The sequence below is a fragment of the Felis catus genome, chromosome B1 (assembly GCF_018350175.1).
Source record: "Felis catus isolate Fca126 chromosome B1, F.catus_Fca126_mat1.0, whole genome shotgun sequence".
Classification (NCBI taxonomy): Eukaryota; Metazoa; Chordata; class Mammalia; order Carnivora; family Felidae; genus Felis; species Felis catus.
The window spans coordinates 199,123,563-199,194,585 of NC_058371.1; the positions used below are offsets into that span (position 1 = coordinate 199,123,563).

The window sequence follows — 71,023 nt, forward strand, 5'->3', positions numbered from 1 at the left end:
ATCACGTATTGGTAAGGCTCTTGCACTTAGAATATATGAAGAACTCTCAAAATCGATAAGAAAACAACTTAAAAATTGGGCATAATATTTGGACAGACGCTTCATCAAAGAAAATAATCATACGGAAAATAAGCGTATTAAAAAACGATCCCTGTAATTAATCATTAAAGAAACACAGATTACAACCACGATGATACACGATCACATGCCCACTAAAAAGATGAACCACACCAAGTGCTGGTGGGAATGAAAGCAGCTGGAGTTACACACCCTGCAAAAGGGAACAACCACTCTGGTAAACAATTTGACAATTTCTCAAAAAGTTAAACATATACCTACTGTATTACCTGCTCATTCTACTCCTAGATATTTACCCAAGAGAGATGAGGGCATTTCCACATAACACTCACTCACGAATGTTCCTAGCAGCTTTATTTGTAACAGCCAGAAACCGGAAACAACCTAAGTGTCCACCAACAGGTGGAAGCCTAAACAGATTGTGGTATATCCATTCAGTGGAGTCCGGTCAGCAGTAAGAAGGAATGAACTATAGATGGATGCAATAATGTGGATGAATCTCAAAAGCATTTTACTGAATGAAATGGATTTTACTGAATGAAATGCCAGACTGAAAAGAGTACACACCTATGATTTCATCCATAGGGAATCCTGGAAACCTGCGCGGTTTATTACATGTCAGTTACACCGCAATAAAGGTATAAAGACAAGCCTAGAACAGTGCTAAGCACCGTGAATGTCAATTATCACTAATATTTTTCCTGAAGTCGTAACTGAAGCCCACAGTGGCACTCCATCTCTAGCCCCTCTGGAACCCACAGGAGCCATAAGCTAATGACCCTAGTGATAAGCATTTCTGGGCCGCAGTGGCCTTGTATGGGATACGGGCAGAGTGGGGGGCCTATTTTCGTTCAGATCCATTCCTCATCCACCCCTGCTCTGCTCTGCATCTCCAGGGGCTGACCTCCACAGGCTGCAACTCTCGGGACCCCCTGTCAGCTGGATTCTGGCTGGGTTAAGTGAATGGAAGACTCTGGGGGAGTCTCGAGGGCAGACGTGGGGAGGGAGGTGGAGACAGAGTATCTTTCCTTCCCTTTCTGCCTCCTTGCGTCTCCAGGAGCAGCCCTGCCTCCTGCACGACTCAGCTTCCACCTTGTGATGGCCTCCAACCCCCTGTGGCCCTGCCCCCCACCCCCGCTCCATTGGCACCCCCGCTTTGTCCTCCGTCCTGGGGCTACCAGTGGCTCCTGCTGTTGGTAACCTCTGTGCCACCTCCCACATTCACTCCCTCGTCAAGTCCGAAAGGGACTTCTTCTTTCCTGTTAAAACTTGACAGACAAATAATTTCTAAGGTTTCTTCCGGATTAAAAAAAACAAAAAATTCAAGAATTTAATAGTGGAATTTCAGGCACGGAGACAGGCAGCGACGGAGATGTGTGGAGGACGGGCGGGCCTTCTGGGAGTCTCTCCAGGCTCAGCACACAGACGGCTGCGTTCCTCCGTGGGACTGTGCGTGTGGGGACTGACTCCAGCCCTCGGTCTGAGGTCCAGGGGAGTATTTGGCAGGAAGCTCAGACGTGTTTTCATTCAGAGCCTCACACGGATCAAAGTGATGTGGCCGCACTGTCTTCTCAGTTAAAGTGATCCAAGGTGCTTTGGAAGGACGCACTTGGTCCGACCAGACTGCCGTCAGCATCAGCTGGGGATTTCAATGGGAACAGCTGTCACGTCTCTGTGCACGTGTGTGTCTGCAAACACATGTGTGCGTCCTCAACTCTGAGACCCTCTCGCGCCTGTTTAACTCCCCTGCCTCTGGGATGCCAAAACCTGAGCCTATACGGAATGTTCTGCTTCGTTACTCCCCAGGAGAATTGTTACTATATCCATGATGCCTCTTATCATTGATGGTGTCTCCGAATACAGGAAATACAGGCTCCCCCTCCCCCCAGAACACCACCCAATTAAGGTTTTCCCAGGAAGACGTCTCTTGTTTTTAACACCCAAGTTTTATAGACTATCTGTGTCTCGCAATACTTCATTTTTTGGGGTCTGGTGTTTATAGAAGAAAAAATTATATTCCCATTCAAATGACTCAACATAACATTTTTCCTAAATAGAGTGATGAGTGGTAAAAGTCTCTAGTTACATGCCAAATAAAATCCACAGCATGTCAGAATCACACATACGTGTCAACAAAAGGGGAGTGTATTTCAGATGATGCTGATGCTAAAAGAGACCTTCCAGATTCTTCTCAGGGGAGCCATTCTCTAGCATTGTGTGCTTGTCCACAGTGCTACTAGGCTCACGCCCTTGTTTTTGACCAGGGCTGAACAATACGTCCCCTCAAAGTTGAAAATGGCAGCAAGAAAAGTGATTACGGTAGAAGAAAGGATGCTACCACACAGGAAGCGTATCAGCCAGCTATGGCTGTGTAACGAATTTCCCCCCAAAGTCAGTGGCTTAGAATAGCAATCATGCACCTGCAGGGTGACTGGAGGCTGGCTGAGCTAGGCTGGGCTCAGCTGGATGTTCTAGGATACAGTCGGCATTTAGTGAGACAAGGAAGATGACAGAAATAACAGGTTTGAGGGTAAGGGAAGCCTCAGTGGTTGGGGTAAGGACATGGTAAGTGTGAGAGCGGGGTTAGCCATCCAAGTAAAGATGTCAAGTAGGAAGGAGAGCAACTGAGCCTAAGCCCCAGGGGAGAGGAAACGCCTGGAGATACCAGTTTGGGGCGCATCTGCTGGTATTTCAAGCATGAGATGGAGTGAAATCAGCAAGGGAGTGCAGACGAGAACAGAAGATAGCTGAGCATACCCTGGACTGCGAGAGTGGGGTGCGATGTTGAGTATGTGAATTCACCAGGGATCACTTGCACCTAAGAGACCGAAGGCGATCAGAAGCCGTGGAATCGGAGCCTCCTCCCCTGCTCTCAAAGCGGTGGTCCGAGGCCCGTCAAATAGCCCAGACACGCGTTCTGTGAAACTGCACAGCGGTTTCCAAAAAATCTGAATTAGCCGCCATCATTGAAAGATCATTTAACAATTGAAAGAAAAAGCCTGGAGAAAGTTGGAGTTTCACCGGAAAGGCTAGATTTTCAGCTCCTCTTGACAAATGAAAACCTCTGGGCATATGAAGCCTGCATTCCCGCCTAACAGCGCTGAGCCAGAGCTGGGAGCGGTTGCCCTGGAGACAGGCCTGGGCATCCACTCCACCCCAGCCCCCCCACTCCCTATTGCCTTCTGCGGACCCCACTTTGCTCACTTACATTTCCACCTAACTCCTGTGGGCCCTTGAGTCTATAAACCCCCTAGCTGGGTCTGTGGACGTTCTCTACATATTCGTATCTCATGGCCCCAGGGTTCTTATCCTCAGAGAAGACTTGGGACTTTACCAGCCTGTTCCATCCATGGCCTTAGAACCTGTTGGGAGGTCACAGTCCCCTGGGTACCATATTTTATTTATTTTATTTTATTTTATTTTATTTTATTTTATTTTATTTTATCTTATTTTCATTTCTAGAGAGACAGGGAGAGTGCAAGCAGGGGAGAGGTAAGAGGGTGAGAGATAGCATCTTATGCAGGCTCCACGCTCAGCGTGGACTTGGACGCGGGGCTCAATCCCACGACCCTGGGATCATGACCTGAGCCGAGATCAAGAGTCGGATGCTCAACTGACTAAGCCACCCAGGCGCCACCCCCCGTGGATACTATCTTTGATGGTTTGAGGCATGAGTTTGTCACTGAGGACCTAGAGTGAGTTCAGGCCGGTGTAAGACACTTTATGTGCAAAGTGGGGAGCTTTTCTTCTTGGCTGTAAATGGGCTAAGTCAGGGCCAAGTCTCGAGTTCCCGTTACGGACTGAACTCCCTGCTCCGCCTTTCGAAGTGAAGAAGGGACAAGGTGAGGAGGAAGGAGGACAGCACTGCTCTCTGGTCCCCAGGCTCCTTAGGCCTCCCCCTGGGCAACACGTCTGCTCTGGGCGCATTGAGGTCTTGAACGGCTCGGCAAGGAAACAGGAAAGCCAATGTTTTTCCCAAGCACTATCCTCGGGGCCTGGGGGAAATTTCAATGGCTCTGGGTCGCTGTCCCAGGCCTGGAACCTCAGCAGGAGCCCGCGCTGGCGTTCACCTTCTGCTGGACAGACAAGGAACCCGTGGGCGAACGGGCAGTGGAGGGGCCCCAGCCTTCAGGGGCCCCAGCTGGCTGAGAGGGCGCAACGCGGCAGTCCCGGGCAGGTCACTTTGCTCTTCTTCACCTCCAACTTCGTCATCTCTGAAATGGGGGAGAAGTTGCCCGCCTCAGCCCTCAACACAGCCCAGTGAGACAGCGCGAGGAGTGTTCCGGAGGGATTGAGCACCAGGGTACAGAGCCTGAGGGCTGCCTCTGCCTTTATGGGCTGTGCGGCCTCGGGCAAGTAATTCGACCTCTCTGTACCTCGGTCTCTTTGTCTGTAAAGTGGGGATGATAATAATTTCAACCTTAGACTCGCTGGGATGGGGATCGTCCTGCCTTATAGACTGGTCGTGGGGAGAAATGGAAGCGATGCTAACAGACCCGGCCCGTTCTAAGTGCTCTGCCCAGCGTGTGGGGCTAAAACTCACTGCTGAGTGCTTAGCACGGCTTTGATACTTCACATGTGCTCAATGCTTATTAGCCATTGCACTGGGTTGAACACTGTCCCCTCAAGTTCACGTTCACGGAGAACCTCCAAATGTGACCTTAGTTCGAAATAGCGTTTTGTACCACGACGTACTTACGGTAAGGTCGGAGCGGGTTAGGTGGGCCCTCCATCCGATGACTGGTGTCCTTATAAGAAGGTCAGGTGAAGACACAGAGAGACACAGGGAGAGGAGGGCCACAGAAAGGTGGAGGCGGAGCCTGGAGCTTTGCTGTCACAACCCCAGGAACACCTGGGGCCACCAGAAGCTGGAAGAGGCAAGGAAGGATTTTTCCTTGGAAACGCGGCGGGAAGCGTGGTCCTGCGGCCCCCTTGATGTTACACTTCCAGCCTCCAGTACTGTGAGGGAACGAATTTTGGTTGTTTTAAACCACCCAGTTTTGTTTCAGCAGCCCTAGGAAAAGGAATACAAGCACGATTATTTCTTTATGATAGAGGGATGGAAACCAGAGATGCAGTGGGGGAAAGGATGGAGTGCACATCCGTAAAGAACTTATAATTTGCCGGCTATGTGCAAGTTAAACAAACAAACAAAAAAGCTGAGGAGGGAGTGTCTCTGAAGCATCAGGCATTTTACTAGTGGTGATTTCATCCCTGCTACCCATAAGGATATTAAGGCTCAGAAAGGTCAAGCAATTGGCTCCTGGTCACACAGCAAAGAGAAGGGAGACTGGGTGCCAACGCCTGTGCTGGCAACCCCCTCCCCGTTCTGCCCTTGCTAAAAAGAGGGCTCTGTGAGGATCAGGCCAGACTTTGAATCCCTGGCGCTGGAGTGGCACCTGCCACGACGTAGGCTGTCCGGAAATGTCGGCTGATGAGTGAATGAGTGAATGAATGCAGGTCTTGAGTCCCTTCATGGCCCTGAAAGGCTAGGTCTAACTTCCCCTCCTGCTCTGTTCTGAGTTTGATTCTCGGACTTCAGCCTCACGATTACACCCCCAGGAGACAGCAAAGGGACTGTCTTCCTCAATGGAACCGTGCCCGCAAAGTTCAGCCTGCTCCGATGGGGAGGGAGCTGGCCGCGAGGAGGGAGCTGACTGCAGCTACGGGCCCAGGGTCCCTCACGGCCACGGTCCCCCCTCCGGGCAGTGAATGCACATCGGGGCTGGGGACTGGAGGCAAGAGCCAGCCGATCCTGACCCCGGCTTCACACTCTGAGTGCTGGTAAACATAACAGAACTAAACGACAGGGTGTCCACGGCAGCTCATTAGTCCACAGTGACAGTTACTCACAAGGCCACACAATGAAGTCAGTTAGGGACTTCTCTGGGAGACTTGCTCTGTCTGCCTCCGAGGCGAATTCATTTCTGATTTCTCAAGTCCGCTTGGATTCACAGCATCGAAAGGAATTCTCCTTCATAGAGATAAGTAGTGGCGAACGTTAACGCTTCTCAAACATCTTGTCTCCTGGTCTCTGCTCTCCAGTAATTCATTAGCTGCAGGAGGAAGGAGACGGTCCCCCTGCCCCACCTCCTTTACTTTCTCAAGTCTGAACAAAATCTGGCGACTGTGGCCGTCCAAGTCATAACACGTTCGCGGTGGCCTCCAGTGAGCTACAATCTGGTTCTCCATCTATTTGAGTCTGTGTTGGGTTTTTTTTTTTCATTACGTTTCTATAATAGTTAACAACTGTATTAAAGCATTGGAATATGAAACATGCATCTAAAACATTCCTTAAAAAAAACAGCTTAAAATCACCGGGTGAGATTTTATTAGGTCCTTCCCCACTTGGACGAGCTCCTGGGAAGGGGGTTCACTTATTTATACTCATGCGGCCTAACCCGGCCGTTCGGACGCTCAGTGCCTTAAAACAGGTCGGCATTTCCTTCTCTCCCACGAGGGGCTTGGTGATCAGGCGGGGCTCAGCTGGGTGTTTCTTCCGGTCTCTGTCGGTCGCTTTCATTTCCGGAGGCTGGAGGTTGGTCGAGGGAGGGTGGCCCTCAGCTGGCCATCTGGAGACACGGGCTGCTCGACGCGTGTCTTCCCGCAGCAGGTGAGCCCGCGTGCTCTCACGGCCAAGGCAGAGGCGCGAGAGCAGGGGGGAAACACGGGCACTTGGTCCAGCTTGGGCACGAGTCACATTCGCTCACGTCCCTGTGGCCAACGCACGTCACGTGGATGAACTCAGGGGCGGGGACAGGAAGTGCAGAGTCACGTGGCAAAGAGGATGGGGGTGGGGGAAGGGAAATCAGGGCCATTGGTCCATCCTGTCCCGCGCTTCTCGTCCCACGGTTCTGCCTTGACCCATCAAAGGAGGGCAATCCAGCCACTCCTTGCAGGGTCTCGGGGGTCACGGGGAAGGAGCTTTGGCTCTTCTCTCCACCCTTTACGGGCAGGGACCCCTTCGCTGCTCCTTCACAACACAAGCCTGGCGAGAGCTCGACACCCAGGAGACGCGAGGAGATGGCAGGGCTCCACCTGCTAGGTCTTCGGGGCTCTCGCTCCTGGACAGTGCTCATCCTGGGGCACCGTGAATTCATCACGCACTTCCGGCCTCCAGAAGGGAGCCCCACGGGGCCCTTCCGACCTGTAGAATGTGCATCCCTCCCCACCCCTTGCTCCCGCTTCCCAGCCTGTGCCTCAGTGGGCGAGACCAGGCGGCCCTTTGCTTCAGGTCTAAGCCCTTATTCTCCAGTCCGGGGTTCCCTTGGGGGCCTTGCACTTTGGCTCCTAAAGGCCACGCCTCTGGTGGAGTTTGGCCCAGTCTTGTGTGTATCTCCTCCTCTAACTTGTAATGAACCCACGACTGTCCGTGGGAAGGAAGCATCTGGGCAGATCCAAGGCAGGTGTCTCAGATGCCCCCAAACTGGTCAGTGAGGCGAACGCCCACTCCTCTGAGTGCTGCTTCATCCCTTCCTGTGAAAATGGTTATGTGGTCAGGAGCCCTGGCTGGGCTGGCCAGGGGAGGGCAGGGCTGGAACAGCCGTGGGAAATACTCTGATGGAGGCATTTTTAGTACCAGACATGATCTTCTTGTCTTAATAAGGCCGTCACAGAACGGAAGGGCCGGAGCACGCAGTGTGATTTTAAGACTAAGATGAAGAGCCAAGCAATGCCTCAGGGTGACCCTGTGGGCTCTGGCGATCGCGGAGGCCGGGCAACGTGGCCTTCGGCATTCGCCATCCCTGCGCGAGTCTGCCTCGATGTCGGATGTTTAACAAACCCATGAGTCTCATTAGGAAGTTTGCTAGGGCGATCTTTGGGGTTGGGGAGGGGGAGGGGTGCAGGAAGCAGAAAGGGCAGGAGGGTTTAAATTGGTTGGCTTATATTTAGTTTTAGGTTTCTGCCTCCCATCTAGATCTGTTATGCTGCCCTAAGACATACTTAATGCAATAAGAAAGAGGGGGAAAATGAGGGCATTTGGGTGCAAGAGGAAAAACAGACGGAGCCGGACTAAGCTGGGTCTTCCGAGGGTATGTCCTGGCCATAGGTGAACTTTCAGGATGACTGTGCTTCCTTGTGGCCAAGGCAAAGAGGTAAACTTGATCAGGTGCAATATTCGTAGGGTCTATAAGACATAAACATCTACTCAGGGAAAGCTCAGCTGCTCCTGGTACAGAGATGTGAGAAGAAATCTTTTAGGTTTTCAAAAAGGAAAACCTCCCTGGCTGAGCTGGGGGGGGGGGGGGGGGGAGGGGAGGGGGGCTGGGAAATCGGGCCTTTGCATGGGGAGGCCCGAGGTGGGAGGAGCGGGGCCTGGGGCACAGAGGAACAAAGAGAGGCACGGAGAAGGGGTGAGCCTGTGCGTCATCAACTACCAGATGCAGAGCCCGTCCGGTCCTGGGGGTCACCCTGGCTTGACCTTGGCATCCAGTCCATTTTTCAAAGTTGGGCAACTTTCTGAGCCAGAGCAAGAGGGGCAGCCAAGCCTGCCTGGGCACTGCCAGGGAGGAGGGAGCAGGTTTAGGAGAGATGCTCATCTCTGGAGGACGGGATGGGAGCTCCCTGGCCCCAGGCGGAAAGACATGGTGGGGCCTCTGAACTTTGGGGGTTCTCTCCCTTGGTGGGGGAGGGAGACTCTGCTCTCGGTTTGAGGCGAGCCGTTGACAGAATACCTGGTTTCCAGAAAAGGCGGACTGTGGGAATCCTTACCAACACCCCACTCCTTCTCCTTGGTGGGTACTTGGCACCCTACTCCCAGCCCCCGGCGGGCCTGTGGGCGCGCGGCCACGTGACTGGTGCTGGCCAATAGAGCAGGAGTGGAAGGAGGCCACGCCCTGAGCCACGCCCCCTTCCCCGGGGCCCAGGAGTAACCTCTCTGCTGCTGCGCTCTCGCCCAGAGAGGCCCAGAGACACCCCCCCTGGAAGCTGGCTGAGTCCCCAGGGCACTGCGTGAAAGGGCTGCTTGGAGAGCCACCAGGCCTGTGGCAGGCTCGGCTTGCTTCATAACTGCGGCAGATCCCCTGGGGACTGAGGCAGAGGGAGAGAAAATCTCGGCACACGCACCGTTGTGGGGCGCCGTGGGAACGTCGCAGAGGGCTCCGCAGCCGGGCCGCCTTGCTTTGAATCTCAGCCCTGCCAGCTGCTAGTCTATAACCGACGGCGTGTGCCCTCGGTTTCTCCACCTGTACAGGGGAATCATAATAGTGCCTGCCGGGTAGAAGTGCTACGAGGGCTTCATGTCATCCCAGCCGGAAAGCACCCGGTGCCCGTTCCTTCCGTCACGCCGGTAGTGTCGGGTGCAGGGCCTGATACTCCAGAAGGTCTGCACGACTGCTACTCCCTGCCCCCACCCTGACACCTCCCTTCCCCAGCCCTTCCCTAACCCTGCACTGAGGGATTGAGTCAAAGGTCACCCGTAAATGCGGCTAGCCCAGGTGAGTGTTCCACGTCACGGGCACAGAGGAGCGTGACCTCACTGTGCACGGGCCTCGGACGCTGTGCGATGGACCTGCCTGGGGTCAAGTCCGGCCAGCACAGACGTGCTGTGTGGCTTTGGGCGACTCACACCACCTCTCTGTGCCCCAGTCATCTGTGGGATCATGGCTGTGCTGAAACGTACGTTGCCGGCTTGGCCTTGTGGAAGACGGAAGCAAAATAGGGGCCACCGATACCCAAAGGTCACGGTGCCCGGACGGTGTATACTTGCCGGAGGTGACAGGTCAGAGGCATGCGGTGGGTCCCAGCCTGTCCCTGCTGTCCCCCGTCCCCCGTCCAGCTCGTCCTCCCGCCTACTGGCCCTGCTGGCCAACAGTGGCGCAAGCCCACCATCAGGGGCTTGGCTGCAGGCCTGCAAGGCGGTTCCACAGGCGCAGCAGATGCTCTGGGGGAGGCGGGCTCCCCAGCCCTCTTCCCTTTCCACGTCCAGCTCGGCACCCAAATGCACGTGGCCTCTGGGGTCTTACTGCCGCACAGCTGTGTGGCCACACTAGTGCTCACTGCGTCTCTGATCCCCTTCCAGACCCCCTCCGGGCTCTGTCCTCATTCGTGTATGGTCCTGTCCCCGCATTCCGTCTCCTCCCCCGTCCCAGTACCCCTGGCAGCTCTGTTTCCCGGCTGAACCCCAGTGAATGCGATGGCAGACCGCCCCCCCCCACCAGGGTGTCACGGAGACAGCTGGGGTGAGGCCCGCTGCCCTCCTCACTAGTCTGCGGGGTCGCGACTGATGGGAGCAACCACGCCCCATGCTGGCTGCGCCCCCACCCCCACCCCAACAACCCCCCTGCCGGAGGGCGAAGCTAAAAGGAGCCGTGTCCCCCTGGGTGCTTTAGCGTTTCGTTGCACGAGGGCTCTTCCCCAAGCTGAACGCGACAGCCAGCTCCTCGTGTCCACGGAAGGTTCTAGGCTCCACTTCACTTATCTCCTGACTGACACAATGGGGACAAGACTGGACTGAGTGTCTGGGTGGATCCGCAGCTATCCCTCGTGGCCCTGGCGGGACAGCGGGGAGGAGCCTTGACTTCTGGTAGCTGGGCTCCAGCTTTGCAAGGTCAGTGTTGGGGCAGCCCTTGTGTCTGCCTTATCCACGGGCATTACAGCGTGCTTTTTTCGTGTCAATTACAAATTCATTACAAAGATAAATATTTAAGGAACGCTTAGCATTCCGTTGACTAGATGACCCTAAGTTTGTTTAAGCAGTCCCCGTGGTTGGACATTTATGTTACCTCTAAAACTCTAATATAAATAATGTCATGATGGACACTTTTATTCTGATCTTTGTCCAAATATCCGGTTATTACGTAAGACAGCTTTCGAGGAGAATTCCACAATCGACATCACCCAAGACTCTTTGTACAGATGGCCGGATTGCTTTCTAGAAGAGCCACCCTTATTTCAGGGAGGCAGAAATGAGGCCCAGAGAGGGGCTCTGACCTGTCTGTGGTCACGAAGCGGTGGGAGCGGAGTGGGCAAGCGCTTGGTGATGCTGGTTAGTACCCGTCTGCTGTTGGCCGCTGGCATGGGGTGAGAGCCTAGGATTTTGCCGGACCCGGGTTCTGACAGCACCCGGGTGGCATCGGTGGGGCCCGGGGAGGACGGAGGATCTGGCAGGATCTCACACTCTGGGGACCACAGACTCTCGGGCAGGATCGCAGCCAGTCATCAGCATCTGCTTTGGCTTCAGAACCAGGTAGGGGTATGTGAGTGTGTGTGTGGGTGTGTGTAGATCAGTTCGTTTATTCCAAAGGGGAGCAAGCGAGCGCATGTGGACAAGGGATCATCCTACTGTTGTCTGTATCAGATAGGGACTGGGTCTTGGAGGTGGGGCCCGGACCCCTCCCACTCTCCCACCAGATCGCGAGGCCCTGCTGCCTGGCCTGGAATGATCGTAAAGCGCCTTTGCGTCTGCTCCCTGGAGCCGCGCTCCTGGCCAGGCTCTCCCCAGCGCAAGGCTCAAGAGGCCGGAGCCGAGGGGACGGACGCTATACCAGCCCGGGCCCGTCCTGGTTCAGGCCGACTTCCCCCTTTCCATTAAAACAGCCTGGGCCCAAAGACAAACGACCCAGCCTCAATTTATGACCCTGTTAGCGCCACCGCGGTGAAGAGACATCTCTTCCGGGCAGTGTCTGCAAAAGGTCCCCAAAGCTGTCCCCTGCTATTGCAGAGGTATCCCGCCAGGGCCACCCCCAAGGGGTGGTTCAGCCTGTGGGTTAGGGAGAGGCAAGAAAACACCCAAAGTCACTTGTGCAGAAAAAACCAGGACGCGGTCGATTCCCAAAGGCAGTATTTTATGTGCACTGTTTCCTTCAAGTCTGAGGCTCAGGCAGGCAGGAGTAATATATTAGCTCCGTTGCTTTAACTGGACAGCAGCATGAGCTTGTAATAAGGATGTGGTAATACACCACGAGAATCTGTAGGCTCATAAAACTTGACCTTATAAATCTCTGTGTGTATCAATCCCATACAGCAGCCACTCCCTGCCGTGGAAGTCCCAGACTTATAAAGTGGCCCGTTGATAACAGAGCAATTTATTCCCCCTCACCTCCCTTCTTTTAAACTCCTCAAGACAGACTAATCAGGGCACATTAATCATTTCTTTTTTAAACAGGAATGCCACATCAAAACACGTGAGACCCGAGCCATTCTCGAGGATCAGGCAGCGGGGCCCTGGGAGGTGAAGCAAGCTCATTAACAATTAGGATAAAATGTTCCCTAAGCAACTTCCTCTCTGCTCCCCCACCTTTGCTCAGCCGCTTTGGGGGTGGCGGGGGGGGGGTGGGCGTGGTGCCACTGTGCGGCCCTCTTGCTCTAAATCAGGGGTCGCCAAACGCTCTCTGTAAAGGGCCAGACGGTAAATAGTTTAGGCTTTGTGGGCCGTGCGGTTTCTGTTACAACAGGCATAGACAGGATGGAAACTGATGGGGATGGCTGTGTTCCAATAAAACTTTATTTAGAAACACAGAGGGGCCGCATTTGCTCTGTGGGCCGGAGTCTGTTAGCCCCTGCTCTAAATGGCGCGGCCTCCTCCTTGAGGGTCTTGGGCACCGACTTGCTCTGTAGGAATGATGCCACACCTGGGATCCCCATCTTGGGCGTGCCTGGCAGTGTCCCACCCATCGGCTCCTTCGATCCCAAGACAGGGTATCATTTCTCTCTCTCATTCCACAGGCGAGAAAACCGAGAACGAGAGGTTCAGTGGCTTCCCCCCAAAGCCGCATACCTAGTATGGGCAGGGGTGGGATTCGAACCAGCTGCTCCGGGCTCAAGTGCACAGGAGGGCAGAACAGCAGCGGTCCCCCGGGGCCAGGCACGGCGATGGCAGCCTGCGTGGCGTTAGGGTATGCCCGGCATCTGGGTCCCGGCTCCTGGCTGTGTGGCCCCGGGCAAGTCACTAAACCTCTCAGATCCTCATCTGCAAAAGGATGGCAAAGAGCCTGACTGCAGGCTTGTCACCAGGATTAAATAAAACCTGTGGGAAGCTTCCCGGGAGACCCTGACGTGCTGAGTAAATGTTAGTTTATCTAATTGTCTTAAAGCGCTCAGGCGAGCGGCTTGACAGACCTCTTTTCTGGATTAGAGGCGCTGTGCTGGCGTTGCTTCGGTGCAGCCCCCGACTTTGGCAGGGGTCCTCGGCAGGTGGAGCCGAACGTGAGTCCGATTATAGTTCCCAAGCCTTGGCTGAAAGTGGTCGTGAGCTCTGCCGGCCCGGCTGGCCCCAAAGGGAAGGACTTTGAACCCATTTGAACAGACAGGAGGGTGCAGGGGGGCAGCTCCCTGCCGGCCGTTTCGAGGAGGCTCCCGGCAGCATGGGGTTCTATTTAGGGAAGCCGTTTCCCTGTCTGGGCAGATGGCCTGCAGGAACGGGGGCTTGGCCGATCTGGTTTCAACTAATTCTATTAAACGAAAAGTTCTGTAGAGCAGATTCCTTTGCGAGCCTCTGTCCACATGGCGATTTAATCGAGTAAATTAAAACATCCTTGCTTTCTGTCCACATTGCTGCTTTCTGCGGTGGCCTTGTAGGGGAAAGGCGGGGGAGGAGGGGAAGTCTGGATTTGTAGGGGCTCTGGCCGGAGGTGGGGGTGCTGGAGGCCCCTGGAGACCGAGGCAGGGCCCGGAGAGGGTGACAAGGGGGTGGCAGGAAGAGGACCCTGGCGAACGGAGGGTTAGGATGGCCGAGCTTGCGGGGAGCCCGCCAACCATGCAGTCCACCCCCTCATGATGCGCGTGGGGAAACTGAGGCCCAGAGAGGAGAAGTGACTTGATCAAAGTCACCCAGGCTGATTGGAGCCAGGACGGGCCGAGGGCTCAGAGGCACGTGAGCAAATCAGACGCAAGGAACATTCCTGTTCCCGGAGCTGTTGCTCTCTTGGGACTGTCAGGAGGCCAGTGTGGCATTGTCATACCCTGGGAAAATGGGATCTGCGTTTTCCTTTTCCTTCAGCAAAGGGCTTGGCTGCCTCGTCTGTCGCCCTGCCTGGGGTTATTTACGGCGATCTGCCAGTGACACTGCGTGGTGGCATTTTCAGACCTCTCCGTCAGGCGCTAGAACCTTCCTGTACCCAGACCTCACCGTTTACAAAGCGGGAAGGTACAGAGCTGAGCTGGTGGACCCCAAGCTCTGTCCTCTCGGGTCTCCCCCTCCCCGGGCCCCTCCCCGGAGCTCTGCAAAGCACAGCAGGGAACTGACCGCATTTGCAAGAATGTGGACTTGGGATTTGCCCGCTCCCTGCTGTCACGTGGGGGCAAACCAAATAAAGACACGGCACCTTAAATTCCCTGATTCCACGGTGTTCCTGATAAAATAGTGACGCCTTTCATGACTCGGGCTTAGCAAGGCTTCAGTGGGATCGCACTGCCCTGATGGCGGATCGCCCGCTCCCTCGGGCAGCAGGGGCACGGTGCCCTTGGGGAAGCTTGCCAGTCTGGGGTCTCCTTTCCGCCCTTTCATTCCCCTGTTTGCCATGAGAATGGGGAAGAGAGTCCTCCCTCTGCTGTGTCGCAGGAGAGCCACTCGGAGCCTCGGACCCACCAAATTAAACGGGTACAGTGCACTCGCTTCCAACCCCAGACCCCAAAGGGAGCTTTGATCTGCCTGACTGTCAGCAGCGGTTCAGCTGGAGGAGGGCAGGGCAGCTCGTCATACGCCAGATTTCAAACTCACAGCCAAGAAGCCTCTGTTCTTTACAGCCGTGAGGGTGTCCGGGGGCGCCCGGGTGGCTCAGTCGGTTAAGCGTCCGACTTCAGCTCTGGTCATGATCTCACGATTTGTGGGTTCGAGCCCCGAGTCGGGCTCCGTGCTGACAGCTCGGAGCCTGGAGCCTGCTTCGGGTTCTGTGTCGCCCTCTCTCTCTGCCCCTCCGCCTCTCATGCTTTGTCTCTCTCTGTCTCTGAAATATGAATAAGCCTTAAAAAAATAAAAAAAAAATAAGGGTGTCTTTGGGGGTACCTGGGTGTCTCAATCGGTTGGGCGTCCGACTCTTGGTTTCTGCTCAGGTCATGATCTCACGGTTCATGGGATCGAGCCCCGCGTCGGGCTCTGTGCTGACAGCTTGGAGCCTGTTTGGGATTCCCGGCCCCACCCCCCCCCACCCCCGTTCCTCCCTTGCTCACGCTTGAGCTCCCTCTCTCTCTTGATGAATAAATAAACTTTTTTAAAAAAAGGATGTTTTAATACCGTGCTTAATATGAACCAAGGACATTCTGCCAAGTGTCACGCGTGAGCAGGAAGGATCCCAGCACGGGCCCACAGGGTGTCCACTGGTGGTGGGCAAACCTCTCTGGGCACGTCTGGCACATGGTTGAGGAACACGCTGAGGCTGGTGTCTGGCCGGCTGAGGAGCCTGCCGTGGGAGAATGCGCTCGATGAGCCATTGTTTGCTTATTCGTGGGTGGCAGCTGGCAGAAAATAATCCAGTGACAAAGCCCAGGTCCCTAGAAGAGAGTGACCAGGACGTTGCAGCTTCGCTCAAATCCACCCCCTCGACAGACCCACGTGCAGGTTCCGAGAGAGGACGGCCTTTCCAGGAGGGTCGGGGCAGCGCTGCAGTGTGGCCCACAGCGGGAGGGAGGCTGTCACCCCCCTGCTCCGGATCTCACCGCAGAGCACCCTCTGTGTGGCGACCTTGGGAACCAAGGGCTTCAGTGGTGACATTGAGAGGATGGGCCAGAACCGCTAATGGACACAGAGACGCAGACGTGGGGGAGGTGAGCTTTAGCACAGCCTGCAGGCAGAGCACTTGACCCCGAGACGTCCCCTCGAGACTCTCACAAGCGCTGGGGGGCCCTTTCAAGGCCCCTCGGGGCCGGAATCTCAGTGCGCCAGTGGAGCTGATGATGGGGGTAGGGAGCTGGTGCCACGTGAGGGCTAATGACGATGACAGTCCCCTGCCCTTCAGAGTATTAAGGCTTGGGAAATCCCATGTCCAGAGCCCTGGGATTTGGGAAAAATCAGGTGTGCGTGGGGGAGGGGCGACCCTCTAGGATTCCAGACGAGGACCCTGAACTCATTCAATTGGGGGAGCATGTCACTGGGGGGTACGTCTATCCTCCGGGATATTAGCGCAATATTCTCCACACCTGTGCCGAGAAGCGGCCTCAGGCAGGAGCTACGTGCGTGGGCTTTGGAGCCACAAAGACAGGGGATGGCACCTTGGCCTGCCCTTTTACGGGCACCTTGACCTCTCCGAGGGTCAGCGGCCTCATCTACAACACGAGGGTGCTCACATCCAAGTTGGCCCAGAGAGGAGCGAATGCTGTGTGTTAACTGGTACCTCGGAAGACCAGAGGGTGGAGGGCACGGCTGCTTCTCACCCTTGTAAGAGCGGAGCTAGATTCAGCACGTTCGAGGTGACACTTGGCTCTCCCGGGCTTTCCTCCAATAACACGGATGCTCCGGTCAGCAAATCTGGGCGCGTCGTCCCTCAGAAGACGTATTTGTCCTGTGCCGCTGGGAGGGCTCCGTTCAAATCTCTCTGCTGGGCCAAAGTTGGCTGTGTTTACGCCTTTGGCTCAAGACACTGAGAAAACAGAGAAGAGATTATGTTCCTGTGGGTTTCATTAGATCCGCCATACCCCCGATTATCCCCTAGCTGGTCCGCAGTTAACCAGTGAGATCCCCGCCCTGTGCAGGCTACTGGGACAGTGGGACTGGGGAGGCGATACCTCTGGGAGCAGCACTCAAGCCAACCGAGCGAGCGGCAGAGAGGGAGCCCCCCTCCACCAGAAGAAAGTGCAAGAAAGCCGCCCTCGGTTTGGGGCTCACTTCCTCCATCTGGACCGCTTGGTCCCCTTCGAGAGAACTGACAATAGCCCCTGATTCTCTCAGTCCCCCCGCCCCTTGTTGGGTTTTTATGGGTGCTTACTCTGTGCCGAGCAAGAGTAAAGGGGGGTCAAGGTTTTGCTCGGCCAGCGCCTCTCAGGTGCACATGTTCTCCGACTACCTTGTTCCCTGCGCAGGCCCCAAACGGGCTTCTAAGTCATCCACTCCCCAGACAACCTAAAAAGAGGTGCACTGGCCGGTCTGTGGCAACACGGACAGCCGGCCGGTCCTGCCTTACTCTATCTACCCCCTCTGAGCTTCCTTCCGCGGCGCGAGCAGCCAGAGGTTGGTTTTAGAAGAAAACGACCCACCGGCCCAGCCCTGCCCCTTTAAAAGAGTTCTGCTTCATGCTGGAAAACCTTTTCCTTCCGTCAAATTCCAAGCACTAAATTTACTCAACATACTTGCAGAGACTCATGTTTTATCCGTTTTTAATTAACTCATTTTGAAGCTTTCATACTTGCCCCCAAAATATTTTATTGGCATTTCATTACCATTGTTTTCCTTGGGAAGGCCGCCGATGCTGTGGAGAAGGGTCACCAGGCAACATGGCTTGGCATGTGGACACGCTTTTGTTCCCCCTTTTCTGCCAGACCTCTCTGGGGCTCTTGCATTTACTGTTAAAATATTACGGAGGCCCACACCCGAGCGGCCGTAATCCCTGGTGCTAGACTGTCTCTAATTGATTTAATTATTCATAATTGCTCAGCTGGGTTCATGCATACTTCGGCGTGATTATGGTGAGCAGGCCGGTCTGTGGCTAGCCGTGTGTCCCTTCCCGGTCCACAGGCGGGTCTCGGAGTCAACTGTGGGCCTCGCACGGCTTGCGGACCTTCGGACGGCGCCCTTCGCATGTCGGCCTCAGAGCGATGCCACCCTAGGATGTTTGCTTTAGATGTTTGGGGATTTAGAATGCTTGGTCCCAGTGGAATTTCCAAACAAAAGACAGGGACGTCGGCCAGGGTGGGGCAGGGCAGGAGAGGTTGGGTGAAAAGGAAATTAAAACAGAAAAGTAAGACACACCGGCCGAGGAAACAGATGCATATCGGCGTGACCCTCAACCCGGCCCTCCCGGGCCGTGCGTGTCCCCAGATGTGTGCAGAGTCTCCGGTGAGGCCCCGCGCCACGTCCAAGATGCTTGGTCTCGAGAAAAATAAACCTGCCGGTATCAGCAGGAATGCGCAAGAGGCAAAGTGGACGCAGGAACAAATTCCATCACGAGGCGATGTCATCAGCCTAGGGTTTCTCTAATTGTCCCCATACCGGGCTTCTTAATTAATTCAAGACGAGTAAATGATACGAGGCTTGTACGTTTCATGGGGCGGCTTCCTGGTGACTAAGATTTGAAGCAATAAAAGGAACCGGAGCATTCTTGCTTTCCTGACGGTCCCCAGTCATCCCCAGCCTTGACCCAACTCAAAAGAGCCGTAGCCTCCTCCGGCTTATTGTGGAAAATAGCACGCACTGGCTTGGGGATGTTTGTGGCCTCCTGGCCGTTTAGGAAGGGCTTTTTCCATCCTTTTCCTTATCTGAGGCTTGGGTCGGGTCAGAAAAAAGGCGTGAGGTTTGGCAGGGCAGGGAGGATTATCCCCCTTGTACAGAGAAAGAAAGTAAGGGTCCGGGGGTGGGGGTGGAAAAGTGATCGGGTTGGGTCATACCGCTGAGAAGGGAGGGGGGACCCACACGCAGGCCTAGAGACGGTGTCCCTCTGCCTGTCACTGCCTCCAAGTAGAAGTTGGAAAATAACTCGCCAGACTATCTCATCCTGGGTTCTGGGTTCCTAGAGAATGACCGTGACCTATGAAGCCAGGTGCAGCCCAGAGACCAAGAACAGATCCCCCAAAGCATGGGAGGAGAGTGGCGGGGGCACGTCTAGGTACAAAGTACTCTTACACTCACTGTCTCTGGTCACTTGAAACAGCCCTACAAGGCAGCGTTTTCATAAGTCAGAGCCCAGTAAATATTTGTGTGAGTAAATGAGACCCTGGGTTACTCAGCTGGGGAAACTGAGGCTAGGAAAAGCTAGGTATAGATAGGCAAGAGGGACCTCACGGCCGAGTCCGCGATGCCCTCATCACCCCTGCACCCCGCCGGGCTCAGGCAGGCAGCAGTTTAATCTAAAATAAATCCTAAAGTAGCTCCCAGGACGAGGAACAGGTCCCGGCTCTGCTTTGACCCCCGGTGCCTCGCAGCACCTTTTCGAACAAAAACACAGAACCAGTTTTTTTACCCCCCAACCGGCCGCACGGACCCGCGAACCTTGAGAGGGGCTGACAGGCAGCCACAGCCTCTGTGAGCCGAAATGGATTATCCGGGGGTGTAATTACACGTATTTGTGTGCACTGATTCTGAACGAGAGGATCCTGAGATGATGCTGGAGGCTGGGGCGGCGGCGGGGAGGGGGTAAGGAAAGAAAAAAGAAGGGAAAGAAAGAAAGAAAGAAAGAAAGAAAGAAAGAAAGAAAGAAAGAAAGAAAGAAGAAAGAAAAGAAAGAAAAAGAAAGAGAAAAGAAAGAAAGAAGAAAAGAAAGAGAAAGAAAAAGGAAGAAAGAAGAAAAGAAAGAAAGAAAAGAAAAAAAGAAAGAAAAAAAAAAGAAGAGAGAAAAAGGCTTAAAAACTCCTGACAATCAGCAATTCTTCATGGAACAAAACTATTACAATAGCCAGCCTTTGATCTTGTCCAGCTCCTGTTGCCAATTGTATTTTGTCACCATTGGGCTGTCACGGGCAAGGGAGCACTTTTGAATTAAGCAGTCTACAACAATTTAGTGCGCAGTGGCTTTGAAGTGCCAACATCAGTCAGGCCAGGGACTAACTTTTTTCATTAAAAATTTTTCAACTTCTCTAAGGGGGCTTTTGCCTTTTTTTTTTTTTTTTTTTTTTTTAAGCCTGCCGGGGCACCGAGATAAGTCGTGCCTCCAACCCGTGGCCCCGAGACATCAAAAGGCACTGGGTCCAGTAAGGCCCGAGGCAGCCGTCATTAAGCCCTAATGGAGTTGCTTCATTAAGGACCCTTCAAAGGCCCCCGTTTACAGACTCGGAGATTGACTAATTTACACATTGTGGGAAAATTGCTACCAGCCCTGCCCACACCCCGCAGGGGGAGAGACGCCCTCTTTCTCTGGAAGGCGGGAACTGCAAAGGGACCCTCTAATTGCGGGCTGCCCGCCTCCAGGGAGGAACAGTTGGGCCCTGAATTTTGGAGTGCCCTGAAGTGCCTGCCTGCTGACCCCAGGGTCGCGTTTGTCTGTCCCGGGCGGCGTGGCACAGATCAGAGGCGACCGTGCGGACTTGGGAGGGCCGGCACTCCTCAACCAGCTTGGGTTGGGGTCCGGGCTCTGCCCCGGCCAGCCGGCTGACTCAGAAAGAAATGACTTCACGTTTCGGGGACTCCGTGTCTCTCCTCTGGAGATGGGTGTGGCCAACTGACTTCAGGGACGAGAGGTAAAGATGCAGCGAGGGGCCTGATGTGTGCTGACTATTCTTACCTTAAGCATCAGGACAGAAGAGAGCTTCAGATCAATCACCCCTGCGACAGCGGCCGCCTTTCCATTCCTGTGCGATTGTCCCTCTACTTGAAGGTGTCTGCACACGGATGGGGGCCTGAGGTCCACGAACGGACGGTGGCAGCTGCTGCTATGAGCCGGCCTGTGTGCTCTAGGGCGGTACCTCGTGATATCAACCTGTGTGCTATTTCCTTGGTCATAAGGGCAATTCGGGAAGGGCACTTTGAAGGGTGCTCTCTCTGGGACAGTTTTGAGTGGATACCCTCACCGTCTGAAAATAGCTCTCGGCCAGTCAAGGAAGTGTGTGTGTGTTTGTGGGGGGGGGGGGGTCACCAGAAGCATCACAAGGAAAACCCTGAGCCAGGCGTGAAGGTCGTCCCCATGCCCTCCCCGCCCCCCCATCAGCCTGCCTCTGCCTCTGGCATGCTGGGCAACATCGGCCATACTGCCTGCCCTCTCTGGTCAGCAGAGACTTCCTGGGGGCTGAGAGAGGAAGGACCAGAAGGGCCCAAAGCCTCTCTCCAGCCTGATGCCTTGAGGTCCTCCCACCTCTGGGCCACGCGCAGTGTGGTCCTGGGGCCGTGGTACCACGTGGCTGGGACTTCGTGAGAACTGCAGGCCGCCTCCCGAATGTGAATCTGCACGTGAGCCTGAGCCCTAGAGATTTGGGCACACGGTTTGGGTGGACGGGGCACTGTTCTAACCCTCCTTGGGGCCAGGAAGACCCCAGTGGTCATCGTTTCACCCAAGGGGTCCAGCATAGCGGCTTTGGCCTGGGAAGTCACGGTTTTGGGGGCCAACAGCCCGGCCCCTCCTCGCCCACCCCTCAAATGGGACCCAGCACCTTCCTGTCGGTATCCTGTTCTCTTACTCTTCAGGGTTGCCTGGGAAGCTAGGTGAGGGGAAGGCACGGCAAGGAACTCCCCCAACATTCCTTGAGCACCTACTGTGTGCCTGACATCGTGCAGGGACGTCACACACGGGGACCGCCTGAAGTTATTGGTGGCGGTGTGGTTTTTCTGTTGAGTCGGCCGAGCAAGAGGGAGGTGGGGTGACTTGTCCAAGGTCACACCAGCTTCCTCCCAGGAAACCCAGCAGCACCACGCCCACACAGGAAGCCCGGGGTGCCCGTCCCCTCCCCCCCCTCCCCCGCCCCACCCCCAGTCCTGGAGCCGCCCCTGCAGAGCCAGGTAGGGAGGGAGCAGAGGGGCCAGTGAACTTGCAAATCCCATGGTACGGTCACATTCCCGTCTACTTTCTCTTTGCCAATCTTCCTAATTCTAGCAAAAAGAAAAAAAAAAAATTCTGCAGTCACTTCCTCTATTCAACCTTTCACTTACCAAAAATGCAACTCCCACCCCCTCGGTTCCCAGCCTCGCGGGGAAGCCGCCCTGGCCACGGGCAAGCATGGCAGCAAACTACTTAGCAAACCGCAAATTTCAGAGGCCTTGCCACATCTGCGTTTTATCAGCTTTTTCCGGATAGTATTACCCCGAGCAATTGTCTGCAGACCTGGCCGACAGCTGAGACGTTCAAGCGCTGAATTACGGAGAAAGGGCCGGAGATAAAGCCGAGCACATGTATCCCATCAAAGTAATGAAAGCCTCCTGCCATCAGGCCGCCCTGCTGCCTCCTTCCGAGCCGCCCAGCCGCCCAGCAGGAAGGCTGATTAACCCTTGCGGGGTAGGGGAAGAAAAGCCGGGGTCATCCAATACCCGGGCTAATCAGGGCCCCCAACAGCGGGGTGGGGGTGGGCAGGAAGGAACAGACGCTGCAGAGGGCCACTCTGACCTCCGGATCAGCCCTGCTGAATTTCCTGTGGCAGGACAGGGCTCGGGGGTGCAGGGAGGCGACCGCAAGACCATAAAACAAATGAAGAACGCGGTGCCCACAAGGTTCCGGGGACACTGGGGGGTGGCGGGCGATCTCAGAGGAGCGAGGGCTGGTGGCCTCCTCTCCACGAGCCTTGCCTGGCTGGCGGCAGATCACATGTGTGCAAGCGCCGGGAACTACTGTTTGCTGAGCACCTACTGTGGGCTGGACGCGGGGATCTTGCTGCCCCGGGACTCGACTCACCTGATCCCCTAGGATGCCAGACGCCGTGTCGTTGTTCCTTGCTCCTTAGCGCGGATGACAAGGCGGAGGCTCGGGGGGTTCACTTGCTCCAGTTCAGCCGGCCAGAAAGTGGCAAAAACGGGGGTTAAAACGGGAAACGCAAGCCCTACTCTGGGACCTCAGATGTCACCTTGGTTCCTTCACTTCCTGCTCCGCCCTCAGGTGCAGTCCACCTGGAGTCCCTATCCTGGCCAACCACACGTCCCCAGTGAGGCGGAGGCACCAGGCTGTCCCCATCCCCGGTGTCCGTGACCAGTGCCACTGGGGACATCGGTGTCCTGCCCACCCCCCCCCCCCCCGCCAGGGATCCATGTGACAAGTGCTCTCAGCATCCATGATTCTGGACCCCGGGGTGGGTCTCAGGGACCCGGGGTGTCGCCAGGGCGGCGCGGCTCGTTGGCGGTGCCCGAGAGCTCCCGCCTCTCCAAGACACTCCGGCCAACATCAGAGTGTCCGCTGGGGGACCTGTGGCCTTTCTCGTGAGTCTGCAGTCTCGCTTCGAAAGTCGCCACGTGAACATCTCTTGTCATTCTTGTCGGCCACGTAGACCTCTCTTCTGCTGCCCTTTTGTCTAGCTTTCTCTCAGCTCTTCTGTCTTTTTCTTCTTACTGTGCCGTGACAGTCCCCGGTCTGCTCGGCCCAGTAAGCACTCGTCTGTCCTACCTGACTGTTGCCCGGGTGCTGTGCGTGCTGCCTTTGCCCGTGGTCGCTGCCTTTCACGAACAGGGACCCGTCTTTTTCGTGCAGTCGAATCCGTCACTGTTTTCTCTCCCTTCTGTCTTGTGCTTTGAGTGTCTTTTGGAGTAGAATCATTCTGTTCTTCGGTGCAGAGGTATCTTCGTGGGCTTTCTTTGATTGGCTTTTTATTGTAACATTCACATCTGAGGCTTTAATCCATCTGGAGCCCACCTTTTGAAAGGCTTCAGGGAGAGACTGTCAGTTTTTATTGAAGTAAGACAGTTCTGCCTCAGCAAGTTATTGGCCGCGTGGGACCTTTGGTTGCCCAGCAGGGACCTCAACTGGCCGTGGGGCCCCCTCCTGAGCTCCAAGTTCTCCGCCGAAAGCTTGGGAAGAGGGGCATCGTCCAAAGCCTCATTCCCAGCTCCCTCCTCTCCCCGCTCCCACTGCCTGAAGCTACTGTGTCCTCTTGGGCATCTCTCTGTTTTGTAGGAAACCGCAAAGAACACAAAGGAAAGGGGGCCGAGATGGTGGAAGAGGGTCCCTGGGACTTACATTTGCCACCAGGGGTGGCTTCCATCCTCCAGCAGCCCCGTGAGGGCCGTGCTCCAGGGAGGACCGCTGGAGCCTGCTTCCCACATGCAGGCGGGAGCTGGCGGGGAGGGGGTCCGCCCGACGGTGAGTTTCGGGCTGGATGTCGCAGGCAGGAACCCTCGTATCCCCCTTTGCTCCAGCGTTCCGGGCAGCGTGCGGATTCCTGGGGCGTCCTTGCCTGCATCTCGCTCTGCCGGAAGGGCCTTCTCTTCCTTCCTCCCGTCCCATCTGATCGGCTCGCTCTGCCCTCCAGACTGCACTCCCTCTTTTACCCTTCCAGGCATCTATGGAACCGATACGGGCGTGTCGAGTCTGCCAGGGTTCTCTGGAGGCAAGCAACAGAGATGGGCGGTGGTAGAGGCCCGATGAAACCGAAGACGTTCACTTCCAAGATTTAGGGCGGTTCACAGAAGTGGAGACACGCTGGACCGCGAGGCGTGAGAAAGACAGGAACTGGGGTAGTCTGGGCTTCTGGGTCGCAGGAGTAAGGAGAGGTCAACTCTGTGTCTGCCCTAATTCCACCCGGTGTTACTCTACCGTGCTTGAAATTCTCGGGAGTGGGGCGCCTGGGTGGCGCAGTCGGTTAAGCGTCCGACTTCAGCTCAGGGCACGATCTCATGGTTCGTGGGTTCGAGCCCCGCGTCGGGCTCTGGGCTGATGGCTCGGAGCCTGGAGCCTGTTTCCGATTCTGTGTCTCCCTCTCTCTCTGCCCCTCCCCCCTTCATGCTCTGTCTCTCTCTGTCTCAAAAATAAATAAACGTTAAAAAAAAAATTTAAAAAAAAATTCTCGGGAGAGAGTGTCTGATCAGCCCAGCCTGGGTCACGTGCCCGGTTCAAGGCCCAATCAGATCAGGCACCATGATTGCCTGAACACCAGGACTGCATACAATGGGGAAGGCCTGGGTCCCAGAGGACACTTGAGGGCAAGACACCGCCACGTCCCATGGGCACTTTATCCCAGACGCGGCCTCCCTGGGTACGAGGGACCTTGACATGAACCCCACAGTTCCTAAGTCAAAGAACTCACAGCCCAGTGGAGGAATCTGGTGTAACAGAAAGTGCTTGAAACAGGGTCAAGAGTGCCATGACAGAGGAGGCCCCGGGCACACAGGGGAGGGACCCATGATCCAGGTGGGGCATCCAAGAAGGCTTCCTGGAGGGAGAGGTGATGAACTATCTTCAGGGATCTGTAGAAACAGGCTGGGTGAAGAAGGTGGGGAACGGTGTTCTGGGCAGCATGAACAAAAGCATGGCAGGGAGCAGTAGACACATGGCTGAGACGAAAACATGTTTCCTCCTGAGGAACAGAGGGGCCTAGAATATTCCGCATGGCCACAGGGGTTTCTGGGGCCCACTCGGGCCAGGGATGGTGGCCGGAGAGGCCTGGACTGACAAGCAGGAAGGGACTTCCCGTGTCTCCGATCTGGCTCGAGAGCTTTCTGCTTGCCAGGAAGGCGGGGGGCTCTGCCTGAAGACGTTAACATGACAGCCCCAGATAGCCAGGGCCAGATCCCTTCCAACTGTGTTTAGGACTCCACGTAGAAGAAGACAAACTCCAGATGGAGCCAAGTTCACGCGAATGACTCATCTTTTCTTCCTCCGAGACTCAAGCCAGGGTCTGCACAATTCCATCTTGGTGGCAGAGGTTCTGAGTCCTGTTCTGTCTGCTGTCCCCACGGAGGTCACTTGAGAAACACGGATCCAGACCAACCAGGTCCTGTGACAGAGATGGAAACTGAGGCACGGAGAGGCTCAGCCCTCGTCTAGACCCCGAGTCTCCGGAGCTCACAGAGGTCAGTCAACACAGAGCAGTCAACGCTCATGGGAAAAACCAAAAGTCACGCCTGTGCGTCACTTAAAAACCACGGGGTTACCCTGTCACCCCCACAAGGCTGGCTGTGATCACCACATGGAAGATTGCAAGTGTTGGCGAGGGTGTGGAGACATCGGGTTGGTGGAGATGTAAGGTGGTAAAGCCACTGTGGAAAATCGTTTGGTGATGTCTCAAAAAGCTAAACATAAAATGAGGGGCGCCTGGGTGGCTCAGTCGGTTAAGCGTCCGACTTCAACTCAGGTCACGATCTCGCGGTCCGTGAGTTCGAGCCCCGCTTCGGGCTCTGTGCTGATGGCTCAGAGCCTGGAGCCTGTTTCCGATTCTGTGTCTCCCTCTCTCTCTGCCCCTCCCCTGTTCATGCTCTGTCTCTCTCTGTCTCAAAAATAAATAAACGTTAAAAAAAAAAATGATCACGTGCCCCGGTGACTTCACTGCTAAGGTATATACGTGAGAGGAAGGAAAACCGATGTCTACAGAAAGACGTGTACGTGAATGTTCGCAGCAGCGTTGTTCAAAATATCCAAGAGGGAGACACAGCCCAAATGTCCATCAGCTGGTGAACGAACGGATTCCCAAAGTCCGGCGTATTCATGCAGTGGAGTAGTTATGGATCCAGGGAAAAGGGGAGTCAAGCACTGGTACAGGCTACGGGTGGGCGCCCTGTGAGCCGTGATGCCAAGTGCCGGAAGCCAGACGCGAAAGCAAGACTTACTGCTCAGCTCCGTTCACATGAAATGGCGTAGACTGACAGGCCCGCAGGAACAGAAGGCACCTTGGCGGCTGTCAGGGGCTGGGGGAGGGGACAGCGGGGAGGGACGGGCTTTCCCTTTGGGGTGCTGGGAGCGTTTTGGAACTAGATCTTGGTTACGGTTGCACCGCGCGGTGAACGCATTCGCCGCCGCCGAATGGCGCACTTGGCAACGGTTAACTTTACGCTGTGGGAATCTTACCTCAGTAGAAATAAAAACACATTGTTTATGTCTAACGGTGTTTGGACACTTGGATGGGGGAAGGACGCGGTGGCTCACCGCACTTCCTGCAGGGCAGGCTCTGGGGTATAAGCCCTGGTCTGGCAACCTTTGCACAAAGCTGTCCTCCCGTGGCCACTTCACAGGCGGGGAAACCGAGGTTCCAGGTGTTAGATCCCACAGTCCGAAGTCCTACCGAGGGGCGCAGCTGGGGTTTGAACCAGGCGGTCTAGTTCCAGAGAGCAGGCGTTGAAGCACAAGAGAGGAGCCTCCATACCGGGCAGACCTAGGCGTGCACAGCTCTCTGAGCCTGATGTCACCGGCTGAACGGGGCTAACTTGCCTGATGCTACAGGTGGCAGGGGGGAGCTCCTGTAGGAGGAACACCCGGACCACGGCCACCACCCCTCCCTTCCTCACAGGTGCCTTTCTTGGGCTCAGTGGGCGTTGAGAGAGCATTCTAGGGGCCTCCCGTCCCACCCCGCCAGGGGTCCTCCAGGCAGTCACCATTAATGAAAGGACGGGGCCTTTCATCTTTTGCCAAGGGCCCTGCTCGCGGTGGCGGGCCCTGTCATTACCCCCGTGCCCCTGCTGTGTGATGGGTGGCCTCTGGGTTCCTTTATGAATTCTGCAGGGGGCCGTGCAGGAGGTGGACAGATAGCGAGGCCAAATCCCAAAGCGCACTTCGAAGCGGAAATCTGGGGATGAAAAGGTTGGGTGTGGGGGCGGGGGGAGCGGACCACATCCACCACTGAATCAGATTCCAAGAGGGGCGTAATTTGTAAGGCTGGAAGAGTTTACATTAGCCACTGTGGCCTCCGTGTCTCCCTGAAACCGCTAATGAAATTGCAGTTTGGTCAATAAACGTTTCTGGGCACGGCGGGGAGGCGATCGCTGGGGCCTAGCGTACCGCGTTTAGACCAGGAAGCCAATGTGGTCCCTGGAACGTGCAGTTTTCTTTAGAACCGAACGTTTGTTTTTCCATCTGTGGGTACTGAGCCTTTCCTGAGCCAAAATGTATGTAGCTCACCCCTAAGACTCCCACTGCGTCCGAGAGGAAGGATGAAGACCGTCACTGATTGAACATCTGCCTCCTACCCCGCTCTGCCTGGGGCATCTGGGAAGTGGTGACTTTTGCAGGTGGGAAACTGAGGCTCCGGGGGTGGGCCCCTCAGGTAGGGGTCACAGAGCTAGTTGGGGCGAAGTCAGGGAGACCGACCCCGTTCTGTGAGTCTGAAAAGTGGGTTTTCTCCGCGTGAGCAGGGCTTCCCCGCCAAGGGCTGCGCACCCGTGGGGAGCTCTAGGGCCCAGGGCCGGGGGGATGGACAATCCCTGTGTCTTTTGAGCTGCTTGGAGAAGTGATGTATTTTATCTCTGGCAGCCGGCCCTCCTGTTCGTCAATTGTATGTGGACACGCCCCGCCTACAGAAGCAAATCTGTTTAAAAGATCCCGGGCTGGAGGACAAAATGTTGTTAAGGGGCATTATTGGGACAACAGGTAAAATCTGAATAAGGACTATGGATTAGATAATAACATCGTGCGAATGTTACGTTTCTTGACTTTAATGCATTTTTAACAGATTTCTTTAATGTTTATTTGTTTTTGAGAGAGACAGAGACAGAGAGCAAGCAGGGGCAGGGCAGAGAGAGAGAGAGACACACAGAATCTGAAGGAGGCTCCAGGCTCCGAGCTGTCAGCACAGAACCCGATGTGGGGCTCAAACCCACAAACCGTGAGATCATGATCTGAGCAAAAGTCAAATGCTCAACCGACTGAGCCACCCAGGTGCCCCCTTAATGTAGTTTTTAAAATGTTTATTTAAAAATTATTTATTTACTTATTTATTTGTTTGTTTGTTTTGAGAGAGAGAGAGTGTGTGTGCTCAGGGGAGGGCCAGAGAGAGGGAGAGAGAGAATCCCAAAGCAGGCTCCACACTGTCAGCACAGAGCCCGAGGCGGGTCTCGATCCCATGAATCGTGAGATCGTGACCTGAGCCGAAATCAAGAGTTGGACACTTAACGGACTCAGCCACCGAGGTGGCCCTAAATCTCCTGACTTTAATAACTGCAAGGGGTTCTGTGAAAGAAAGTCCTTAGTTTTAGGAAGTGCACGCAGAAGTACTCAGGAGTTGTTTCTGTCATCCGTCACCCTTCCATAGCACAGAGGCTTGCGACAGCAGTGACTGGTTATATCTCACGATCCCATGGGTTGGCTGGGCCAAGCTGGGTGGCTCTTCCGCCCCCGAATTGTTGGCTGGGGTTGCTCAGCTGGCAGCTGGGCTGGCTTCCCTCTCGTCCTGGGGGCCTGAGCCAGCGGGAGGCTGCCTGGGCTCCATCCTGGCCATGTGGCCGCACCCCATCCAGGAGGCTAGTCTGAGCCCCTTTACATCGTGGCCGGATCACAGGAGGGCTACGGGGCTCTCGCCCAGGGGGTAATGATCCAAGTTCTTCAGGGGTTTAAACTCCAGCAAGCCGGCCCCACCCACAGCTCTTCCTAGTGTGAGCCCCCCAGGGATGCCCCCCAAAGAGGAGGGTCCCATGGTCACAGGTTTCTGTCTCCTGGGACAAGGCCACCTTGCAATCAGTAAGAGGGTGCCCGGAGGCCAGGTGTCTCTTCTGAGGCCTCTTCCAGGCAAATTCCATGTCAGAAAACAACACTGAAGAACACTTTTCCAAACTGGAGAAGGGGCTAGACTTTCCTTTCCTGCAGGAAAGGGGCTGTACATTTTCAGAAAATGCATGCATTTGGAGGCAGTATCTCCTTGCGGATGTCCACGATCATGGCCGCAACAGATTTGGTGTGCAGTGAGGGCTTGCTTCCTCATTGACAGCCATCTCCTCACTGTGACCTCGCAGGAGAGAAGGGGTGAGGGAGATTCTTGGGGTCTCTTTTGTAAGGGCACTAATCCCATTCATGAGAGCTCCACCCCAAGTCCCCACCCCCTAATACTAGTGCCTTAGGGGTGAGGATTTCATCTGTGAACTTTGGGGAGAACACAAACATTTACACCATAGCATCCTCCAAATTCGGTATTCACCTGACGAGTGTTAATTGAGCCCCTGCTCTGTGCCAGGCATAGCCCTGGGACTGTGGGGCTCACGGACAAGACCTGCCCCTGCCCCAGTGAGAGGTAAACACAGACGGCCCTTAAGTGAGTTGAGACAAGGTGTCTTCAGGCAGTGAGGATACAAGCAGGGTCTTACTGGCAGGGAGGAAGGGACCTCTTGGAGGAGCTCATGATCAGAGAAAGCGTGTGAGGAGGTGACACGAGCTGGGGCCAGAGACCCTGGGAGAAGGGCCAGAGGAAGCACATTCCAGGCAGAGAGTGCAGCAAGTGCAAAGGCCCTGAGACAGGAGAAAGCTTGTGTGGCTTGCAAAGAGCAAGGGGAGTGTGGTAGAGATCAAGGCCGCAGAGGTGGCCAGGGGCAACGTGCGAGGGCCTGGGAAGCCACTCCGGTCCAACCGTCCCAGGAAGTCACGGGAGGCAGCGGGGCCTGGTGGTTAGGGATGTGGGCTCAGAGCTGGATGGCCTGGGTTCAAATCCCAGCTTCTCACCAGCCAGGTGGCCTTCGCGTAACATTTCTGTGCCTCAGTATCCCCATTGTGAAATGGAGTTGTGCCCAGGGAGTAAAAAGACAGGTCCGGCATGACCTAAAAGGGGCTGTAGGACTGATCGAAGAAGGCAGAGGGGTGGGCGAGTAAAAAGACGGGGCCCAGACCCTGGGGGAAGAGGCCGGATGGACCGTAGGTGCTGCGGTTGTTGTTATAACAAGGAAGGGTCGCCTTAGGTCCTAGCACCCCCAGCACGGCCACATGGCGGCTGTGAGGCCTCGTCCCAGTCACTTAACCTCTCTGAGCATCACATTTCCAGTGGTCACAAAGGCCTAGTAATGCCCCTCCGCCCTGTCCCCAGAGGTGGTAGGGAGGAGCCAGGAGCCTGGGTCAAGGCCTGGGACATGTAACGGGTCGGTTCCCTGCCCGCCACCTACCTGCTTGAGGTGTGGGGGTAGCAGCTTCCTCTCTTCCTCATCTGCAGAACCTACTGTCCAGGAGAGTCTGACGTCTTCCACCATAGAGGAAGCAGTGTCACTTAGCTTCTTCTCCCTACAACCCCACACAGGGATTTCAGTCTACTGCTACCCTGGGTAGAGTAGTACTAACAAACTAAGGAAAGGAAGAGAAGAGGAGAGAAAAGAAATTACTTTGGGGACACATGAAAAGAATAGAGCTCAGCCACTTACCAGCCATGTGCCCTTGGGCAAGTTACTCAGCCTCTATGGACTCAGTTTCCTTACCTGTAAAATAGGTATAATATGCCTGTCGGATATTACCTCTCGTGGAATGAGCTGCCTCAGGTAAAGGACTTGGCATAGTTCCTTCCATATGGTTGATGTTCAAAAAGGTAATGCTGTAATTGTTTTATTGTCATCATCACCATCACCAGCATCATCATCATCATCATTATCACCGTCATCATCATCACCATCATCACCATCACCATCATCATCATCACCATCGTCATCATCATCACCATATCATCACCATTGTCATCATCATCACCATCATCACCACCACCATCATCATCACCATCATCACCATCACCATCGTCATCATCACCATCATCATCACTACCATCACCATCATCACCACCACCATCACCATCATCATCACCATCATCATCACCATCACCATCATCATCATCGTCATCGCCATCACCATCACCATCATCATCATCGTCATTGCCATCACCATCACCAGCATCATCATCATCATCATCATTACCATATCATCACCATTGTCATCATCATCACCATCATCACCACCACCATCATCATCACCATCATCACCATCACCATCATCATCATCGTCATCACCGTCACCATATCATCACCATTGTCATCATCATCACCATCATCACCACCACCATCACCATCATCATCACCATCACCATCATCACCATCACCATCACCATCATCACCACCACCACCACCATCACTTCACATCACCATCTTCATCACAATCATTTTTATTGTCACCACCTTCGCCATCACCACCATCACTGTCATTACCATCACTGACATTGTCACTGTCATCATGATCTGTGTCAGTATCATCAGCATCACCACCATCATCACTGTTATCACCACCACCACTGCCACCACCCCCATCACCATCAAATGGGCTGCTAATGTCCCCATGTGACAAACCTGCTTTGGTGAGTCTGCTAGATGGCTTTAGGACTTCAGGCAGATTCTCTTTGGCTTTTGGTAGTTAAAAAACCACCCCGGCAATCTTTCTACTATATATTGTCTCAGAGAATCAACTAGAAAATTGCTTTCTTCCCAGTATGGTTTCCAAATACCCAGCATCCGAATTTTCCACGGGCTTCTTACAATGTTGTCATCAGAAATCTCCTTCAAGGCATGATCCTTGAGGCCAGAGCTTAGTCCAAGGACTATCTGGGAACAGAGTTTCTAACATTAGTATTATCTGCTCATACCCAGCTCTTCCCAGCTAACAAAGGACTCTCAAACCATACAAACCAACAATACAAGGCCCTTGGGAAAAGGGTATGGGGAGGGTACAGTAGTCTGCTTGGGCTGCTACAACAAAATACCACCGACAAGGGGGCTTGGACGTTAGGCATTTATTTTCCCATAGTTTTGGAAGCTAGAAGTCCATGATCAAGGGCCAGCAAATTTCTTTGAGAGTATCCTTCCTGGCTCATAGACAACCACCTTCTCACCGTGTCCTCACATGACCCTAGAGGGCCAGATAGAAAGAGAGAGATCTCTGGTGTCTCTTCCTCTTCTCGTGAGGACACCAGTGCTGTTTGATGAGAGTTCTACCTTATAACCTCATTTAACCTGATTACCTCCGTAAAGTCCCTATCTCCAAACACAGTAACATTGGGGTAGGGACTTCAAGATGGGAATTTGGGGGGACACGGCTCATTACATAACAGAGGGGAAGGTACGTTTGTGAAGAGGCTGCTACATGCCCAGCATTGTATCAGGCACTTTCACAGACACTGTTTTATTTGAGTCTCAAGATAACCCTGTGAGGCAGGTAACATAATCCCCATTTTCTGGAAGAGGAAACTGGGGATCAGAGAAGTTAAGCAAATGGCTGGCTATCACAGAGCTGGGACAATTTCAGATTCTAGCTCTGGTCTATCTGATTCCAAATACCATACTTTTTTTTTTTTTTTTTTTTTTTAATATCAGCGGTTCTCAAAGAATGGCCCATGGGACCTAGGGGTTCCCCAAGGTCTGTGAGGTAAAAACTATGTCCCTAGTGATACTAATACTACATAGTATCCCAATATTAATATTACTACTAATACTAAATTGTGTTTCACTGTGTTGATATTTCACCAATGGTACAAAGCCATTGGTGAACAAAACTGCTGATTCCTTACCTGGAACAGAAGTGCTGGCCCCAAAGTGTGCTACTAGTCATTGCATGGTTTCTGCTATACACTTACGGTAAAAAAAAAAAAAAAAAAAATCAAGGGCACCTGGTGGCTCAGTCGATTAAGCGACCGGCTTCGGCTCAGGTCATGATCTCGAGGTTCATGAGTTCGAACCCTGCATCGGGCTCTGTGCTGATGGCTCAGAGCCTGGAGCCTGCTTCGGGTTCTGTGTCTCCCTCTCTCTCTATCCCTTCCCTGCTCATGCTCTGTCTCTCTGTCTCAAAAATAAATAAACGTTACATTGTTTTTAAATCATCAATCTTATTCAATCTCCACCCTCAAGTACACATCTTTTTAACAGCCTGTGGGACAGAAGGGGAAGTATACCCAAGGCACTCCCTCTGCAGACTCAAGTGTGGTTATTGCCTTGAGGAAGAGTGACTGTACAATTGCTTGATTGTGAGCTGAGATCACTGCCTTCTTCACGAAGCACCATTTTGAGTTCAAAGAGTGGTTGGCAGGCTAGGCACGGTTATGCAGACTTGGACCGGGGGTATTTTCTGAAAATGGACGAAGCGAGCCTGTCGCATCAGGATCCACAGCGCACAGTAGTGCCTGCTGCCAGTAAGAAGATAGGAGCTTTTGATGAAATTTAGAATTTTGGGAAGCTTGCAGCCGCCATTGTGAGCTTGCTTCCCCATACTTAAAGACTTGACACTGGTGGTGAGATTAACGAATGTGAGGTTTTTTTTGTTTTTTTTTGTTTTATTTTTTTTAACATTTATTTATTTTTGAGACAGAGAGAGAGCATGAACAGGGGAGGGTCAGAGAAAGAGGGAGACACAGAAGCTGAAACAGGCTCCAGGCCCCGAGCTGTCAGCCCGACGCGGGGCTCGAACCCACGGACCGCGAGATCATGACCTGAGCCGAAGTCGGCCGCTTAACCGACTGAGCCACTCAGGCGCCCCGAATGTGAGGTTTTGATGTGTGATTACACGTGTCAAAGCTTGTCATCGGTCGGTGAGCCAGCACTTTATAAATGATGGATACACGGTGTTTCAAAATCACACGTGGGTCAATGACCCATCCGGAGGGATACACTCGTCGTGGTGAGCACTGAGTGATACATAGAACGGTTGGATGGCTCTGAAACTAACATAACATCGTGTGTGTGTTAATTGTACCTCAGGAAAAAAAAAAGAAGAAGGAACAACGTGGGAGACGGACCAAAGGATTTTTTGCAACCAAGAAAAAGAAAGTTCATCAACAGGTTTTCAGATCCCACATTGAGACGGCTCAGGTACCACCACTTGTCGGGTTTTGTGCACTCCGAGGAAGTGACCTGGAAAGCCTTTTAAACCCTCTGTCTTGTAGCTACGTATCTGTGAGGCGCGAGTTTCCTTCATGCACTTCAAGCACGCGATCCACCGCAACAGATTGACTCTGTTCAACCAGATGGTAAAGAGATCGGCAGAAACACGACGATGCCACCCTTTTCGCCGATTACTTTGAAGTAGCAAACGTGTTCTTTATACCAACACGTGAGAGGTCTGTCATTATTTTTAATAAGTTAATAACTGCTCCCACACATTCCCAGTTTTTAATTTCTAAACGTCAGTAGATATAACACACACAAACAAAAGGTGTTGGGGGGTCCTCGGTAGCTTTTTAAGAGAGCAGGGGGGGTCCTGAGACCAAAAGTTTCAAGAACTGTAGCTCGTGCTATTTTGCAGCTGAGGACACCCAAGCTCAGAGAGGTTAGGCAATTTGGCTGCGATGGCAAAGCTAGAAAATCACCCAACATGGTGGACCCCGTGATGCACTGTCCAGACCGCGCCCCCCCCCCCCATACTGGGAGACAGACCTTGGCCACAAGCCTCTTTGGGGACTTCCTTCGCTGAAGAAAACAGGACCTGGACTTGGGCTTGATAGAGAAGTTCAAGGTCATATCCGTTTCTAGCATCAGCCTCCGTCCAAGGCTGACATTTGGGGTCAGGGAGGGGAGGGACTGACTGCGGCAAACTCAGGCTTATGTGGAGCTTGGACGGGATGCGGGGGGTGCACAGGGACGGGAGCCTGGGGAGGGACCGGGGCCAGACCACAGTCAACCCTGAACACAGCAGAGGAACTTAGACCTCTCCTTAATGGGGCCCCGCAGCCCCTCGTGACGATCACGGCTGGCTCCCACCTGGGTTTTGGAGAGTTCCGGGTCAAGGACAGAGGACTTACATTCACTAAGAAGAGTAGCTTTGAGCTTTCCATTCTGCTCCTCCTCCCTGCACGAGCACTGCAAACGAGATTGTGTGTCAGAGGGGTGGTCACCACGATCACAGCCTCTGTCTCTCGGGGGTGGGAGACGCCCGCACGGCCATTCTGGATGCGTGAATCCTCTCTAGGACTTCCCAGTCCCAGGTTCACGCAGCCCTGTTTGCACACCCCCGGGGACAGTGAGCTCACTCCCTACCCAGATGGCTCCCTGCGTTTCTGGCGAGCTCTGTCTATTCTTGTGCGGGCTGAGCTCTTCCCTTTGCTGAGGGCGTTTCTCTTTGTTTCTCTTTTGCTTCTATTGCAACCGTCTCCCCTCCAGACTTGCCTTCTTGTTGACTTTCTCTCCTTATCTTTTGCCATTTTACTCTTCCCGCTGCTCCCGCCCGGTGTTCCCAGTCTCCGTCCCCACAGTGAGCCCCCCAGACCTTTCCACCCACCGTGTCCTGAGCCCCTCCTGTGCGCAGCTGTGGGAGCTCACGGGTTTGTCGAATCAGTCCTTGCCCTCATGAACCTCGTGATCCAGTGGGACCATTGCCATATGGTCCCGCGATCCACACGGGGCCACATGGCGTAGGAGGTGTGAGGGGAGAGGTAAGACACCATCCATAAACCCCCCCAACCCAGAACACTGGGGAACCGTGTCGCAGAACGGACCCACGCTGTGAGCCCAGGTCGGCCTGTGCATAAGCAAATTTCATCTCCCCTCCCCCCAGCCGTGCGCACACACGGCTTCACCTTCGTGAGCCTCAGTTTCCTTACCTGCAAAGTGGGTATAGAGTCATCTACCTCTCCGGCCTGTTGTGAGGATGAACAAAATGATGCGTGCGAGGCCCTGGCACGTGGTAGTAAGTCTGGAGCCTGCTGTCTGTGCTCAGCAGGGCCTGCCGAGCGGCCGTGCATCCCGGCGCCTCGCAGAGAGCCGGCAGGTCGGATTAAGGACATATGTTAGCAACTTTCCAGTCAACGGGGGTCTGCCCAGCAATTGGCCCTGCCAGACTCCGGGCTTCTCTTAACCGATTCGGACACAGGCAACGGCTACAGCGTAGACCCCGGCCGCTCCTTCTGTGACCCCCGCCTCCCAGGTGCTCAGGGAGGAGCCACAGGCCTCCAGGGACGCGGCCGGCCTAACCGAAGTGAATGGAACGTGGGCCTGGGCAGTGGACCAGGAGGCAGGCCCAGGCTACTGTTTGAGGGCCCGAGTTTGGCCGCCCTTCATCTGCGGCTCTCGGGGGCTGGGGTCCCTTCCCTACCGCCTGTGGGGTGGCACCCGGGCTCTGGTATCAGACACACCTGGATCTGAGCCCCGTGCTGCCACTTTCTAGTTCTAGTCCCTGGGCAGGTGGCCGTCATCTCTCTGAACCTCAGTTTTCTCCACAGCAAAATGGGGCTAAACAGACGCACAGCCCGTAGAGTTGTCGGGAAGATGAAGTCAGATAAGGATGCCAAGCCTTGTGTGCGTGGCAGCTTGGGAAATGTTATCGTGGTGACTTCTCACTGAGGCCAGTACCAGGGACAGAGCTGAAAAGGATCAGCCCTCTCGTGTCCACACGGAACGTCAACATGGGGCAGGCTCTACAAGCCGTGCCCGGAGGAGAGGGATGGTTGGCGCGGTCCGGCCCGGAGGCGGCCTGAAAGGTTGGAGGCCTCAGCACACATTCACTGGATGAAGAAGCAAGACGTCAGCCAGCCAGGAGGACCTGCTCTCCACCTTCAACTATGTGTAAGATAGGGAGTGAGCTCCCCGTCACGCTGGGTGTGCAAATCTGGTTGGGAGAACTGCAGGCGGAGACGTCGTAAAGGGGTCCCTGCAGTGTATGGGAACTCTGCCTCCGTGATGTCCAAGGTCCTTTTCAACCCCGAGAGCTGCCGATCCCAGCAGAAGCTTTCTCTTCAAACTCCTCCGTCAGTTATGGTGGTCTAGTCACGTCCTGGCCGCGTAACAGCCCAATGCGGGCACCTGACCACTCGTCCTCCAGACAGTGACTCGGGCACTGAGGCTCCTTCTGTCTCGTGGGTCCACCACCCCTCCGGCCTCCGAATTCTTGGCTGGATCCTCTGCGTATGGCTAGACAAGGGGGAGAAAGAAAGAGTGGAAGACAGGAAGGCAAACGTGAGTTTTTCCTCAGTTCCCCAGCGCGACGGCCTCGCTGGAAAGAATCACGGGACTTCTTCTCACATCTCCTGGGGCAAAGCAAAAAGAACATTACTCAACAGCTTCAGGAGAGAAATGCCAGGATGGGAAAACTTGGGCTCAGAGAGGTTTAGCAACTTTCCTGGGGTCACAGAGCTGGGTGAAAGAACCGCTTTCCAGCCCTAGTCGGCCTGCTTATGACCCATGTATGGGACACGAGGACAAAACTTACAGGGGAGACCTTAGTTCAAGCTCAGCCCCTGCGTCAGCCCCCGCGTCGGCTGCCTTCTCTGAAAACACGGACGATGGCTACATCTCCCCGTCTGGAGAGATCAGTGAGCCCTGCCGAGAGTGAGATCCTGGCCCCAGGCCCGGCACACGGCGGACACCTTTGGGAGGAGCCGCAGGGCAGCAGTTAAATGCAGACCCTGGGAGCCTGAGCCACTTACTGGCTGTGGCTCCTTGGGCAAATCACTCTTCTTCTCTGTGCCTCAGTTTACTCATCTGTTAAGTTGGGATGACAAAACACCTGGTAAATACCACGTAAATGTGATTTCTATTATCTGAGCATCGACGAGGTTGGCTCCTGACGGTCGCTTGAGCTACTCACGCTTCGCAGATGGCGAAGAAGGTGTCACAAGCTAGACTCTGAAGTCTTTACCGAGGCTGGGAAAAGTCCAGTCATCCAAGCTCTGGGAAGGGTGTTTGGGTGGAGAAAACGAGTCTAGGAATCAAACTGAGGCCTGGAGAAGAGAAGGGTTTTACCCAGCAGCTCAGAGAGAGTGCGAAGGCCCGCCCCTGGGTGTTTTGCCCCCCTCTTCCCATTTCAGGGCATGGCACCAATTTTGGCCAATTTATTTATTTTTTTCGAGAGGGAGGGGGAGAGAGAGAGCGCAAGTGAGCGAGGGGCAGAGAGACAGAGAGAGAAGTGGGGCTCACCCATAGTGGGGCCTGAACTCGTCCGATGCGGGACTCAAACTCACGAACCAGGAGATCATGACCTGAGCCAAAGTCAGGTGCTTAACCAACTGAGCCGCGCAGGCATCCAAATTTAGGCTAGTTTGTATGATAGAAACCCCTAGAAGCTCAGATGGCACAGGCCCCAGGTCATGGTTGGAGAGCCTCATTGCTATCCGGCTGTGATGGGTTTTGTTTTCAGTCTCAAGCATAAACCCCCTCCCTTCCGTCTGCCCTATGCCCTGCTCGGTCCTCTCAGACGAAGGCGCGAAGGCGCGTGAGTTAGAGGACTTTAGCCACACCTTCCCTGTGGCAGCAAGGGGTTGGGGACAGTGCCTTTCAGGAGACCAGGCCTTGAACCAAGGAGGTTCACCAGTAAATGAAACAGGTGCAGTTTCTGCGCTCGCCCTCAGGCAGGGGGACAGTCGCTAAACAAATCGTTACCGTCGGACCTTGCACTGAAGGCTGGGTGACCACGCACGAGTCACGTGGCTCCTTGGAGCCTCAGTTTCTCCCTTTGTAGGAGGAGGACGGATGACTCTGTTGCCCAGGGTTGACAGGAGGGCGGAGTGAGGTAGGCAGGGACAGCATCCCACAGCTGAGCCAAGGTTCCGGAAAGTGAGGTTCTTTCCTGCTTTCCCCTACTTGGAAAGTGAAACGCTGGATTCGTGAGGCTCCTGGCAGAGCTGAAGAGGAAGGAGGAGGTAAAAACGGGAGAGTTTGCCTGGTGCCCGCCTGGGCCAGGATCGCCCCGTCTGATAATCCCATCAGGTCCGAGAAGCTGGAAGCAAAGCATCGGCTCATGTGCACCTCTGAGCCTGTCCATTTTCCAGTCAACCTATTCACGTATCTCCTCAAACGCGATCAGCATCAGAAGCACATTCCTAAAAGGACGTGGACGGGGCATTATCCTTCTCCTGGAGCGTCATTTACAGCTGCAAAGGCGCTGTGCCTCGCCGATGTGGACGGCATGGAGAAGGCAGCTCTGTGGTTACCCAGGTCAGGGTGGCCTCCGCCCCGCCACACGCAGCGGGGTGGTGCTGTGGGCGAGCCAGACGGCTCGGAGCCCCCGCTTCCTCATCGGTGACGGTGGGGACAATCACATCTTTTTTTTTTAATACTTATTTTTGAAGGAGAGAGAGACAGAGCGTGAGCAGAGGAGGGGCAGAGAGAGAGGGAGACACAGACTCCGAAGCGGGCTCCAGGCTCCGAGCTGTCAGCACAGAGCCCGATGCGGGGCTCGAACCCACGAATCGTGAGATCACGACCTGGGCCGAAGTCAGACGCTTAACCGACTGAGATGCCCAGGTGCCCCTACAATCACATCTTGTGAGCAATGTTGCTGGTTTGTAACTAAAACCTGAAGAAACTTCCGAATGTAAGTTTATGAGAAGGACTTGGTCTCGTGGGGGTCCCTGCGTTGCTTACACAGTGCTTAGCACATAGTAAGTGCTCGTTAAATTGTTACTGAATGAACGAACGGCTCGACAATAATTTGCTGAAGGGGCAATTGAACACCAGTATGTAAGTATGTCCAGCCTTGTGGCCTTTCCTAGAGTTCCCTTTCCTTTCTTTTTTTCTTCTCTTCCTTTCTTTCTTGGTCGCTGAGACGTTTGGGCTCAGAGAGCTTAAATAGTGTCCCCAGGCTCACAGACGTAATTAGAGTCTGCCGCTGATGTTTGGACCCAGTTATGTCTGGCCCCCTGTGCCTTATACTTTTCGCTGTGTCTGAGAGTTTCTTAGAAGCCTCCTGAAAGTGTCAATTAGGAAGGCTTTTGATAGTAGCTTAAGCGACAGAGACAAGCACTCCTCTCCCACGGGGAGCAAGGGGGAGGTGGCGGGTCGAGCCTGGAGCAGAGGCCGGATCTTGGCATCACGAAACCAGGCTCTCCCCCACTTTTTTACTCTGTTGCTTTATGGCCACAAATGGCTGCTACAGCTCCAGGCATCACAACCAAGTTCAAGGTAGGAAGAGGGAAGAGAGGAGGGGGAGGGGCGTTTTTCTGACGTGGTGTCTCCTTTTTATTACCAAAGGAGAAAAGTATCCAGGGGCAGATATCCCCGAAGACTTCCCTTTAAGCCTCCCTGGCTGGCTTGGGCACCTGGTCGACCCCACAGGGAGGAAGTGAGCACCCAAGCAAAGGCGGCCCTGATCGGCCATTGTCTCGTGGGCACGGACTCGCTGTCCTGGACAAAATCAAAGTCGGGATAGTGAAGGGCGGGGAGGGCACCGTGCCCGCCACGCCTCTGGCAGGAGCCCAGACTTAGGGACACGCTCATTGGACAAGTGAGGGTCCGGGCTTCGGGCACTCCTCAAGGACAGGCGCCCGGTGTTATCTGACGCACTGACTCAGAAGCAATCTCGCACAGGGCAGGGTTTCCCGAAGGCCGTCACACGCGGGAGAGATGATTTGCGGCACGATGCTGACGCAGCGGTCCGCAGCCCCAGGGAGAGAGAATGCCCCTCTTCAATTGCTTTCAAAGCTGCCAATTACATCTCGAAGGAATGATAAATAAATGCGATGAGTGATCCTTGATCGTATCCTGGGTCTAAAAAGGAAAAAGACCCTGAAGGACGTGAGTGGGTTGATTGGGGGGAAATTTGAATGTGGATTATAAATTAGATAATAGAATTAAATCAACACGGAGTGTCCTGAGCGTGTTCTTTATTATTGTGGTTATGTAAGAGAATGTCCTTGTCCAGAAGACTCGTGCTGAGGGCGTTACAAGTCCAGTGTTGTGAACACAAGCCGTTCACAAAAACGTGTCTGCACATACGTGCGTCACACACACACGCATAACCACCTATGTATGTACATATATGTATATGTATACAAATATACATACATGCATGTACATGGACATACATTCTATATACGGAGAGAGAGACAGAGCGTGAGCAGGGGAGGGGCAGAGAGAGAAGGAGACACAGAATCCGAAACAGGTTCCAGGCTCTGAGCTGTTAACACAGAGCCCGACGTGGGGCTCGAACCCACGGACCGTGAGATCATGACCTGAGTTGAAATTGGACACTTAACCGACTGAGCCACCCAGGCGCCCCGAATCCAGACTCTAAATAAAAGGCACACGGGTGTCCCTTCAAGCAACTTTCCAACAGGTTTGAAGTTTTTCAAAAATAAAACATCGGGAAAATAATAAAATTTTTTAAAGAGAGGACGTTTCAGGAGAAATAGTAAATAGATACATAATGCATTAACGTGTGTTACAGCAACAGACAAAATCTGTCCTGTAGCCCGCAAAACCCCGGTTTGGGGACACTGATGTCAGGGTAGAGGGTGTGTTCTAGCCTCAGTTACCCATAAGCTTGAATTCCCTCCCATGTAAACTGGGGACGAGTTTTACACTGTCCTGGGATGGCCGGTCCCAGCCTCGGGGATGTGGTAAGAATTACACAGGGTTGGGGCGCCCGGGTGGCTCAATCGGTTAAGCGTCTGACTTCAGCTCAAGTCATGATCTCGCGGTCCGTGAGTTCAAGCCCCGCGTCGGGATCTGTGCTGACAGCTCGGAACCTGGAGCCCGCTTCAGATTCTGTGTCTCCTTTTCTCTCTGCCCCTCCCCAACTTGTGCTCTGTCTCCCTATGTCTCTCAAAAAATAAATAAATGTAAAAAACATTTTTTTTTTAAAGAATTGCACGAGGTTAACACAGGCAGGGCTCTGGGCGCAGAGCTAGCTTATGAGGAAGGCGCGCTGTGGTGTGCAACCCAGTGAGTTCTTACCTGCGCACAGCAGGTCTGTTGAGAGCTGGACATAGCTGGGTCACCGGGCTCTGTTCTCTGGCTCCCTCTGTTCTTGCCCTAGTTTCTTCCTGCCTCTCTTGGTCTGGGAGAGCCCTCCTGGATAGGATATCTGAAGGCCGAAGTCACAAACAGACACCTGCACTCAACGCAGACGCGCGCACACACACACACACACACACACCCCCTTCATCTTGTCATCATTATCCTGGTTTCTCTGGGCCCAGAGATCCTTGATTAGTGCAGGAGTCTGGGCTGGACCAGGCAGCCAGCCCTCTGTGCATTGGGATGCAGCTAATTCCATTTTCCGGTCCCTGTATCCGTGCCCACCGCCCCCCCCTTCCCCACTCCGTGTCTGGAGCCTGGCAGCGCTGAGGGGCTGGGCAGCTTGGAGCAAATCTTCCCGGCTATCAGCGCTGTGGGTAGTGCCTACCAATCCCCACTGCGCCCAGGGGCTCTGCCATGGGCCGTGCTAATCCCATTACCCACAAATGAAGATGTAATCACAGCTCTTTCAAAGGGCCTCCAAGGCTGATCCCTCTTTGGAAAGGGAAAAGAAAGTGCAATTGTCGTAGCCACTGACTTCTGAAGCGGAGGCAGCCTGAGTGTGGGGCGGGGGGTGCAAGGGACCGAGGCTCCCCAGCTCCCACACCAACTTGCACTGCGACCTTGGCTAGACCGCCAACAGTCTGCCCCTCGGCCGTGCATCTTCCCAACGGCTGTGAAGGATCTTGTTGGATACAGTTTGTCGAGCAACCGTGTGGACTGGTGAAATAGAAACAGTGACATGCGCGCGGAGGCGAGGGCACCGTTGGTGTCGGCGATGTGTCGTGTTGGTGGTCGTGACCTTTACTGAGCGTACTACGCTCGGCCCTTGATCAGTGCAAGCGTTAGGGGTCCTGACCCCCCCCCCCACCTAGTCAAAAGTCTGTGTGTAACTTTTGACTCTGCTAAAACGTAACTACTAATAGCCTACTGATGACAGAAGCCTTACCGAGAGCAGAAACAGTCGATTAACATGTACTTTGTTGTATGTATTAGGTACTGTATTCTCACAATAAACTAAGGTGGAGAATTGAAAATGCTATTAAGAAAACCATACAGAGGGGCGCCTGGGTGGCTCAGTCGGTCAAGCATCCGACTTTTGGTTTCGGCTCAGGTCATGATGTCGCGGTTCGTGAGTTTGAGCCCCACGTCCGGCTCTGTGCTGAGAGCTGGGAGCCTGAAGCCTGCTTCGGACTCTGTGTCTCCCTCTCCCTCTGTCTGCCCCTCCCCAACTCACGCTCTGTCTCTCTTTCTCTCTCTCTCAAAAATAAATAAATATTTAAACATATTTAAAGAAAGAAACAAACAAACTTCAAAAGAGAGAAAGTCATACAGAAGAGAAAATACATTTACAGGACTGCACTACATTCATCACAAAAACTCCACGTGGAAATAGGACCCACACAATTCAAACTTGTCTTGTTCGGAGGGCAAGCATACACGCCACGCATCTTTCTGATGCTACTGTCGTTTCACAGATGAGGAAACTCGAGCACAGAGGGGCCAAGCGACTTGTCCAAAGTCACGAGGCTGGAGAGCGGTGGCTGACTTCAGTGGCCAGGCAGCTAGAACGGGGACCCGACGCCATCATCTGCTCGCCCTATTGCTGCTTTTGAACAGAAGCCGTGACATCTGGCCAGCAGCAAAGAACCAACCTGCTTTTGCACAGGAACGGGCTCATCCTCTTAGAAAGCACTGAGGTTCAAAGAAGCTGAATGGGTTTTCCGGGCCCCGGAGCGGAAGGCGTGTGGAGTTGCTGTAAACGTGTCCTCGGTCTCCCCAGGCCTGGGGTCCAGGTAAACCTCACTGCCCTGGACGAAGCACAGGGACCGTCGCTACTGATCACTGTCTTGTGTCGATTCGGGACGGTAATTGGCGGCGCAATGGTCGATATTTAGCAACCCAGGGGCTCCCTGGGGAAGGCCCCTGATCAGTAGCATTTGCCGATTTCCATGGTGTAAATACCTTCACCCCCACCTTGCTGACTCAGGCTACCAGCATCGTGTCACCAGCGGAGTGTTGGGAAGAGCCCCCACAGAACTGTTCTCATGAGTGGCTCCAGCACACCCATAACTAATAACTCACAGCAGCCTGATGCGTTTTTTTGGGGTGTGTGTGTGTGTGTGTGTGTGTGTGTGTGTGCTATTACTACGTCTGTTTTATAGATTAGGGAACTAAGGCACAGAAAGGTTAAGATGGGTACTTTCCAGGATCGCCTCCCGAGTAAACCCCGCCCCTGAAATCCTGCTCTCAGGGACAGCTTCTGGGAACCCAGATGAAGATTCTACCTTCAGAGTCCGGGTCCGGGTTCCACATCCTCTCTTGAGTTCCCAGGGCTGAGCCCACCTGCAAGCAGGTGGTGATCTCCTCAAGGAGCCCCGCACAGAGCGTTAGCGCCCAAGGGGCCACGAGATCTTTGAAGAGTCGAAGTGAGGGCTTTAATTTCACTTGAATCAACGACTGTGTCCAAGGTCACACGGGGAGCCAAGAGTCGAGGAAACCGGAACCCATGGCTCTTGGCTTTGGGGGGCAATCCCTTCAGTATTCATTTCAGTGTTGATTCTGAGGTTCTTACCAGATCGGGGAAAGGAGATGAGTTGCCCTGTGTCTTGCTGGGAGGGAAGCGGAGGGGCCGTGGGTTCACGCTTTGCGTTGTCAAGGCCCCCTACCCCCTTTCTTTTGTAATCACCATCCAGAGAAGTGTTGGGCCCTGGGCAAGACCAAATGCACCAGGGACATCTGAGGAACGCTTTAGAGATTTCCAGGTTTTTTCTCGTGCACGACGTCAGCATTTCCTGAGGTCTGGTAGTATTCCACCATGGGCAGCCAGGATGATATCAGGGGTCACGGACCTTTTATGTTATCTTTTTATTATTATTTTTAAATGTTTATTTATTTTTGAGACAGAGAGAGACAGAGCATGAGCAGGGAAGGGGCAGAGAGAGAGGGAGACACAGAATCTGAAACAGGCTCCAGGCTCTGAGCTGTCAGCACACAGCCCGACGCGGGGCTCGAACTCACGAACTGTGAGATCATGACCTGAGCTGAAGTCGGACGCTTAACTGACTGAGCCACCCAGGCGCCCCAGTCATGGACCTTTTAAAATGTTAATAGTGGGCGCCTGGGTGGCTCAGCGGGTTAAGCGTCTGGCTCTTGATCTGGGCTCAGGTCATGATCTCACAGTTGACGAGTCGGAGCTCCACATCGGGCTCTGCGCAGTGTGGAGCCTGCTTGGGCTTCTCTCTCTCTCTTTCTCTCTCTCTCTCTCTCTCTCTCTCTCTCTCTCTCTGTCTGCCTCTCCCTGGCTCGCGTGTGCTCTCTCTCTAAATATAAATAAACATTAAAAAATAAAATGTTAATACTTAGGCATTTATGTAAAACTAGTTCCAACACATCACATTAGTTCAGAACAGCCTTCACTGCCATTGACAACCAACAACAAACCAGGGGCTCAGGAAGAAAAATGTGTACTTCTCCATTGGTGAAAGTCAAGGGCTTGCAGGGCACTCCACGAGACCGAGGCCCCCACCTCCCTCCATCTTTTTACTCTGCAGGACTTCTAGTCTCAGAGTCACCTCCAGGTCTAATTTAGTTGCCACAGCTCCAGCCATCACGTCTACATTCCAGGCAGGAAGCGGACTAGGAAAGGAAAAAGATACATTCCTCTCTTTTAACTCACACCTTCTGCTTATATCCCATTGACCGGGACAAGTCATAAAACCACATCCAGCTGAAAGGCCAGGTCAGGAAGTTTTTATTCTCAGCGGCCTATGGCCCGGCAAAGAGATCCGGGGTTTTCTACAGGGAGAAAGAGCCGCTTTTGTGAAGGAGACGTTGGGCTTTCTTTGCCACACACGCACCCAAGCTGTGATTTCATCAATGTTATTGCTCGGGATGAGATTAAAGTTTTTAAAAGGTGAGGCAATTGGAAGAAAATTGTTAAGTAAATTAAGTCCAGGCGGCCCGTGGGCGTGGTCGCAATCAGGAAGGCGGTTGGACGCGGAAAATCTGGAGCAGCTGCGGTGAATCTGTCGGTGCTTGGCTGGGACCCGGCAACGGTCCTTAAGGCTCATCACTTCCCTCCTCTTTCTTTCTTTTTTTTGAGTTTATGTATTTATTTTGAGAGAGAGAGAGAGAGCGAGCATGCACAAGCGAGTCGGGGAGGGGCAGAGAGAGAGAGGGAGAGAAAGAGAATCCCAAGCAGGCTCTGGGATGCAGCGCCGAGCCCGACGTGGGGCTCGAACCCACGAACCTTGAGATCATGCCCTGAGCTGAAACCGAGAGCCGGACGCTCAACCAAACTGAGCCCGGGTGCCTCCTTTTCTTCTTTCGAAGGAGGAGAGGCCAGGCTCAGAGCACCTGCTTGCAAACCCGGGGGTCGTGCTCACCCCCTTCAGGGTCTTTCTTGGGCCTCAGGCGGTCACTGGCCGGGGGCTCCCCCGCCGTATGTCTGTCTTGCTGGCCCATCCCCCACCACAGAGACTGCAAAGATGGGATAGACGCTTCCCCGGCTCCCTGGCAGCTCGAGGTGGCCGAGAGAGCCAGTTCTGGCCAATGAGACGTGGACAATGAAGCCTAAAACAAGGCACAGAGCTGCCCCGGTATCTGGGACTCGTACTGATATGGATGTGTGTCATTTATTCGTTCAACACCCAGTGGACACCCAAGTGTGCCGGGCCCCATCTGGGCAGTGAAACAGGCAGGGTCTGCCCCCGCCGGGAGCCCGGGCTCTAAACAATCCCTCCCACACTTAATTACCCAGTATTGTGGCACATGGCAGGTGTCCTGAGAGCATAAAGCGGGGGAACGGGCCTCGCCTGGGATTCCCTAGGGAGCAGCTGTCCTGAGCTGGGACCCCGGGAACTAGCCGGAGTCAGCCCAGCAAAGAGCGCACGCAGGGCCGCTCAGCCAACTGGGCGTGCAGGCCAGCAGGCCAGCTTGCTGGGCCTCAGCTCCCAGGCCCCCGGTTTGGGACGGGGCCAGGCTGGCTCGGAGTGGGCCAGGCAGTGGCAGATGCCTCCGTGTTGAAGGCTGGGTAGCGCTGTCTGGGTGCCCCGCTGACCTCCCTGGGCATCCCCTTTACGTGACAGCTGTCCCCCGTGCCGAGCCCCTTGGGATCCAGTCTCTGTGGAGGCCGGCCTGCAAAACTCAGGGTATTGTCCCGAAGCAGCAGGCTCTGGGGAGGGCTCGGTGAAGTCGTGGCCTGCGTGTCTCCATACCCCACCTTGGAAAGAATCACGTGACGTCGATAGATGGCACCCATTATACACCAACATCCAAGGCCCTTCACTGGCTCGGGCTTCGCTAATGGTTTGAAGAGCATGCACGGTTAACGCGAGGCTCCGAGAGGGGGTGGGGGCTGGGTAATAATAGGAAGGACATTATGGGGACATTCCATTCAGCTACGGCTGGGTCCCTGGGCGGAGACGCCTTTGGCGTGTGACAACGGGAGGAGGGATGGAAACATGCAGAATGAGAAAAATCCAGATCTGTGCCCCGTCTTGCTTACACATTAGCTTCTTCTCTCCTGCTTACGTCAGAAAATGCAGCTGGGGACACATCCTCTACCTGCCTCCTCATTAAATCCAGAAAAGCAGCCCCCGTCGCTTTCCCTGTCCTGAGCATCCTTTGACAGAGTCCCCTGCGGATTGGACCTGTCTTGTCGTCGATGGTTTGGAGAGCCTCCAGCTTAGTTTTGTTCCCAGGAAACTCCGCAAGATTTCTCCAAGTGCTCTCTGCGGTTTCTAAGCTAATTTAATGCAACTTCTGCGAACGTTGCTTGGGAATTTTATTAGCATGCCTGAAGAGTTAGTTAAGAATTCCCCGGAAGCCCAGGGAGCGTGGCAAGTAGGAATTCCAGGATATTTCTGTGAGAATTCACCACGAATCCCGTGGCAACCCTGGGGCGGGGGGGGGCTTCGTGAGAATTCATCGAGAGTTCCACGGGTCTTCTATGCCGTGCCGCGAGACTTCTCAAGTTCCGTGAGAAGGAGGCATTCCCCCCCCCCCGGAGCCACCCAAGAACAGCCGTACTTCCAGAGGGTTTATAAAATATTCCATGAGGAGCCCCTGCAGACGTCCCGTACAGCGTGCTCAGGAATTCTGTAGGAGTTCTTTGAGAGTGTTGTAAGAATTTTAAGAGCACGCATGGCAGAATTTTCTGCAGGAGTTGCCATTGCCCTAGCTTCCTCTTCCACCTATGTGGGAACTTCAGCTTCTGCATCAAGGAGGCTCCCAAGAAAAATGGCCCCAGCGTGTCTTTATTTCTTTGCTTCATTTTCAAACACTTCTTTTCACTAAAAATTTCTTTCCACTAAAGTTCGACAAAATTCCACAAAAAATTCCACAAAAAATTCCACAAAAAATTCCACAAAAAATTCGTGTGTTGGAAACAGCCTCACGTTTGCTGCCTGGTTAAGTTAAGGGTCTGGATGCAACAGACAGAAGACGATGGAATCAGGACACAAGGAAGAGTCAGGGGCACTCGGAAGAGGAGAGAATCATCTCTCTGTTGGACTAGGGATCCTCCAAGAGCTCGTCTACTACTGATGGCGATGGCGATGGTGGTGATGGCGATAACGTTGGAGATGGTGGTGACGGTGATAATTATTGAGGTTATGATGATGGTGATTGATAATAGCAGTTGCCATTATTGGGCACTTATCACCGTTAGGCTCTGGTGTTGTGCTTCTTTTTTTTATGTTTATTTTTGAGAGAGAGAGAGAGAGAGACACAGGGTGCAAGTGGGGGAAGGGGCAGAGAGAAAGGGAGGTACAGAATCCGAAGCAGGCTCCAGGCTCCGAGCTGTCAGCGCAGAGTCCGACGCGGGGCTCGAACTCACAGACCGCAAGATCGTGACCTGAGCCGAAGTCGGCCGCTCAACCGACTGAGCCACCCAGGTGTCCCATCTTTCCATAGCTTCTTAATACCCTAGGCTAAATTCCATCTCTATGACTTTGCTCGTGAAGATCTTCTTAGAATGTCTTCCTCCTCCTCCTTTTTGTTTTTTCTGACAATGAGACTTCCCAGACTCCTCCAATCTGTATTCCAGAACATTCACATATTTTCATTACGAAGTAGCACGTTCTGTAGGACCTCATACGGTTTGGGCTGTTCTTATCCAACTAAATGGATGGGTAAGTCACCAAAGGCAAGGACCACACCATGTCAGGGCCACCCAGACCTGGCCCTGCAACTGAACAATTATGTGACCTTGGGCAAGTGACTTCACCTCTCCCAGCCAATGTCCTCATTTCATAAAAAATGAAAATGGAAGTAATAAATCCTAGTTGGCAGAGATATAGTGAAAAATGAAATGGGATGAAATAGAAAGATCTTCCTGATAAGCTTTAAGAGTTTCAAAGGTGGGGGCTGTGAAGTACTGAGCACACTGGCCGGTAAGGTAAAGGCATTCAGGAATGTGAGCCTAATCCCCCCTCCCTCCACTCCCTGAGCACGCTGCCGGGCACACAGCTTTCCAACAGTCAGCATCTAGAGCCCTCTGTGCCCCAACCACTGTGCCAAAAGCTTGGCATCATGAGTACTTTAATTCCCTCATCTTTGTGATCCTACTTCGTCTCAGGAAGATGCTGTCATCGCCCCTGTGCTGCATCGGGAGCCCCTGAGCCTTGGTGATAACATTTGAAGCCATGTTGGTCCATCTGCCTGTTAGCAGTGGGCTCTGCTGCCTCTAGGCGAACATACTGAGTGGCTGCATGTTCCCTAAATGAGCAAACCTTCCGGGTTCCCTCGACCTGGAATGCCTCCACGCATATAAATGGACTGCATCCTTTGCCTCCAGGGGATCCTGCGGTCCTACCCAGAGAAGTGGTTTCCAGTCATCAGTGGGAAAGGAGGCTGACCTACAGGGTCAAGGGATACAAGCCTGACTTCCTCTTGCTAAGGAGGGCGTGCCTTAAAATCTCCATGTACCTTTACAGAGATAAGGTAAGTCTATAATAAAGTCGTTGGACTCATCATCTGAGAGCTAAGGAGAGAGTCAAGGTTGAAAAGCCTGGACGGTTGAAAACCATAGTCCTTTTTATCTGATGGAAACTTGGGTTCAGAGAGGAAGCTCTTGGCAGAGCTAGAAGGATCTGGAGCCTGAGTCCCAGTTGCCTGCATCATCTCATGGCCAACCTCTCCCATGTGCCGTTTCTGCAAGCTCTTACTCTCTGCTGGGACCAACTTGGTCAGTTTCTTCATGTTTCAATGTTGATGAATGATAATGTTGTGTTTTACTTTCCATGTATCATCGTCTATCATTTTCATTTACAACATCCCCCCATACTTCTGGTCCTATACTTCTCTCCACGCAAGTTACAGTGAAGGAGACAAAGTCTTTGCTCTCCTTAAGAGGTTCGGTGAGATGGGACCACCTTGCAAGGGTTTAGATAAATAGAATTCGTTTCTCTCTCACATAAGAATGCTGGAAATACCTGGTCCAGGATCCAGGACTCCTCAGGGCCCGTGCCTCCACCCCCACTCAGTTCCCACCATCTGCAGCCCGAGGTTCTTGTCATCATGGTCACAGGACAGACCCTCTTTCACCCCCAACTTCAGGAAGTCTTTCTGAACAGAAAGAAAGGGTAAATGCAAGAGCAAAGCTTAAGACTTTTGCCGGGAAGATCTTCCCCGTAGTTTCCGCTGGCCCCTTCAAACTCCAAGAAAGGCTGGGAAATCGTGTTTTATTTGAGCTGGTATATTGCTGCTTACAAATGACACTGGAGTGCTCTTAGAAAGAAAGAAGTAGAGGGGCGCCTGGGTGGTGCAGTCGGTTGAGCGTCCGACTTCAGCCAGGTCACGATCTCGCGGTCCGGGAGTTCGAGCCCCACGTCAGGCTCTGGGCTGATGGCTCAGAGCCTGGAGCCTGTTTCCGATTCTGTATCTCCCTCTCTCTCTGCCCCTCCCCCGTTCATGCTCTGTCTCTCTCTGTCCCCAAAATAAATAAAACGTTGAAAAAAAAAAAAAAGAAAGAAAGAAGTAGATATTGAATAAACTCCCAGCCATCTCTGCTGCAGTGGGGTCAAAGAGTTCCTAAAGTTGTATGCAAAATTAGGAATATATACACACGATTTTCTGGGAAGAGAGTCCATCACATTCCCTAAATCTTCAGGGGGATCCATTGGGTTGACGACTTTTGGTCCAAACAGAGACTTGTTCAACAATAGCTCTCATAGTTGAACTTTGGTTCCTCGTGCCCATCCCTCGTCAATTTCTTGAGCGTTATTAGCATGGGGGAGCATTAGGAAAACACAAGGCTCCAAGGCAAGGCATCTGTTGTATGGACTCAGCACTCTCACATCCCCACTGTGTGATCATGGATTGTCTCTCTGAGCCTCAGTTTCTTGGCTAGTTAAAGGGGAGCCAAAACCTACCTCACGATGCTATAAGAAGATTTCTGCTCCCTTTAAACACATTTTTAATGTTTATTTTATTTTTGAGAGAAAGACACACCACAAGCAGGGCAGGGGCAGAGAGAGAGGGAGACACAGGACCAAAACAGGCTCGAAGCTCTGGGCTGTCAGCGCAGAGCCCGACGCGGGGCTCAAACTCACGAACCGTGAGATCATGACCTGAGCTAAAGTCGGATGCTTAACCAACTGAGTCACCCAGGGGCCCCAGGTTTCTGCTTCCTGCAAAACAGTAGTAAAAAGGATCAGATTTATCCTCCCCCTTGGAACAACTACAAACCCAGACAAAGCATGAGAAACAACGGTTTTCTGATGTTCACATCAGGCAGCACAGGACAGCTTCCCTGAGGAGGGGAAAACAAACAGGGCTTCTCTGCAATCGTCCGAGCTTACTGCTAGAGACCAGCGCAGGGCGGTAGAAGCCAGGCAGAATCTGGCAGCGTCCATGAGCCGAGGCATGGATTTAGGAGTTCAGGGATACACAAGGACTGGAGTTCGCAAAGCAGAATACCAGTGAGGAGAGAATGCACAGAGATATCTGAAGATGGGACCACTCCAGTCTTCAATGGAGTACTGCTCAGCACACATGTGCAAGGATGCCATCCTCCCCCAAGAATTTAGATGAAATAATCCCTAGAGCTCAAACAGAAATACCTAGAGTTTTCACCAGCTGGAATGATAAGACCTCACAATTCAAAGGACACCGAGGAGAGTACACAGGAGGGCATTTATTGCCTCAAGAGTGGGTAAAATCAGCTCCAGACTAAAGGCTGCCCTGATACCATCTAACAAAGATTAAAAACGTGCGCCAGGGGGAAAAATGGTTTCCAAGTCACTTAACTGTGTCACAGAAAAAAAAAAAAAACCACTCAAGAATTCTTGTGGAATATAAAAATATCCAGCACATTCAAGAATAAAAACCATAATATATGGCATAAAAAATTACCCGACATGCAAAGGAGCAGGAAAATACAACCCATGGTGAGGAAAATCAATCAACAGAAACAGAACAAGAAAAGGCACGGATGATAACAGTAAGAGACAAGTATCCTAAAGCTGTTATAATAATGATGTTCAAGAAAGTAGAAGAAAGATTGAACATGTCGAGATCTGGAAGATTATTAGTAGCTGATTAGAAACGGCAGAGAAAAAAAGATTAGTAAATGTGAAGACATAGTGGTAGAATCTATCCAAAACTAAAACATAGGGGAAAAGACTGAGAAAAAAATGAACAGAGCATCAGGGAGTTGTGGGACAGCTTCTAGTATGCTAATACATGTGTAATTGTAGTCTACAAAGGAGAGGAGAGACAGAATAAAAGAAACATCAGAACTAATAGCTAAAAAAACCTTCTAAATTTGATGAAAATTTTAACCCACAGGGCCAGGAAGTCCATTGAACCCCAAGTATAAGAAACATGAAGAAAAAACTTCAGCAAGGCACAGCATAATCACATTGCTTAAAGCCAGTGATAAAGAGAAAATCGTAAAAATAGTCTGTGATGAAAAGACACATTGTGTACAGAACAATGAGAACAATGGGTGCAGATTACTCGTTGGAAATATTGCAAAAGCCAGAAATAAATGGAGCAAAATCTTTCAAGTACTCAACAACAAGCCCATGCAAACTAGAATTTTATGCCCAGTGAAAATATTTCTTAAAAGAAAGGTGAAATAAAAAAAAGGCAAAAGGGACAATATGAAAATTAAAAGCAGCACAGCACGTCTACAAGAAGTATTCAAGGAAGTCACTCAGGCAGAGGGAAAATGTACTTGTTGGAAACCTGGATCTACCCAAAGGAAAAAAGAGTACCAGAAATGGTAGATATGTTGGTAACTATTAAGGGTTTTTTTTCTTCTTATTTTTGATCTCTTTAAAACATAATCAACAATTTAAAGCCAAAATAGTAACTATGTGTCATGTGGTTTATAACTTGGGTAGAAGTTGAATGTATGACAACAATACCACAAAGGCCAGGAGGAGGTTGATTCTTACCCTATATGTGAAATCATATAACATGACCTAAACTCTGACAGATTACAGATGTAAACAATCAGCCTTGCAGCATCACTAGAGAAACAAAACTGAGTCGTAACAAATAAGCCAACAAAGGAACTACAATGGCATCATTAAAAGAAGGAAAGAAAGAAAGAAAGAAAGAAAGAAAGAAAGAAAGAAAGAAAGAAAGAACCGGAAAAAGAAGGGAGGACAAAGAACAGAAGAGACAATTAAAAAACAAATGGTAAGATAGATTTAAACTCAACCATATATTAATATTATATTTAATTGCATTAAATGTAAAAGGGCTAAACACTCCAATTAAAAGGCAGAGATTGGGGCGCCTGGGTGGCTCAGTTGGTTGACTGGCCGACTTCGGCTCAGGTCTTGATCTCGCAGTCCATGAGTTCGAGCCCTGTGTCGGGATCTGTGCTGGCAGCTCGGAGCCTGGGGCCTGCTTTGGATTCTGTGTCTCCCTCTCTCTCTGCTCCTCCCCTGCTTGTGTTCTATCTCTCTCTGTCTCTCAAAAATAAATAATTTTTTTTTTAAAAAGGCAGAGATTATCAGACTGAACTTAAAAAGCAAAACCCAACTATATGTTGCCTATGTGAAACCCAATGTAAATATACAAATTTGTTTTTACAAAGAGGATGGAAAAAGACATACTAACATTAGTCTAAAAAAAGCTAGAGTGCCTATACTAATATCAAAGTAGATTTCAGAGCAAAGAATTTTACCAAAGATGAAAAGAATAATTTCAAAATGGTACAGAGATCATTTCTGGGGAGGAAATAACAATCTTAAATGTTTGTCCTCCTACTTGTATAGCTTTAAGATACATGGAATAAAAACCAATAGAACTGAGAGGAGAAATAGACAAATGTACAATTAGTCACAGATTTGAACATCCCTCTCAATAACTGCCAGAACAGGTTGAACAAAAATCACTTAGAACATAGATTTGGAAACTCTCTTATCACCTAAGTTGACCTAATGGATATTTCTGGAATATTCCATCCAAAAAGAGCAACATAAGTTTTTTCAAGTGCACATGGAATATTTACCAAAATAGATCATATTCTGGGTTGCAAAACAAGTCTCAATAAATGTAAAAGGATTCATATCATATTAAAGTATGTTCTCTGATCACAACAGAATTAAATGATAAATCAATTACAGAAAGATATTTGGAAACTCAATAATGCTCTTCTAAATAATCAGTGGGTCAAAGAAGAAATCAAAAGGGAAATCAGGAAGTATTTTGAGATGGTTGAAAAAGTAAAACACAACGTGTGAGATGCAGTCAAAGCAGCGCTTAGAGGTACATTTGTAGGAGTAAATGCCCAGTTTAGAAAAAGAAGAAGGGTCTCAAATGAATGGTCTTGGCTTCTACCGAGTCTTTTCTATGACAATCCAGTATGTACCACATGTGCTCAGTCCACTGGTTTGTGGTATTGGTTAGCCTGGGAGGTGGTGGGAGCTTGGATGGTGACCTATTTATTACATTAGTTCTCAAAGATATACTAGATAGGAAAAAATCTGTACCCCCACAGGTGGGAGATGGGAATGGGAATGGGAGGAAGGGATAAACCCTAGAGTTCAAAAGAGTTTTATGAGGTCACTCTTCAAAGTCCCTCCCTCTCCATGCTTTTCTAAGTACTTTCAAATTTCCAGGGCCTCCCTTTTCAGTCCTCTGGCCAGAAAGCTGGGACTTGAATTAATCTACTCTTTTTCACACTTCCACATCTGCAGCCACGGGGCAGAAGGACAGAGAGGAAAAAGCAATGAGGGTTGACCACACTCAGGACCACAGCTCCAGCAACGGGGAGAAACGAGTCTGCTTCCTCAGATTTGGCTCTTGCAGGGTCTCATTGCTGGAGCTTCTGTTGCTGGAGGGGTTGCGGGTGGGGGGATGGGCTAAATGGGTAAGGGGCATTAAGGAAGACGCTTGTTGGGATGAGCACTGGGTGTTGTACACAGGGGATGAATCACTGGGTTCTGCTCCTGAAATCGTTGTTGCGCTATATGCTAATTTGGATGTAAATTTAAAAAATAATAATAGTAATGAATGAATAAATAAATAAATAAAAATTTTTAAAAATGGCACACTCATTTTGCAGTGCATTCAAATTCTGCTACACTTCTTCTGCCCTCCACTATTTCCTTTTCAGAGCCCCATATAGCAGCTGCACACATTCTGTCCAGCTCTTACAGTTGCGTTCAGTAGCAGAGACAGATGCTTACTCTATCCGACCTGCAGCCAGGCCCAATGATCGATTTTCGCCAAAACGCCAAGGCAATTCCGTGAGGAAAGGATCATCTTCCAACAAATGAAGCTGTGGCAATTGGTAGCCCTATGCAAGAAAATCAACCCTGACGTTTCCCTCAAAGCACGTGCTAACACCAAGTTAAAACAGATCATAAACCTAAAGGTGCGAGCTCAAAGTGGAAGACTTCAAGAAGAAAGTGTGGTAGAAAATCATGGCGACCGTGGATTTGGTGAAGATTCCTGAAATAGGACATAGAAGCCACACAATATAAAAGGAAAAGATCAAGCTGCATTTCATCAAATAAAAAATTTTGCTTTTCAAAAGACATTCACGCCAGTAAAAAGGCAAGCCACAAACTGGGCAAAAGCTTTTGTAAACGTCTCTCCAAAAAGGACTTGTATTACTTTTAAGTGCACAATGTAATGACTCAACCATTCTGTACATTTCTCAGTGCTCATTGAGGTAAGTGTACTTGTATAATCTTATCTCCTCCACCCATCCTGCCACCCAGCTCTCCACTGGCATCCGCCAGTTTGTCCTCTGTATTGAAGAGTCTGTTTTTTTGGACTGCCTCTTTTTTTGTTTGTTTGTTCATTTGTTTCTTAAATTCCCCATATGAGTGAAATCGTATGGTACGTCTCTTTCTTTGACCGATTTATTTCACTTAGCATAATAATCCTCTCTAGGTCATTCGTGTTTTTGCAAATGGCAAGATCTCATTCTTTTTTTATGGCTGAACCACACACACACACACACACACACACACACACACATATAATATATATAAACAAAGTGTATATATACTACATCATCTTTATCTATTTATCTACAGATGGACACTTGGGCTGCTTCCATATCTGGGCTATTGTAAATAATGTTGCAATAAACATGGGGGTGCATATATCTTTTCGAATTAGTGTTTTCATTTTCTTTGGGTAAATACCCAGAAGTGGAATCATTGGATCAGATGGCATTTCTATTTTTAGCTTTTTAGAAACTCCCATACAGTTTTCCACCGTGGCCGCACCAATCTGCATTCCCACCAATAGCGCACGAGGATTCCTTTCTCTCCGCATCCTCGCCAACGCTTGTTTCTCGCGTCAACAAACTATCTTTAATGGGCAAAAGATAGGAAGAGTCACTTCGCGAGGGCTACGAAGATGGCAAATATTCACGGGAAACGATGCCCGACGTCATTAATCATCGGGAAGTGCAAATTAAAAGCACACGCAGATACTGCTCTGTACCCACCAGAATGGCTGAAATTAGAGACAGACCATCACCAAGTGCTGGAAAGAACGCAGAGGAACCAAAGCCTCATGCGCCACTTGGAGGAATGTGAAAGGGTTCGATCACCTTGGGAAAGAGTTTGGCAGTCTCTCAAAAAGTTACACGTACACCGCTGTATGACCCACGCATCCTACTACTAGGTATTGAGGCAAGAGAGATCAACACATGTGTCCGGACAGAACTGTGCGCTAAATGTCATGGCAGCTTTACTTGTAATCTGGAAACAATCCCAACGTCCCCCAGTAGGTGAATGCATGAACAAATTGTGGTATATGCATACAGTGGGCTACTCTTCAGCACAAAAACAAAAAAGGAATGACCTTTTGATATACGCAGCCACAAAGATGAAGCTCAAATTCATTATGCTGAGTAAAAGAAGCCAGACAAAAAGGGTGCATCCTGTATGACTTCATTTACATAAAATCCTAGAAGATCTGTAGTGAAAAGATCAGTGGCGGCCGGGGGTACAGTGCGGGAAGGAGTAGGAAGGGCTTCCAAAGAGGCAGCAGGAAATGTTGAGGGAGGGATGTGTTTGTTAATTAACTTCATTATGATGGTAGATTCACGGTCATATGCGTATGTTACAGCTTCATGAAATCGTACACTTAAAATATATGCAGTTTATTTATTCCATGTCAATTATGCATCAATGAAGCTGGGATTTTTTAATATATATGTATATATATATATATTTTTTTTTAATGTTTATTTTTGAGAGAGAGACAGAACATGAGTGGGGGAGGGGCAGAGAGAGGGAGACACAGAATCCGAAGCAGGCTCCAGGCTCCGAGCTGTCAGCACAGAGCCCGATGCGGGGCTCAAACCCACGAACCATGAGATGGGGAACTGAGCCGAAGTTGGAGGCTTAACCGACTGAGCCACCCACTGAGCCCCAACCGACTGAGCCACCCACTGAGCCCCAGCTGGGATTTTTTTTTTTTAACTGTAAGGAAAAGAAACTGAAGTAAAGGATAAAGGGCTGTAGCAACATGCGTTATGAATTTCAAGCATAATATTCGTCCCAGTACGTGAAAAATAGTTCAAAGTAAAATGGGTTCCTGAGTAGAGAGCCAACAAGGTCGGGAGTCTGAACGCCTATCCTGGGTCAAGCCTTGGCCTCCCAAGTCTACGTGAGCTGGCTCAGTACGTCCTCCCCACAGCCTGCCGGCCAGGGACCATACTCATTCTACAGCTGAGGAAATGGAGTCACAGAGAGGTGAAGGAACTGGCCCAAAGTCACACAGCTAGAAATGGGTCAAGCCCAGAAAACGGACCGAAGCGGTGGCTCGGGAGCCTGAGCTCCTCTCCATGACCCTTCACGGGCTCCTCGTCCTGTCTCTTGTTGCACCTTATTCAGTTGGCTGAAATCAACTGCATCTTGTTTACGCACCTACTTCCTGAGTGAGCTCTCCGTGGGAGGCCCCACGGTTCTTGCCCACAGCCTCCAGCCTGAGCTGCCCTTCCTTCTCTTCCCTAGGACCCCCACTACCACTGCACCTCTTCGGGAACGTCTTAGATTTCCAGAGCCTTCTCGAACCTTCCAGGCGTTTTCATGCCTCTGTACCTACACTCTTGGGAACCTTCTGCCTGATACGCGTTGTTTTGCCAGAGCACCTCAGCTCAGGCTCAGCTCGTCTATGAAGTCTTTCTGACCCAAGCCCCCTGCCACCAGCAAAATGGGCTCCCCTCCTCTGCTCCCCTGTGCCTCGCTGAGACTCCAGGCCCAGCTACCATGTGCAAGCTATCAAGGATGCAAGTTTCTGGGAAAGACACGAAAAAGTCATAGTAAAAATCCGTCGGGCTCTGTGCTGACTGCTCGGAGCCTGGAGCCTGCTTCGGATTCTGTCTCCCTCTCTCTCTGCCCCTCCCCTGCTTGTGCTCTCTCTCTCTCAAAAATAAATAAACATTAAAAAAAATTTTTTTAAGTCATAGTAAATCATGTGGGGCAGGGGGAGGCTAATTGGGGTTTATCTCGTAAATAAAATTTTAAATTGTGAAAAACGGCTTAGCTAATATTTCACACAATTTGGTCTATATGAGAAACTGATTCCTGGGACCGGTCAGGAGAGTCATCAGTCCTTCTGGAGATTCTGACAAGGTATAGGATGATAGGACACACCACGTAAATGACATCTTTTTTTTTTTTTTTTTTACCACACATTTGAGGGATTCATCAGCGCTCCAAGGGGCCCCTGCTATGGAGGGTCCTCTAATCACTGTCCTCGAAATCTCCTACGCTGGGTCAGTGCAGCGAATGTGCTCTTTAGCCAATGTTCCGTGAGTTCGTTCCGTCAGATCCTCCTTCGTCACCAGCTTTGCTTGTGGCAGAAGAAACTCTTGAAAAACATTGGGGTCCCAAAGATGAGCATGTCCCAATCCCTGGAACTTTCCAGTATGTCACCTTCCACGAGAAGGGGGCCCTCACGGATGAGATTAAGGTTAGCCATCTTGAGAGGGAGAAGGTCGTCCTGAGTGTCCCCACAAGGTAATCTCGAGGGCCCTTCGCAAGGGACGCACGGGGGTCAGATGTAGAAAGAGAAGATGTGGGGATGGGAGCAGAGGTCAGAGGGGAGAGCAGGTGCCACGCGGCTGTCCGTGAGCATGGAAGGGGCCTGGAGCCAAGAGATGCAGAAGCCTCTGGAAGCCGGCGGGCTCTCCCGAGAGCCTCCAGAAGAGGCCTCGCCCCGGGTTTTATTTATTTATTTAAAAAAAAATTTTTTTTTAAATTTTTTTGTTTTTGAGACAGAGAGAGACAGAGCATGAACAGGGGAGGGGCAGAGAGAGAGGGAGACACAGAATCCGAAGCAGGCTCCAGGCTCCGAGCTGTCGGCACAGAGCCCGACGCGGGGCTCGAACTCACAGACCGTGATATCATGACCTGAGCCGAAGTCAGACGCTTAACCGACCAAGCCCCCCAGGCGCCCCATCGCCCAGGGTTTTAGCCCCAGTGAGACTCGTGTCACATTTCTGACCCCCAGAAGTGCAAGATAATAAATACGTGTCATGTCGCTAAGTTTGTGATCACCAGTTGCAGCAGGAACAGGAAACGAAGGGACGCGTGTTCACACTTTTCTCCACTTCCAGGGAATCATGCATCTTCGAAAACGTCATGCTACAAGCTGAATGGTGAGGCCCTAACGCCCAATGTGACCGTGTTTGGAGACCGAGCTTCTAGGAGTTCAGGTAAAACAAGAGGCGCCTGGCTGGCTCAGTCGGTAGAGCACGCAAGTCTTGATCTCGGGGTCGGGCGTTCGAACCCCACGTGGGGTGTGGAGCCTACTTAAAAAAATAATAATAATAAGGTACAATGAGATCCTGAGGGTGGCCCTGACCTGATGGGATTGACGGCTCTCTCTCTCTCCCTCTGTCTCTGTCTCTGTCTCTGTCTCTCTGTCTCTGTCTCTCTCTGCCACATGAGGACACAGCAAGAAGGCAGCTGTCTCAAGCCAGGAAGAGACCGAAGCCCAGCCGTGCTGCCATTTTGCCCTTGGCCTTTCAGCCTGCAGAACCGTGAGAGAATAAATTTCTGTTAAGTCACCCCGTCCGCGATATCTTGCCGTGGCGGCCGCCTGAGCTGACTAGGCTCCTGGCGATTTCCTTCGCGATCACGGGGGACGCTGTGCTAGGCGGCAAGCCCCCCCGCTCCCGTCGCCCCCGGCTCTCCTCCCAGACCCTCAGCCCCTTGCTGACAGCAGCTACACCTGATTTTGCGCCCCCTCCCCTGGGGGCCACACTGGCTGCTCACTGCCAGGGGCAGAAGCCTGGCCTTGATTCTGCACGGTTCTCAAGGTCCTTTAGCAGAGCGGCCCCGGGGACGAGAGGCCTCCAGTGACGGCATCACGATCCCTTCTCCTCTGCGTGGGCCGCTCCCCTCATTCCCAGGAAAGGTGGCACTGCCCTGGGGGCTCTGCAGTCACTTCCCCGCTTGCCAGTCGGAGTCTCAGAGGCTATTCCCCGGGGACCTCGCCGAACAGGCAAACATTTAGGTTGTAGTGCTCGCCGGCCTCAGGGACGGATCTGACTCGAGCGGAGAGATGTGGGTTTGTGGTTTTAGCTGCATGAGCGTTAGAGTGGAGGAGGGACAGCGGTCTTGCTGGAGGTGATGTTGCAAGCGATCTCATCGGCAGCTCTTCCGGTGATGAGGGCCTTTGGTTCCCCCGCTGCCACCCCTACCTGCTGGGACTCGGGCGGTAACCCCGCGGGTGAGAAGGATCGCCTTGAACTTGTCTTTCTGTGTGTCCATGTCCTACAGCCCGGCCCAGAAGCCTGCACACCACCGCGTGACCCAGTCAGTGCCACATGGAACGTAAGGATTGTCCTGATGAACCTTGCCCAGATCCCTGACCCCCAAATCATCACATAGAACGAAGTGAATGTTTTAAGCCGCTAGGTTTGGGGTCATCTGTGACTCAGCAGTAGATAAGGGCAACCCTGATTGCCTCTACCTTTGGACAGTCAGCGAGTCAGAGACATGAAATCGTATTCAATGACTATCAAGTGCCCCTGCAGGAACTGGGGCTGGGGGGGGGGGGGGTGATCAGAAGGGTAAGAAAAAAGTTTTGAGACCCTGCTACGTGCCAGCCCCCATGCCAAGCATTTCTACCTGTTACTTCAGGAGACTCACACGCCCTGGGTCAGGTAGGAGTCCCTCTCCTCACATTACAGAGGACCGCACAGAGGCTAGGAGAGGGGTAAGGTGACTTGTGCAAAGTGGCACCCCAGCATTTGTGCGTTCAGCATTCATTCATTCATTCATTCCCTCAGCCAAAGTCTCTTGAGTGTCTGCTGTAAGCCAGGCTCCACGTGAGGTGTTAGGGAGGCACGGGAGAAAGAACAGAGTAGATTCTGAATTAGGGAGGAGAGTGGCTGGGGGAGGGGGCACGTCTCAATAGAACGGTCAGAGTCGGCCTCTCTGAGAAGGGGGGATTCGAACCGCGAATTCTGGGGCAGCCTCCTCTCCGCTCTGAGTCCCACATTCTGCAGCCCCCCGGTCCACGGCAGGGCTGCACAGGCTGCATGGCACTGGATAATAGTGTCCCCATGTCGCCCACGTGGGCACAGCGGCTGCGGATGCCATCCGGTGGCTCCCTGTTAATTGCTCCGGAGCACAAGGGCCATATAATTTGGATCAAAAGGGCCCTCTCAATGGAGTCTTAATTGTTGTGCTTCATGCTGCCCTGGGGCTAGCTGAGCCAGGAGCACTGCCTCTGGAGTCACAAGGTCATTGTGCTGGCCTCAGCATTGCCGCTTGGCTGCGTAGGCTGCTTAAACCTCTCCCAGCCTCAGTCTCTTTGCCTATAAAATGGGAATGAGAAACTGCCCCCTGGTGACCTCGTGGCACTATAGGTGAGGATCAAGTAAGGAAGTCGATCTGAAAACAATTCCATAAATATGTCCTGAATCCTCGGTTCTAGCCACACAGACAAATTGGTGATCTTAGAATTTGCCTTGCATATCCATTTATCCATCTATCCATCCATCCATCCACCCATCTACCCATCCATCCATCATCCATCCATCCACCCATCCACCTATCCATCCATCCACCCATCTACCCATCCATCCATCCACCCATCCACCTACACATCCACCCATCCATTCATCCACCCATCTACCCATCCATCCATCCACCCACCCACCCACCAACCCATCCATCCATCCATCCACCCATCCATCCATCCATCCACCCATCCATCTGTCCACCCATCCATCCACCCATCCATCCATCCACGCATCCATCCACCCATCCACCTATCCATCCATCCACCCATCCATTCATCCACCCATCCACCCACCCATCCATAAATCCACCCATCTACCCATCCATCCACCCACCCATCCATCCATCCACCCATCCACCCACCCATTCATAAACCCATCCACCCATCCATCCATCCACCCATCCATCCATCCATCCACCCATCCATCTGTCCACCCATCCATCCACCCATCCATCCATCCACGCATCCATCCACCCATCCACCTATCCATCCATCCACCCATCTACCCATCCACCCACTTATCCATCCATCTATCCACTCATCCATCCATCCATCCATCCATCCATCCATCCACCTATCTATCCATCCACCCATCCATCCATCCACCCGTCTACCCATCCATCCATCCATCCATCCATCCATCCACCCATCCACCCATCTACCCATCCATCCACCCATCCATCCATCCATCCATCCATCCATCCATCCACCCATCCATTCATCCACCCATCCACCCATCCATCCATCCACCCATATACTCATCCATCCATCCATATACCCATCCATCCATCCATCCATCCATCCACCCATCCACCCACCCATCCATCCATGCATCCATCCACCCATCTACCCATCCATCCATCCACCCATCCATTCATCCACCCATCTACCCATCTGCCCATCCACCCATCCATCCATTTACCCATCCACCCACCCATCCATCCATCCATCCATCCATCCATCCACCCATCCATTCATCCACCCATCCACCCACCCATCCATCCACCCATATACGCATCCATCCATCCATCCATCCATCCATCCACCCATCTACCCATCCATCCATCCATCCATCCATCCACCCATCCACCCACCTATCCACCCACCTATCCATCCATCCACCCACCCATCCATCCACCCATCCACCCATCCACCCATCTACCCATCCATCCAGCATTTCTTGTGTGCCCATTTTGTGCCAGGCATGGGTTCCAGGGTGGTAGAGCTTGCTAGCACAGAGTCACTGGCCTCTAAGAGCTGACTGTCCAGAGAGGAGACAAGTAAAGAAACAGAAAAGGGTAAGTAGAGAGTCATAAAGCTGCTGGGGAGGGGAGTCTGGGGCTGGGCTTTGAAGCTTGAACAGGAGTCTGCTCCTTGAAGAAGTGTGGGAGGTCATCCTAGCAAAGGAAACTGCATGTGCAGAGAGGTGCAGCTTGGGTGGCCCAAGAGGGTGGACAAGGGTGCCCAATGAGGCTGGGAGTGCAGTGTCTGGATTGGAAGCACCTCTGCAGGCTGGCAGGGGAGGCTGGACTTGGTTCCTGGGCAACTGGGAGCCATGGAGGGATTCCTCAGCAGGGGAGAGATCTAGTGAGCTTTATTCTGGGGGAAGGGGTCTCTAGTAACTGTGGGAAAGGTGAAAGGCTGGGGGCAGAACAGTCTGTGAGAGGCCATTGCAATGGCTTAAACCACTCATTCATCTACTCAACAAATACTCATTGGACACCTACGTAAGCTTGCCCTGGGCAGGTGCCGGAGGTACATAAAATGGCTCTTAGATTCCAGCAGGAGAAGAAAACAGACATGAACGTACAAGGAATGTGAGGCTGAGGGAAGCCGGAGAGAAAGCCACAGCAGATGTGGACAGGTGCATGCAGCTGGTTGGCCCCAGTATCCCTCTTCACCACCCCTGGTGACCCCTTGGGAATGGCAGGGCTGGTGAGCTAAAAACCCCATTTCCCAGACTTCCTTGCAGCTCGTGAGAGGAGACAAGTTAGGCTCCGGTGAGTGGACACAGTTGTTGGAACAGAAGAAAGCCAACCCAGGCAGTGCCCTCCCTCTACAGCTTTGAGCTACTTTTCACAGGCAGCTAGGGCGTGTTTCTGCAGTGAGCCATGTTATGGTGAGTCCGGGCAGGGACCAAGGGACAGGGACTATGTCCTTCCCCTGTGCTCCAGGGTCCAGCACTGTGCCCGATGCAGCAAGTTGGAGGGACTGAACCGTCGCTACATCAGCCGGACTGTGAACTGTGGGTCTGCAGAGACGATCTTAGTTATCCGACTCCCGCCGGCCAGCAAGGAGGGTCCCGCCCTTCGCCTCCAGCAAAGAGAACGTCAGGAGCCTTGTGGCCTCCGCCAACGGGGGCTGTCACCCAGCGTTGTGGGAACTGCGGGGAAGCAGAGTGAGGAAGGGGTGACCGAGCAGGCCAGCGGAGGGGCACGTGGCCGGCATTGTCACCGTGGCGCCCGGTCCACACTCCACACTTTTCCGTGCATGGGAGGGCTCGGCCTGTGCTGGCCCCCAGGCTGGGCACCCAGCAGGTGTTTGCTGATGTGAGTGCCGACCTCCTCTCCCTGCGAACCAGACGGCCGCAGTTCGCCACTCCCCAGCGGTGGCGCCTAAAGATGGTTTTCTCATCTCTGAAATGGAGACAGCCCCTCTTAGTGTCTGTCCCAGGTCTGGTTCCCTGAGAGACACTGCCATTCGCGTGCGGGAGATGTCGGGGGTGGGGGGACACAAGGGCAGGGAGCAGGGGCCAGGGACCCTGCAGGTGCAGCATGGGCTCCGGAGGAGGGGCCCTCAGGCACGACTGTCCCCCTCCCTGCCCCTTGAGCAGGAGGGCTCTCCAGCTGAGGGCAAGTCTGGAGAGGGACAGACCCTCGGCTACCAACACCCCCCACAGCTGGGAACAAGTGTCTCCCCTGAAGGGGGTCAGGGCTTCGAAACCTGCCGTCCACCGTGGCCTTGCTGGGGGATCACGTAGCTGCTGCTACTTCTCTGTGCTCGGGGGGCCAGCAGCCACGTTTCTTCTGGTGTGAAAAGCTATTATGTCTGTACGGGAGCCCAAGCCCACCCCAGGCAGGTGAAGGAGGTGAGGGATGTGAGGGAGGCCGTGACCTTGGGCAGAAACAGCCTTGTTGCCATGTGGGAAGTGCCTCCGTCGTGAGCAGGCGGACCTTCCGAGTGAACTCTGGGGCACCGCTGGGGGCTGGGGGCTACCTTCGATCGGACCCGGTTTCCCAAACAAATACGTGGTGCACCGTGCAATTCCCCGCTTAAAATAAACCCCATTTCCCCGTGGAACAGAAACTACGGCTTAGCATTTCTTGGCAGCCAATGGTTTCCAGAATTTCACGCAGGTTAAAAATAAAAATGCGAAGCAGGATGCTAATGCCTTCTGTTCTCTCTGCGCTTTCCAGTTTGCAAAGTATTTTCTGAGCCATGTCTCAGCACGGCCCGGATCCCTGCCACCATCCTTGGAGACGGATTGTTTCGTTCTGAACGGTGGATAAGGAAACCGAGGCACGGAGGGGCAAAGTCCCCGGGGCTGCCCCCGTCCACTCGGCCCCTGTTGGGCATCCCTCTGCTCTCCAAGTTGTCATGTGAGGGGACAAGGCACAGGGGTTAGAGAAGGAATCCCTGTGTGTGATGTCCTGTTCGTGCGTTGGGCGAGACCGGGGAAACCATCAAACCTCAAATCAGCAAAAACCCAACCCTCGCTAACCCCGAAAGGGCTGGAATTGGCGTCCACATCATTTGCGTCTCCCCCCAGGGGACATTTTCCACTCTGTACCTGACTTGGTGCTGGTACCCACCAGGGTCCAATGGGAAAGAGACGGTATTTTTTTTTTACATTTATTCATTTTTGAGGGGGGGGGGAGGGGCAGAGAGAGAAAGACACAGAATCCGAAGCAGGCTCCAGGCTCCCTGAGCCCCAGGTTCCAAATCAACAGTAATAGACTCAGTGCCTGGGGTTGTTAATCCAGAGCGAGAGTGAGATACTCTTAAAGTGTGCTCAGAAATCAGCCTGTGGGAAAGACATGCCATTGCGGGACCGGCTGGGGTGAGGTCTCTGGGGGGGAGCTCAACCACTCACAGGCACAACAAAAATAATACAATTCCTGTCTCTTCCTCCAGGAAGTCCTCCCTGACTGACGCTACCCTCCAACTGGTTAGGCACCCCTGGGCTACCACATCCCCTCCACCCCACGCCCCACCAGGCCTCTATCATAAGTCAGTCCACATCTTCAGGGTCCTTTTGTCTGCCTTCCCTCGGAACTGGGCGCTCCTTGAGGGCAGTGCTGTGTCTTTTTTTCCCTAGAGCTGCAGATCGAGTACATTTCCCCGGCCCCGCAGGAGGCTGGTCCCTCCGCAAAGAGCTGTTGAATGAACAAAGGCACGGATGAATGAATTTTAGCTTCCGGTGATGCTGAGAGGCAGAAGGAATAGACAGTGTCACCCCGTCCTGGAGGAGGGAGGCGGCCCTCAGAATGGAAGCAAATCATCCGAGGGCACCGAGAGGCCAGTCGGTAGTTGACTCCGGGTGAGAGCGTCCCAAGGACTTCTGTAGGACGATACATCCTGGTGTCGCCTTGTTTCTAACTGAACTGACTGCTAAGAGCGCTGCTCCGTGACCCTCGAGAAGGCCTCCTGGCCGGAGGAGAGCCAGCGGGGGCCCAGGGTCTCCAGCGAGCCCGGCGAGCCAGAAAGTGCTGCTTCTCAGAAAATAATGGCGCCCAAATCCCTGTTCACCTTATTTAATGCTCCAAATTTTCTGAGAGGCCTAATTGAACATTCCTCCGTGGAACCCTCTAGACGGAACAATTAGCTGGCCTCTTAGCAGCGAGCAGCTCCCTAGGCAGGCCCCAGATTTATGTCTCGTGGGGAGGCAGCCTATTAGCTGTGGCCATAAATCTCGGGGCCCTGGCTGGCAAGGTGGATTTTAATAAAATCATAGGGGACAGAGCCAGGCTGGGGCGGCAGATTTCCGGGGGGAGAGCCAACACTTGCCCGTAATTAATCGGGACACCTTTGAGTGCTGGGGAAGTGTCCAGGATTTTAATGAAAAGTCAGAAGCTGCAAACGGTGGCCAGCTGGCAACCACTCCAATCTCCCTGCTGGGGTAGGGATGTAAGGAATCGGGTGAGGGGGCGCGGGTCAGCCCTGCCAAGAGGTCTTGAAGTCGAGGTGATACTCAGTGGACACCGGGACGGTTCTTCTGTTAGTTTAACTAGGAACATACTTTCGTACCAGCTGGTAAATTGCTTCCCCAATCCGCTGAGGACCTCCTACTCTCTAGGGACCCCGTCCCTAGAGATCCCTGGACCTCCCCAGAGTCCAGAAGCAGGAGAGTAAGTGTCCGGCCCAACAAGGGGCTTCCTGATCCTCAGGGCTTCACCACTTTGGGTCAGTGTCCCAGACCCTTCTTTGCCCCCACACGCTGGGGTGTCCCGGGGACCCACCCAGACCCTCTTTGCACCCAGTGCCTTCTCTCCTCTCTGCATTCTTTTGCAAGTCTGGATCTGCAGCGCATGCCTGTCTTTGAGCCCCGGATCAGGTACCCACGTGCTCCCCAGCAGGCATCTTTCCAACGCGTCCCAAACCGGACAGCCTCCCTGCCCCCTCCCCTCCCTGCCTCCCCGCACCCGTCTCCCCGTCCTCACCTTGGCGGAGAGCTGCTTCACTCTGTGTACACAGGCCCTGAACTCCAGAATGTTCCTGAGTACCCCGTCCTCAGTATACCTTGCCAGATCTTCCTCCAAAGCCGCCCCCACTGGCCATCCTCACCAGGGCTGCCCCGCCCCCGCCACTTGTCTCGGTCAGTTCGGGTCGCCGCACCAGAACATCACACACCAGGTGCTTACGCAACAGATACATGTTTCTCTAGGTTCTGAGGGCTGGGAAATCCAAGATCAAGGTGCCAGTCATTTCAGACCCTGGTGAGGACGCTTCCTGGTTTGCAGATAAACGCCTTCCCATGGGAGGAGATAGAGAATTCTGGTGTCTCTTCTTGTCTTCTAAGGACGCCAATCCTATCATGGAGCTCCACCCTCATGACCTCCTGTAAACCTAATCTCCTCCCAAAGGCTCCACCTCCTAATACCATCCCATTGGGGGTTGGGCTTCAAAATATAAACTTTGAGGGAGACACAAACGTTCCATCCATGGCATCACCATTGGCTTCTGCCTCCTGGACTGCAGTCAACTCCTACCTTGTCTCCCCACTCGTGTTCTTGCCTGCCAGTCCCCTCCACACAGCAGCCCAAGAGAGCTTCTAAAAATTCAAATAAGGTCATGTCACTGCTCTGTCAAGGGCTGTGAAGGGTCTGGGATTTTAGCCTCCTTACAAGCTAACAAGCAGAAGACACGAGACTCTTGGATCAGAAACAAAGAATAGCATATTACCGACAGCAATAGCAATAGCCAGGATATCATTTTCTTAAATTCCCCAAATCCCATAGGATGAAACAACCGGATCAAGACATTGCCGCACACGGGAGCCTGGGTGGCTCAGTCGGTTGAACGTCCGACTCTGGCTCAGGTCATCATGATCTCGCGGTCTGTGAGTTCGAGCCCCGAGTCGGCCTCTGTGCTGACAGCTCGGAGCCTGGAGCCTGCTTCGGATTCTGTGTCTCCCTCTCTCTCTGCCCCTCCCCGGCTCACGCTCTGTCTCTTTCTCTGTCAAAAATAAATAAAACATTTAAAAAAATTTAAAATAAAAAAAGAAATTCCTGCACAGGTAGAGGGATGCTTTACAGGAAAGGAGCCCCAAGCCTGGGGAACCTGAATCTTTTATAATGAGCTGCAAGCAAACGTGCCCAATCTTTGTCCTGGAGGGAGACATTTATCTCCATCATGCTAGACAGCAAACAAATTGCCTTCTGTTTGGGAGGCAGACACTATCTTTATCCTCAGAGGCTGTTCACTATACAAACATCTTTGAAAGGATAGTGTAGAACAAAGGTAATCAGAGCCTCTGATTGTGAGATGTGCAGAAATGCCACCGGCCCATAGAGAATCGTGTCTGCATTAATGATCTATTGCCAGATGCCAATAACGTGACGAGTTTAGTGGCTTAAACCAACACATATTTATTATCTCATTATCTCAGACTTCCGGCATCTGAAAATGGTTTTAACTGGGTTCTCTCCTAGGCCGGAGGATTGGCCAGAAAAGAGTCTGCTCATAAGCTCGTGCGGTTATTGGCAGAATTCAGTTCCTTATGGTTGTAGGACAGAAGGTTTCTGATTCTAGCTGACTGGAGCTTGGATGCTGTCCTCAGCTCCTAGAGGTCGCCGGCAGGTCCCTGCCCAAACTTGGGCTGCCCCAAAATGGACGCACGCCTCATCAGAGCCAGCAGGGGGGAGCCGCTTAGCAAGGTGCATGTTACAATCTTCCGTACGTTAGCAAGGTGCATGTTACAATCTTACGTACGCGGATCACATACAGGTAATCAGGTATATTCCTCATCAGCTTTGAATGTTCAGTTGGTTAGAAGGAGGTCACAGGTTATTCCCACACTCGGGAGGAGGGGAATACACAAGAGTGGGCAATATCAGGAGGTGGGGATCGTGGGGCCGCCTTGACTGCCTATCGCCACAGTCTTCTAGCATCCCCTGCTTAAAATAAGGGGACGGGTGCAGGAATTATATTTCAATTAAAAAAAAAATACAATGGCTTCTCACTATCTAGGATCAAACCCAACCTCCTTATACCGCTTTGTCAGGGTCTATAGACTCTGCCCCCTGCCTGTACCTCGGACCTCACCCCCTAAGACCCTCTTCCTCACTCATTCCAATCATACGGCCTTGTGTTTCCCAAACAAACCAGCCTCTTTCCTGCCTTCACGCACGCTGTTCCTTCTGCTGCAACACTGTTCCCCTCCCTTCCACAGCTGACTCCCTCACTCTCTTCAGCCGGTCTGTCCCAGTCCAGCACCATTGAGTGTGGTCAACTCCTACTTTGTCTCCTCGCTCCCTTCCCTGTCCCCTGTCCCCTCTGCACAGCAGCCCAAGGCAGCACACGTGTCACTCCCCACTTCAGCCTCCAGACAACCCGACGACCACGTGTGCTGCTGTTGGCTCATTTTCCAATGAGGAAACTGAGGCACAGAGGTGAAACGATTTGCTTGTGGCCACACAGGTGGTTGGCTTCAAAGGTGACGCTCCTCCTCACAGACTCCTCGGGCCTTGGCTCTACGTGCTGTCTGTCCCCGTCTAGACCCGTCTTCTCCACGGGCCTTTTTGATTTCCGCCTCCCAAGGCCTGTACTCTCCTCAGAACAGGACCGTGGCTCCCTTGCCCACCAGTGCCTGGCACACAGTAGGTGCTCCACAGTGATGTATTCACTTGAATCCACTCTGTTCTCAGCAGATAGTGGGTGGAAAACCACCGT

General features: G+C 52.7%; 2 long non-coding RNA genes across 3 annotated transcripts; one reads left to right on the top strand and one right to left on the bottom strand.

Moving 5' to 3' along the window:
* Positions 1-15,242: 15,242 nt before the first annotated feature.
* On the bottom strand, positions 15,243-20,747 carry LOC109499479. Of its 2 annotated transcripts, none has more exons than XR_006596173.1 (3): positions 20,382-20,747; positions 16,387-16,592; positions 15,243-15,507 (listed from the first exon to the last, which is right to left on the bottom strand). It is a non-coding gene; the product is annotated as an uncharacterized LOC109499479 (long non-coding RNA). The 2 variants fall into 2 exon arrangements; XR_006596174.1 differs by lacking the exon at positions 20,382-20,747 and adding an exon at positions 17,620-18,913.
* Positions 20,748-31,586: 10,839 nt separating this feature from the next.
* On the top strand, positions 31,587-34,543 carry LOC109499480. The gene is made up of 2 exons (XR_002156756.3): positions 31,587-31,803; positions 34,193-34,543. It is a non-coding gene; the product is annotated as an uncharacterized LOC109499480 (long non-coding RNA).
* The last annotated feature ends 36,480 nt before the right edge of the window (positions 34,544-71,023 follow it).